Consider the following 72,089-nt stretch of genomic DNA (forward strand, 5'->3'; position numbering starts at 1 on the left):
AGTTGCCATAGTAGCTGACATTTATAACCCTTGAACGCTTGACATATCTAACTCCACCACATAGATCATATATGTAAAATGACAGCATTACATTACAATGAAATCCAAATACAGTGCCTATAGAATAAATACAGTGCATATAGAATAAATACAGTGCCTATAGAATAAAGGTCAGGCTCTGATCAGGCCCTACACCCAAACAAGGGCACTGCGTTCATCCACCACTGGCCTGCTGGCCCCCCTACCTCTGAGGAAGCACAGTTCCCGCTCAGCCCAGTCAAAACTGTTCGCTGCTCTGGCACCCCAATGGTGGAACAAGCTCCCTCACGACGCCAGGACAGCGGAGTCAATCACCACCTTCCGGAGACACCTGAAACCCCACCTCTTTAAGGAATACCTAGGATAGGATAAAGTAATCCTTCTAACCCCCCCCCTTAAAAGATTTAGATGCACTATTGTAAAGTGGTTGTTCCACTGGATATCATAAGGTGAATGCACCATTTTGTAAGTCGCTCTGGATAAGAGCGTCTGCTAAATGACTTAAATGTAATGTAAATATAGAATAAATACAGTGCATATAGAATAAATACAGTGCCTATAGAATAAATACAGTGCATATAGAATAAATACAGTGCCTATAGAATAAATACAGTGCATATAGAATAAATACAGTGCATATAGAATAAATACAGTGCCTATAGAATAAATACAGTGCATATAGAATAAATACAGTGCCTATAGAATAAATACAGTGCCTATAGAATAAATACAGTGCATATAGAATAAATACAGTGCCTATAGAATAAATACAGTGCCTATAGAATAAATACAGTGCATATAGAATAAATACAGTGCCTATAGAATAAATACAGTGCATATAGAATAAATACAGTGCCTATAGAATAAATACAGTGCATATAGAATAAATACAGTGCATATAGAATAAATACAGTGCCTATAGAATAAATACAGTGCATATAGAATAAATACAGTGCATATAGAATAAATACAGTGCCTATAGAATAAATACAGTGCATATAGAATAAATACAGTGCCTATAGAATAAATACAGTGCCTACAGAATAAATACAGTGCCTATAGAATAAATACAGTGCCTATAGAATAAATACAGTGCATATAGAATAAATCAAGCAGTAAACAACCGGTTTATTTCAACATGATTTAATATACAGCCATTCGCAAGGGTCCAAACAAAATGTTATTTCATCATATAAGTAGAGAATGCACATTGATGCTCTGGCTACGAATGGCAGGGAACCACTATCAAAATCCATCAGCTTGCAAACAGACAAAAAGGCATTAAATAAACTTATACGATATATAACTGGTGTTGAAGAAGACATCTGTGGGCAGGTCAACAATGGTTCAAACTGATCGCTGCAATCTCTTTGACCTCCTGCCGTTAGTGTTTTAGTTTGCTCTTGAAGATCACCAAGTAATTTTTGTTACAATCTTGGCATTTAGGCTGATTATTCCTCTATAACTCAATGAGACAGATTAGAAGCTGATCATTCCTCTATAACTCAATGAGACAGATAGAGGCTGCTATATTACAAATCATTGCAGACAAATAGGATGAATTTTCTAAGATAGAAATAGCAGAGAAACTGAAAAGAGGATGATTTAGCAAATGAAATCAATAAAATAAAATAGATACAAATGCAAATATCTCTCAGGTGATTCCAGTTCCCTTTAATTTCTACAATACATTCAGTCAAAACTACCATCGGTTCAATAGCCATCTGAAAACAATGTGGCCGACAGAGGAAGGAAGGCAGGTGAAGCAGGGGAGGAATTCAGCAGAGAAAAAGGCTTCTTGTTTTGTACAACTAAAATAAGCAAAGTAAGAGGCAGAACTCAAGAGACAGCAACTAGTCACAGACTACAACTCAAACAAATACTGCATTAAACAATTCAAATATTCATATTTAATTGGCCTCAAACAATGACAATAGCTTGTGTAAATTCAAACATTATTGATTTGCTTAAATATACTGTAACATTTTTAAAGCTCACAGAGAATGTGTTCAGTCCATCTTCACAGAATTGTGCTGCAATGAGAAACGTTCCCCTTTCCCATGAAAAATCACAAGTCAGAATCTTTAAATTTGGATTCACTCACATACTCACACCATTAAAATCTTAAAGGAATCATCATGAATGTCTATAGAAGATATGAAAACTGTACATAATAACAATACCTTGAACATTAAAAACAAGGTTTTTTCATTTATTACTCATCTCAAAAAAGGAGACATTTTTCAAGTAAGAAAATGATGACTGGAGCACTCCTTTTGTCCTTTATTTCTTTAAAGACTGAACGAAAAAAGAAAAATCCAGAAAACAATTAACCGCTAATGAAAATAGTCAGCGAGAAATGATTGTGTGCAGAATGGTTTTTGATCAGTGTTTTGTCTAAATGAATCTTCATGCAGATAAAAAACAAAGACATAAGAGATGTGGCATCAAGCTGGATATCAGTCTACCAGATATCACTTGTGTGTTCCCCCCCAGATAGAGGGACGAAAGTGCTGTTCAAGTGGATCTCCTGCTTGCTCTTTCCCATTGTGTTGTTCTGAGTCACCTGTCCGTTGAGCAGCGTCATGGGGATATTGCAGTATATGTGACGGTTACTCAAGGTGGCTATCTGCACGGGGGAGGCGGGCATCTTATACTCGTAGCTACGGGTGCAGTAGTGTCTCATCTGAGGGTGGCTGGTCTGGTTAAAGTCTGGAATCTCGGCGTGGTGGGCGGGCACCATCGAGGCAGATGTGGTCGTCATGGCGATGGTGGAGACCGTCTGCAGGTCGCCGAACAGACCCTGCTCCCTGGAGTCTAGCACCTGCCGGCGAGACAGCATCTCTTTCCTCTTCACCGGCATCTCGTATATCACCTGCTTCCAAAACATAGACTTGAGCTCATTGCTCTTGGGGCCCCTCCACTTGATGATGGAGAGCACTTTGATGGTGTGCTTCAGGGCCTCCACTTCCTGGTAGTTGATGACGCTCTTGAGGTTGGCACACTCGATCATAATCACCTTGATCTCCCCGGTCACCAGCATGCTGTGGAGCCGAGTCTCCAGCTGGAAGATGCTCCAGCCGCGCTTGGCCACAAACTCAGGAGTCAACACGATGATGAGCCGTCTGCTCTGCTCCACGCTCCGCGCCAGGTCCTCAATGTAGACTGGAGGAAAGAGAGAGATACAGAAAGAGAGGCGAGAGAGAGGGGGGCGCGAGAGAGGGGGAGAGAGAAAGATACAGAGCGAGAGAGGGGGGAGAGAGAGAGCGTTAGAGAGAGAGAGAGAGAGAGAGAGAGAGAGATAGATAGACAGAGAGAGAGAGTGCGCAAGAGACAGACAGATGGACGGAGAGAGAGAAAAAGGGAAAAAGAGAAAAGAGAGAGAGAGCATGTCAAAGAATAGTGTGTAACAAACCATTCATATTTGACCATTTAGAATTGAGATAAGAGCAGCATCAAGCTGCAGGTCTAAAGCAACACCCAGAGACATGACAAAACCCAGCAGTCACCAACACGCTGATCTGTCACATTACATACCCTATCACTACTCCCACTCAACCGCCAAACTGACAGTATCACGACAACACCAAACACATACATCACTTTATTCAATATATAGCCTTCTCATTATACTGACTGATTAATCCTAAACCTGTGGGCGAGCACTTTTCCATAGTGATCTCATTAGCCTGTTGAAAACCCCAAGCAGAGAGAGAGACAGTGGTAAATAAAGGCTGTTTATGAGTCATAAAACACAGCGAGAGATACAGAGAGAGAGAGAGACAGAGAGAGAAAGAGAGACCGAGAGAGACAGAGAGAGAGAGACAGAGCAAGAGAGACAGAGCGAGAGAGACAGAGAGAGAGAAAGGAGAGAGGGAGAGAGAGAGCTCCTGAGTTCTTCTGCAAAAAAGATAGAATTATAGTTGGATAATTGTAGATAAACTTGAATTTTTCCACAAGGACTTATGCAGGATACTAACCTCAACATCAAAATTCCATACCTAAAACCTTGATTTTGGACAAAATTACCTGAATGGACTATTGCTACCAAGAACTATCAAGAAAATACTTTTAACAAACCAAAACCTGCAGAAGAAACATAGCGGAACCTGGAAATACCATCCAACACAAAACTGAGAGAGTAATATTCAGTCTGAAGCTACTTCTGAAGCCAAAAAGTAAAAGACAATAATCTCTAGGTAATTTTATTATATAAAGCTGAGTAAATAAGTATACTAAGCTAGCAAGCTGCTAGGACAGAACAGACCTGGCGGCACCTACAATTAGCACTGAAGTGTGCAGTGAGATGTGTGAAAACTCTTGAGCCCAACAATGGCAGGAGAGCCCCCCCCAACCAAATGCAGAGGCCTTTGAAGCACCAATAACAATCCAGAGACACGATTTGCTGACTTCTATAAAGAAGGGAACGTAAGCAACTTAATTTTCCACACAGACCATCTCCTGGCATGGCACAGAGCAATAAGAGCACACTACCCCTATGTCAAGAGAGAAGGTATTGACCCAGGGTGGAAACTCAGAATATTAGACATTGAGGAAATCGAAACAACCTCTGTCAACATGTACAAGTATGGGACAGTAATGGTGCAGGGAATCCTCATACAGTTCCAGCAGGACTTTTATGGGATCAAAGAGATAGCACAGCAGGTAACTCTCTCTCTCTGTGATGACTCCCCCATCCTGATTGAGTCTGATCACACCTCTGCAAACTATCCTGCAGACGAGGATAGTCAAGCTCAAGCCCACAAAACAGACCAGCACAACAACACCCTCCCAACAAAACCTGGAGGGCAGAAGGTGGAGATGGACGGCTGTCTGAGAGAGCTGGCTGCTCTACGGACTGAGGTGAGAGAACTTAAAGAGGCACACATGGCACTGAAGGACTAGGTCAGAAAGCTGAGGTGTGACTGAGAGCAGGACACTTCCCCATACAAGCCAGCAGAATAGCCCACCTCAGACCACAACCTCAACACCACAATGGGACAGACAACACAGGACCCACCAACCCAACAGACCCCACCCCCTCCTAACAGCCCTCCTGTCAGCTCCCCCAATAGCCCTCCTGACAACCCCCCCCCCCACATCCACCGAGGACACACAAAATCCACAGATTGTGCTCCTCATTGACTCAAATGGCAAATACTTTTTCCCAAACACAAACTGGCTAAACTCTGGTGCCCAAACACTAGGCATGCCCTGGAGCTGTTGTCAGAGGACAGACTAGGATCCCCTAGCCACATCATAATTCACACAGGCACAAATGACCTGAGGACCCAGCAGGAAAGGGTGGCAACAGCACTCAAGGGACTGATTTAAAAAGCTTCTTCCACTTTCCCCAACGCACAAGTGGTTACCTCCACCCTGCTACCACAAAAATACTTTCACCCTGCCACCATACAGCGGGTGAATGCAAGAATTTTGCCAGACTGTGCCTCAAAACCTAATGTATACCTGGCGCACAACTTCACCCTGTACTTGAACAGCCTTTGCGACCAGGTCCATCCCTACAAGGCAGCAATCCCAACTTTTGCCAGAACCCTGAAGGACGTCAACCTCAACCGTAGCACCAGCACCTCACAAAGGAGCAACAGACACCCCGCCCAGACCAGCGAGACACCCCCACCAAGGACTTGCACCGAGAGGACCCATGCCAAGAGGACCTACACCTAGACCAAAGCTTCACAAGCTATACCCCAACCAGCTGAGACCACCCCAAACAAACCCTGACTGGCCACACCCTATATAGGCTCCCCCAGATCAGACCTATGCCTCTTCTGCCCCCCACCACTGCAGCAAGGACCTCAAAATGACAGCCGCACATATAAAAAGGTCGTGAGCAGAGCAACAGGCCCAAGCCCCACTAATGCACCCCCCCAAACCCCATCCTGTGACCTAAGAGGTATGTATCAGATGCTCAACATGCTCTGCTCACAACTACTGTAATGGTCCGGGCCTAAACCACACAAAAACAACACTAGACACTATGGAACACAACACTTTTACTATCTCATCCTGGAATATACAAGGTCTGAGGTCATCTGCCTTTGGCCTAAAGAGCAGGAACCAAGACTTTACCAAATACATTGGAAATACAGACATTGTCATCCTACAAGAAACATGGTATAGAGGAGATGGACCCACCGGTTGCCCTCTAGGTTACAGAGAACCAGTAGTCCCATCCACCTACCTACCAGGTGTGAAACAGGGAAGAGACTCAGGGGTTATGCTAATTTGGTATAGAACAGACATGACCACTCTATTAAATTAGTCAAAACAGGAACATTTTCTGGATCGCTGGCTAGAAATTAAAAAGGACATTATCTCAACAGAGAAAAATGTCCTCATGTGTGCTACCTATATTTATTTTTTATTTAACCTTTATTTAACTAGGCAAGTCAATAACCTCTTACATCTAGACGTTCCGCTAGCGGAACACCTGCTCCAATATCCAATGATGGGCGTGGCACGAAATACAAAGTCCTCGAAAATCCGAAAACTTCCATTTTTCAAACATATGACTATTTTACACAATTTTAAAGACAAGACTCTCCTTTATCTAACCACACTGTCCGATTTCAAAAAGGCTTTACAGCGAAAGCAAAACATTAGATTATGTCAGCAGAGTACCCAGCCAGAAATAATCAGACACCCATTTTTCAAGCTAGCATATAATGTCACAAAAAACAAAACCACAGCTAAATGCAGCACTAACCTTTGATGATCTTCATCAGATGACACTCCTAGGACATTATGTTATACAATACATGCATGGTTTGTTCAATCAAGTTAATATTTATAGCAAAAAACAGCTTTTTACATTAGCATGTGACGTTCAGAACTAGCATACCCACCGAAACTTCCGGTGAATTTACTAAATTACTCACGATAAACGTTCACAAAAAACATAACAATTATTTTAAGAATTATAGATACAGAACTCCTTTATGCAATCGCTATGTCCGATTTTAAAATAGCTTTTCGGTGAAAGCACATTTTGCAATATTCTGAGTAGATAGCTCGCCATCACGGGCTAGCTATTTTGACACCCACCAAGTTTGGCCCTCACCAAACTCAGATTTACTATAAGAAAAATTGGATTACCTTTGCTGTTCTTCGTCAGAATGCACTCCCAGGACTTCTACTTCAATAACAAATGTTGGTTTGGTTCCAAATAATCCATAGTTATATCCAAATTACGTCGTTTTGTTGTGCGTTCAAGACACTATCCGAAGGGTGACGAAGGGTGACGCGCCCGGCGCGTTTCGTGACAAAAAAATTCTAAATATTCCATTACCGTACTTCGAAGCATGTCAAACGCTGTTTAACCTGTTATGGCTAAGGGGCAGTATTTTCACGGCCGGATAAAACACGTACCCGATTTAATCTGATTATTACTCCTGCCCAGAAACTAGAATATGCATATAATTATTAGCTTTGGATAGAAAACACTCCAAAGTTTCTAAAACTGTTTGAATGGTGTCTGTGAGTATAACAGAACTCATTTGGCAGGCCAAAACCTGAGAAGATTCTGTACAGGAAGTGCCCTGTCTGACCATTTCTTGGCCTTTTTGATTATCTCTATCCAATACAGGGGATCTCTGCTGTTACGTAACACTTCCTACGGCTCCCATGGGCTCTCAGAAGGCGGCAAAAAGCTGAATCGTGGCTTTGCAGGCTCTGGCTGAAAAAAAGTAGCGCGTTTGGATAGTGGCCGGTCACAGTACTATGAAACTCAGGCTCGTGCACGAGGGGATCCCATGCTTTTATTGTCTCTCTCTTTGTACGTATACACACTTTCCCGGTCGGAATATTATCACTTTTTTACGAGAAAAATGGCATATAATTTAATTTTAAACAGCGGTTGACATGCTTCGAAGTACGGTAATGGAATATTTAGAATTTTTTTGTCACGAAATGCGTCGTGCGCGTGACCCTTATTTACACTTCGGATAGTGTCTTGAACGCACGAACAAAACGACGTTATTTGGATATAACTATGGATTATTTAAACTAAACCAACATTTGTTATTGAAGTAGCAGTCCTGGGAGTGCATTCTGACGAAGAACACCAAAGGTAATCAAACTTTTCTAATAGTAAATCGGAGTTTGGTCAGGGCTAAACTTGGTGGGTGTCAAAATAGCTAGCCGTGATGGCTGGGCTATCTACTCAGAATATTGCAAAATGTGCTTTCACCGAAAAGCTTTTTTAAAATCGGACACCTCGATTGCACAAAGGAGTTCTGTATCTATAATTCTTAAAATAATTGTTATGCTTTTTGTGAACGTTTATCGTGAGTAATTTAGTAAATTCACCGGAAGTGTTCGGTGGGAATGCTAGTTCTGAACGTCACATGCTAATGTAAAAAGCTGTTTTTTGATATAAATATGAACTTGATTGAACAAAACATGCATGTATTGTATAACATAATGTCCTAGGAGTGTCATCTGATGAAGATCATCAAAGGTTAGTGCTGCATTTAGCTGTGGTTTTGTTTTTTGTGACATTATATGCTAGCTTGAAAAATGGGTGTCTGATTATTTCTGGCTGGGTACTCTGCTGACATAATCTAATGTTTTGCTTTCGCTGTAAAGCCTTTTTGAAATCGGACAGTGTGGTTAGATAAAGGAGAGTCTTGTCTTTAAAATGCTGTAAAATAGTCCTATGTTTGAAAAATTGAAGTTTTTGTATTTTTGAGGAATTTGTAATTCGCGCCACGCCTATCATTGGATATTGGAGCAGGTGTTCCGCTAGCGGAACGTCTAGATGTAAGAGGTTAACCTGTTGGGTCTAGGGGGCAGCATTTGCACGTCTGGATAAAAAAAATGTACCCGATTTAATCTGGTTACTAATCCTACCCAGTAACTAGAATATGCATATACTTATTATATATGGATAGAAAACACTCTAAAGTTTCCAAAACTGTTTGAATGGTGTCTGTGAGTATAACAGAACTCATTTGGCAGGCAAAACCCTGAGACATTTTCTGACAGGAATTGGATACCTGATGTGTTGTATTGACTTTAAACCTATCCCATTGAAAAACACAGGGGTTTAGGAATATTTTGGCACTTCCTATTGCTTCCACTAGATGTCACCAGCCTTTACAAAGTGTTTTGAGTCTTCTGGAGGGAGATCTGACCGAACAAGAGCCATGGAACGATGATGGCCCATTAGACACCTGGCGCGAGTTCATGTTGGGTACCCTCGTTCCAATACGTTATAAAAGAGTATGCATTCGTCCACCTTGAATATTATTCATGTTCTGGTTAAAAAAGGCCCTAATGATTTATGCTATACAACGTTTGACATGTTTGAACGAACGGAAATATATTTTTTCCCCTCGTTCATGACGAGAAGTCCGGCTGGCTTACATCATGTGCTAACGAGACGGAGATTTTTGGACATAAATGATGAGCTTTTTTGAACAAAACTACATTCGTTATGGACCTGTGATACCTGGAAGTGACATCTGATGAAGAGAATCAAAGGTAATGGATTATTTACATAGTATTTTCGATTTTAGATCTCCCCAACATGACGTCTAGTCTGTATCGCAACGCGTATTTTTCTGGGCGCAGTGCTCAGATTATTGCAAAGTGTGATTTCCCAGTAAGGTTATTTTTAAATCTGGCAAGTTGATTGCGTTCAAGAGATGTAAATCTATAATTCTTTAAATGACAATATAATATTTTACCAATGTTTTCTAATTTTAATTATTTAATTTGTGACGCTGACTTGACTGCCGGTTATTGGAGGGAAACGATTTCCTCAACATCAATGCCATAGTAAAACGCTGTTTTTGGATATAAATATGAACTTGATAGAACTAAAAATGCATGCATTGTCTAACATAATGTCCTAGGAGTGTCATCTGATGGAGATTGTAAAAGGTTAGTGCATCATTTTAGCTGGTTTTATGGTTTTGGTGACCCTGTCTTTGACTTGACAAAACATTACACACAACTCTTGTAAATGTACTGTCCTAACATACTCTAAATTTATGCTTTCGCCGTAAAACCTTTTTGAAATCGTAAAACGTGGTTAGATTAAGGAGATGTTTATCTTTCAAATGGTGTAACATAGTTGTATTTTTGAAAAATTTGAATTTTGACATTTATTTGGATTCAAATTTGCCGCACTTGAAATGCACCTGCTGTTGATGGAGTGCACCACGGGTGGCACGCTAGCGTCCCACCTAGCCCCAAGAGGTTAACCTGTTAGGGCTAGGGGGCAGTATTGACACGGCTGGATAAAAAACATAGCCGATTTAATCTGGTTACCACTCCTACCCAGTAACTAGAATATGCATATACTTATTACATATGGATAGAAAACACCCTAAAGTTTCTAAAACTGTTTGAATGGTGTCTGTGAGTATAACAGAACTCAAATGGCAGGTCAAAACCTGAGAGATTCCTTTACAGGAAGTGGCCTGTCTGACCATTTCTTGAACTTCTTTTCCATCTCTATCTTTTACTAAGGATCTCTGCTCTAACGTGACACTTCCTACGTCATCCATAGGCGCTCAGAGCCCGGGAAAAAACAGAATGTCGTCATCCCAGCCCCAGGCTGAAACACATTATCGCCTTTCTCAAGTGGCCGATCAAGGGACTCTGGGCTTAGGCGCGTGACCCGACCGCCCCCGCCTTTGTCAATTTTTCCTCTGTTTGCCGAAAAGGAGATTCCCTGTCGGAATATTATCGCTTTTCTACGAGAAAAATGGCGTAAAAATGTATTTTAAACAGCGGTTAACATGCTTCGAAGTACGGTAATGGAATATTTAGAATTTTTTTGTCACGAATTGCGCCATGCGCCGGACCCTTCTTTACCATTTCGGATAGTGTCTGGAACGCACGAACAAAACGCCGCTATTCGGATATAACGATGGATTATTTTGGACCAAACCAACATTTGTTATTGAAGTAGCAGTCCTGGGAGTGCATTCTGACGAAGACAACAAAAGGTAATCAAACTTTTATAATAGTAAATATGATTATGGTGAGTGCTAAACTTGCGGGTGTCTAAATAGCTAGCCCGTGATGCCTGGGCTATGTACTTAGAATATTGCAAAATGTGCTTTCACCAAAAAGCTATTTTAAAATCGGACATATCGAGTGCATAGAGGAGGTCTGTATCTATAATTCTTAAAATAATTGTTATGCTTTTTGTGAACGTTTATCGTGAGTAATTTAGTAAAATGTTAGCGAATTCCCCGGAAGTTTGCGGGGGGTATGCTAGTTCTGAACGTCACATGCTAATGTAAAAAGCTGGTTTTTGATATAAATATGAACTTGATTGAACAAAACATGCATGTATTGTATAACATAATGTCCTAGGGTTGTCATCTGATGAAGATCATCAAAGGTGAGTGCTGCATTTAGCTGTCTTCTGGGTTTTGGTGACATTATATGCTAGCTTGAAAAATGGGTGTCTGATTATTTCTGGCTTGGTACTCTGCTGACATAATCTAATGTTTTGCTTTCGTTGTAAAGCCTTTTTGAAATCGGACAGTGTGGTTAGATTAACGAGAGTCTTGTCTTTAAATAGCTGTAAAATAGTCATATGTTTGAGAAATTGAAGTAATAGGATTTTTAAGGTTTTGAAAATCGCGCCACAGGCTTCAAGTGGCTGTTACGTAGGTGGGATGAATTCGTCCCACCTAGCCCATAGAGGCTAACCCTGGTGTTCTGGCTAAATTCCCAATCTGACCATCATGGCCACCTCATCATCCCAAATGTACAATTGGCTCATTCCCCCCCCCGTAACGATTCCGCAGGTTGTTGCTGTAAATGAGAATGTGTTCTCAGTCAACTTACCTGTTAAATAATTTTGGGGGGATCTGGCTAAAAATTCTTAAATCAGTTCTAGAACCCATTGCCCTTTACGGTTGTGAGGTCTGGGGTCCACTCACCAACCAAGAATTCACAAAATGGGACAAACACTGCATGCAGAATTCTGCTAAAATATCCTCCGTGTACAACATAAAACACCAAATAATGCATGAAGAGCAGAATTAGGCCGATACCCACTAATTATCAAAATCCAGAAAAGAGACCTTAAATTCTACATCCACTTAACCTGTTGGGTCTAGGGGGCAGCATTTGCACGTCTGGATAAAAAAAATGTACCCGATTTAATCTGGTTACTAATCCTACCCAGTAACTAGAATATGCATATACTTATTATATATGGATAGAAAACACTCTAAAGTTTCCAAAACTGTTTGAATGGTGTCTGTGAGTATAACAGAACTCATTTGGCAGGCAAAACCCTGAGACATTTTCTGACAGGAAGTGGATACCTGATGTGTTGTATTGACTTTAAACCTATCCCATTGAAAAACACAGGGGTTTAGGAATATTTTGGCACTTCCTATTGCTTCCACTAGATGTCACCAGCCTTTACAAAGTGTTTTGAGTCTTCTGGAGGGAGATCTGACCGAACAAGAGCCATGGAACGGTGATGTCCCATTAGACACCTGGCGCGCTACTTCATGTTGGGTACCCTCGTTCCAATACGTTATAAAAGACTATGCATTCGTCCACCTTGAATATTATTCATGTTCTGGTTAAAAAGGCCCTAATGATTTATGCTATACAACGTTTGACATGTTTGAACGAACGGAAATATATTTTTTCCCCTCGTTCATGACGAGAAGTCCGGCTGGCTTACATCATGTGCTAACGAGACGGAGATTTTTGGACATAAATGATGAGCTTTTTTGAACAAAACTACATTCGTTATGGACCTGTGATACCTGGAAGTGACATCTGATGAAGAGAATCAAAGGTAATGGATTATTTACATAGTATTTTCGATTTTAGATCTCCCCAACATGACGTCTAGTCTGTATCGCAACGCGTATTTTTCTGGGCACAGTGCTCAGATTATTGCAAAGTGTGATTTCCCAGTAAGGTTATTTTTAAATCTGGCAAGTTGATTGCGTTCAAAAGATGTAAATCTATAATTCTTTAAATGACAATATAATATTTTACCAATGTTTTCTAATTTTAATTATTTAATTTGTGACGCTGACTTGACTGCCGGTTATTGGAGGGAAACGATTTCCTCAACATCAATGCCATAGTAAAACGCTGTTTTTGGATATAAATATCAACTTGATAGAACTAAAAATGCATGCATTGTCTAACATAATGTCCTAGGAGTGTCATCTGATGGAGATTGTAAAAGGTTAGTGTATCATTTTAGCTGGTTTTATGGTTTTGGTGACCCTGTCTTTGACTTGACAAAACATTACACACAACTCTTGTAAATGTACTGTCCTAACATACTCTAAATTTATGCTTTCGCCGTAAAACCTTTTTGAAATCGTAAAACGTGGTTAGATTAAGGAGATGTTTATCTTTCAAATGGTGTAACATAGTTGTATTTTTGAAAAATTTGAATTTTGACATTTATTTGGATTCAAATTTGCCGCTCTTGAAATGCACCTGCTGTTGATGGAGTGCACCACGGGTGGCACGCTAGCGTCCCACCTAGCCCCAAGAGGTTAAAATGAAGTGATTTCGGTCAGTAACCGAAAGGTTGCTGGATTGAATTCCCGAGCTGACAAGGTAACAATCTGTTGTTCTGAATGCTATTTGGCCCTAAACAGAGAGGGGACCACTGTGACTGAACCAAAATTAATGAAAGCTTTGACTATATAGACTCAGTGAGCACAGCCTTGCTATTGAGAAAGACAAGCCATGGGCACACTGCTCACAAAATGATGTGGAAACTGAGCTGCCCTTCCTAACCTCCTGCCAAATGTATGACCACATATTTCTCTCAGATTACATAAACCCACAAAGAATTCAAAAACAAATCCAGCAGCAAAATTTGTGACATGTTGCCACAAGAAAAGGGCAACCAGTGAAGAACAAATACGATTGTAAATACAACCCATATTCATTTATTTTCCCTTTCGTACTTTAACAATTTGCACATCGTTACAACACTGTATATAGACATAATATGAATTTGAAATGTCTTTATTCTTTTGGAACTTGTGTGAGTGTAATATTTACTGTTCACTTTTTATTGTTAATTGAGCTTTTTTTATCCATTTCACTTGCTTTGGCAATGTAAACATGTGTTTACCGTGCGAATAAAGCCCCTTGAATTTATTTGAGAGAGAGAGAGAAAGAGAGAGGTGTAAAGAGGTAAATGGTATCCGCAGTGTCACATCACTGTCCGCAGTGTCCTGCCTTCCTCTGCAGGGGCTCTGTCTTTTACACCTGCATGTGTCACATCACACATCGGCCCTCCTCCACCTCCCACCCCAACACTACACATACTGCTCCACCACCACACCCCCAACCCACACAGCCTTTCAGCTCCCTTACCTGACACCAAGCACCACCACAGGCACCAGTGTCACCACACAAATCGTGCCCCATCTCCACCTCCACCTCCTACTGCACATGCTCAGAGTAGACCTTTACTGTATTAATTAGCCTCGTAGCTAAATCAGTTGACTGAAAGTCAATATAAGGCCTAATCACAGTAGATAGCATTATAACAGAGATCTCAAGAAGTAAAAACATAAAGTAGACTAAAACAACATTTCTTGGTGCTGATCTTGAACTTCCTTTACACAGCATAGTGTCCACACTGTGCTTAATACAGTAGGTACTTAAGAATAAACCCCCTGAACATAGCAGACTATAAAAGAAAACTACTACACTTCCCCTCTGGCAGCACACAATGTAGTCTAAAGAGGGAGTTAAGTCTGATCCATTGTAACAAAATATTACTCAGAACCAATTTGCATTTGAATGATCATTCCTTATGCCGTGCAGCTTGATTCAATGTGGCTTAACATATGAAAAGATTACACGTATAGGATTGTGTTGTATTACTGACTTATAAATAAATAAAAAATATTACAAATATTAAGAGACAGCGGCTTCAGCTGAAGAATGTGTTGTGTGGGGGACCTCAGCGGAGTGGGGGATCTCAGCGGTGTGGGGGTCCTCAGTGGTGTGGGGGAACTCATTGGAGTGGGGGATCTCAGCGGTGTGGAGGGCCTCAGTTGTGTGGGGGACCTCAGTGGTGTGGGGGATCTCAGCTGTGTGGGGGACCACAACTGTGTGGGGGACCTTGTTCAAAGCTATCAGCCACCAGGGCTATAGGAGTTTGAGACTGTCTATCATGATATTCCAGGCTTATGACGAAAGATAGCGTGTCACAGCTTTTCAATATGGAGGTATTAGCAGCAGAATGAAAACAGTCCTCTGCCTGAGCACAGTGAGCACAGTGAGCAGCTTACTCACAAATTAGATCCTTTCTACTTACTTGGACATTGAACAATGTAGTGGAGAAATAATGAGGCCAATGATAAGCAGCTAAATCAATTTAAATTAAATTAAATGTTATTGGTCGCACACACATACAGTATTTTGCATGTTATTGCAGGTGGAGCAAAATGCTTAAGTTTCCAACTCCAACAGTGCAATAATACCTAACGATACAAAACAATTCAATGTTTAGACAGTATGGATAGTATATGAATAGAAAAGGTGTGTACAGCAGTAGTTATATATGATGAGCCATGACTAGAATACAGTATATATAAGTGGGTAAAACAGTATGGATCATGATAAACTTGATAAAGTATACACTTCGCAGGGGCTGCAGGGTAGCAGTGTAGCAGGGTAGCAGGGTAGCGGCTCAACCATTTGCTATGTGTTGTTTTAACCGCAGGGCCCCAAGTCTCATCAAGTATGGGTATTGATCTACTGTTTTGGTGTTTTCATGGACAAATCCCTAACAGAATCAACTATATATATTTATATATACAGTTGAAGTCAGAAGTTTATATACATTTAGGTTAGAGTCATTAAATCTCGTTTTTAAACCACTCCACAAATGTCCTGTTAACAAACTATAGTTTTGGCAAGTCAGTTAGGACATCTACTTTGTGCATGACACAAGTCATTTTTCCAACAATTGTTTACAGACAGATTATTTCACTTATAATTCACTGTATCACAATTTAAGTGGGTCAGAATACACTAAGTTGACCCTGCCTTTAAACAGCTTGGAAAATTCCAGAAAATTATGTCATGGTCTTTAGAAGCTTCTGTTAGGCTAATTGACATCATTTGAGTGAATTGGACCTTGTGAAGATGCTGGAGGAAACAGGTACAAAAGTATCTACATCCACAGTAAAACGAGTCCTATATCGGCATAACCTGAAAGCCGCTCAGCAAGGAAGAAGCCACTGCTCCAAAACCGCCATAAAAAAGCCAGACTATGGTTTGCAACTGCACATGGGGACAAAGATCGTACTTTTTGGAGAAATGTCCTCTGGTCTGATGAAACAAAAATAGAACTCGTTGGCCATAATGACCATCGTTATGTTTGAAGGAAAAAGGGGGAGGCTTGAAAGCCGAAGAACACCATACCAACCGTGAAGCACGGGGGTGGCAGCATCATGTTGTGGGAGTGCTTTTCTGCAGGAGAGATTGGTGCACTTTACAAAATAGATGGCATCATAAGGCAGGAAAACTACGTGGATATATTGAAGCAACATCACAAGACATCAGTCAGGAAGTTAAAGCTTGGTCGCAAATGGGTCTTCCAAATGGACAATGACCCCAAGCATACTTCCAAAGTTGTGGCGAAATTGCTTAAGGACAACAAAGTCAAGGTATTGGAGTGGCCATCACAAAGCCCTGACCTCAAGCCTATAGAAAAATTTGTGGGCAGAACTGAAAAAGCGTGTGTGAACAAGGCGGCCTGCAAACCTGACTCAGTTACACCAGCTCTGTCAGGAGGAATGGGTCAAAAATCATCCAACTTATTGTGGGAAGCTTGTGGAAGGCTACCCGAAACATTTGACCCAAGTTAAACAATTTAAAGGCAATGCTACCAAATACTAATTGAGTGTATGTAAACTTCTGACCCACTGGGAATGTGATGAAAGAAATAAAAGCTGAAATAAATCATTCTCTCTCCTATTATTCTGACAATTCACATTCTTAAAATAAAGTGGTGATCCTAACTAACCTAAGACAGCTCATTTTTACTAGGATTAAGTGTCAGGAATTGTGAAAAACTGAATTTAAATGTATTTGGTAAAGGTGTATGTACACTTCCTGTCACAGTATCCACAGAAAATGGTGCCCCTCCTCGGCCGGGCGGCGCTCGCCGGTCGTCGTCGCCGGTCTACTAGCTGCCGCCGATCTGTGTTTCTGTGTTCATTGTGTTTTGTCTGTCTAGGTCCGTACCTGTTGTCATTTCTGTCATTAGTGGGGGGGTATTTAGTTTGTTCCTTTGGGGTTGTGTGTTGTGCGGGATTGTTTGTTTGTCAGCGGGTTTACGCTGTGGCCGTTTCTTCTCTATCGTTTTTATATTGGAGGATTTATTTTCTCGCCGGGCTGCACCCCGTGCGTGATTTTCCCTTTGTGGATTACCTGTTTCCCTTTTGGGTATTGTGCACTCCCAGTGCCTTTTGATCACCTAGTGTTTGGTTGTGAATAAACTTCGAGCTACTGGATGATATCTCCTGCATTTGACTCTACTCCTTCCTCCTGCCCTAAGTACCCGTGACACTTTAAACTTTAAATATCGGGGGTACATACTGTATTTATAGTGCCTTCAGAAAGTATTCACACCCTTGGACTTATTCCACATTTTGATGTGTTAAAGCCTGAATTTAAAATTGATTAAATAGCGATTTTGTATTACTGGCCTACACAAAACACCCATAAGGTCACAGTGGAATTAAGTTTTTAGACATTTTTACAAATGAAATGCTGAAATGTCGTGTGTCAATAAGTATTCAACCCCTTCGTTATTGCAAGCCTAAATATGTTCAGGAGTAAAGATTTGCTTAACACATAAAAGTCACATAATAAGTTGCATGGATTTACTGTGTGCAATAATAGTATTTAACATGATTTTTGAATGACTACCTCATCTGTGTACCTCACACATACAATTATCTTTAAGGTTCTTCAGTTAAGCTGTGAATTTCAAATACAGATTCAACCACAAAGACCAGGGAGGTTTTCCAATGGCTCACAAAGAAAGGCACTTATTGGTAGATGGGTATAAAAGTAGACATTGAATATCCCTTTGAGCATGGTGAAGTTATTAATTACACTTTGGATGGTGTATCAATACACCCAGTCACAACAATGATCGACGCATCCTTCCTAGCTCAGTTATCTGAGAACAAAGAAACCACTCAGGGATTTCACCATAAGGCCAATGGTGACTTTAAAACAGTTCCAGACTTTAACCTAAAACATAAGGTCAAATATACACTGGAGTTGCTTACCAAGATGTCATTGAATGTTCCTGAGTGGCATAGTTACAGCTTTGAATCAGCTTGAAAATCTATGGCAAGACTAGAAAATGGTTGTCTAGTATTGATCAACAAGCAACTTGACAGAGCTTGAAGAATTATTATACATTCCAGGTGTGCAAAGCTCTTAGAGACTTTTAAATGTTTTTATTTAACCTTATTTGTCCAGGTTAGTCTCATTGAGATAACATAATTTTTTCAGGAGAGACCTGGTCCAACCAAGACAGCAGCAGGGGGGAACAATGTTTGAGACAAATAGACATACTGTAACAACTTAGACACAGCATGAACAAAATGTGGGACGTAGATGCACATACATTTCAATTACAGAAACATACAAGCGTCATAGATAAAAAATAAATGATATGTACTACCGCATCAAGTGCTAATGACAATCACATTCCCCAGTAACATGTGAGTCAACCAAAGTTTTAAACTCCTCCAAGTAAACAAGATCCTGGAGTTTCAAGCTGGTCTGGAGAGAATTCCAGGACCACAGAGCTACAGCTGAAACACTTTTTGCCATGATCTGATTTTAGGAACTGTTAAAAGTAAGTAGGAGTGAGACCGTAACTGGAAGTTATTTTCTGACCTTATCAAAGATGAACAGAGAGAAAGTGGCAGTTTTCCCAAAATGGCCTTATAGATCACAGTATACTAATGTTTACGCATATATAGAAAGTGTGACGACCCTCCCACTCTGTCTGCCGTATTTTCTCTTTTTGTTCTTGTTTCCTTGTTGGGATGCCGGTGGGCGGAGCTGGGAGGGTCGTCAGCTACATGGGAAACACCTGGGTCCGGGTGTGTCCCAGGATAAAGGCACCTCTTCCACATTCATGGAGGAGACTCTCTCCATGCAGACACCTTGTGGTTTTTGGTAGTTGTGGTTTTTTGGTTGTTTGCGTTGGCACCTTTCAACACTGCATTATTACATTCAGGTATGCAAAACACTCACTTACACTACTGATTACACACACCATTGTTAGTTACTTAGTTACTTTATTTAATAAATATTTATTTTGATACTCCTTGTCTCCACGTTGTCTCCCTTTTGTTGCGAACTGTGAGCCGGTTCATAACAAGTGGGGGCTCGTCCGGGATCTTGAACGGATTGTGTTTGGGAGAAAAGGTGGAGGTATGTTAAATTCTGTAGGTGCTTTGTTTGTATATTTTTTGTTAGTTTGAGTTTGGTGCTCAGTACTGGTTGCCTTTGTTTGTTTGGTTTGTGTGCTGTGTTGGAGAGAGTACATTGGTTAGTTTCCAGGCCCCTGCCTAGCCTGGAAATGCTTGTTCTACTCGCTGTTGGGACATCGGTCTGAGGAGGTGAGTGCAATCAGCTGTGTACCTCAGTGGGAGATTTGGATAGGGTAGTGAACTTTACTACCCGGAGCTATAGTCTTTTTCCCCTGATAGGCTTAGCGACGTGTTTAATTTTTGGAATATGTTGGGCATTGTTAATGTTTGTTATTTTTGTGTGGTGTCTGTGGACTGAGCAGTTGTCTCGGGGGCACATCCGTGGCTTGGTGGAATCTGCCAGCGTGCTGGGGGGTTACTTCCTTGCTAGCGGGCTACAGTGCATAATTACCCACCGCAAATCTGCATGAAGACTAGGGTTGAGTTATTGTAGGTTTTGGGGAAGCTCCATATCTCATCTCTCTTTCTGTGGTGCCAGTGTGATTTGTTATTTCTCTTGTTGTGGTCTGGTGTGCTCAGTAGAGGGGTTGAGTGAGAATTTTTTTTTCCTCTCTCTGACTATGGCGTCTAATGTAGACGAGTTCATTCGCTTTCCATCAGAGGAACTGTTAGACTTATGTACTAAAGAACAGCTGTTGAAGGTTGCTGAAGGTTGAAATTAGGTTGAAATTAGTGATAAACAGTGATAAACATCTAAATAGTGATAAACATCTAAAAAATTCTATTAGGTTAATATTGAAGGCCAATCTGATGGAGAGTGGTATTCTTGACGTTACCACTGGGGCAGCCTCTGCTGAGGACTCGCCGTCTCCCCGATATGTCACAATTACCACTCCATCGGTTAGTCCTAGTAGTCTTCTTTTTGAACAGCAGAAAGAGCTGCTTCTGTTACAGCTAGGGCACGATCGTGTAAAATATGAAAAGGAATTGGAATTTAAACAGGATATGGAGCGTGCTAAAATCAAGCTGCAACAAGAGCGACTAGAGTTGGTTAGGGAAGGAAAGCTCTCAGGGGAGAGTTTGCTCTGGGAAGGTGACGCAGATTTACTTAGGAGTCGTTCCTCTTTTGGTCGTGCCCTGGACACATTTGACATTGTTGGGAATTTACGGTTGTTGCCTCAGTTTAATGAAAGGGACCCTGAGACATTCTTTTTGTTGTTTGAGCGTGTTGCTGACGCTAGGAGTTGGCCTGGTTCTGACCGAACTTTAATGTTGCAGTGTGTGCTGACTGGTAAAGCGCAGAAAGCATATTCAGCTCTTAGTGTAGCCGACAGTGTCAGTTATGATAAGGTTAAAACGGCGGTGTTACAGATTTACAAATTGGTTCCTGAGGCTTACCGCCAACGATTTAGAACTTTAAAAAGGGATGATAAGCAGACTCATGTTGAGTTTGCGCGAGAATTGTCTTCACAGTTTAATCGCTGGTGTTCCGCCTCTGCAGTTATGACTTTCCAAGGGCTGTGTGAGCTGATTATGTTAGAGCAATTTAAGGACACAGTCCCTGATCGTATAGCGACGTACATTAACGAACGGAAAGTTAAAACTGTCGCTGAAGCTGCGGTTTTGGCAGACGAATATGTTTTGACTCACAAAACTGTTTTTGTAGAGCCCCGTATTCGGAGTGAGTGGAGACGTTCGGAGAGATTTGGACCTCGCTCACCGAGATACTCTGGTTCACGGGCAGAGTTGTATTCAACTAGGGTTGAGCCTGACTCCCGTGGTAAAACTGACTTTGGTCAAGAGTGTCACTACTGTCAAAGCTCAGGTCATTGGAAAAACGAATGTCCGGTTCTTAGGTCTAAGGATAAATTCAGTACAGGTACTTTTGTTAAATCTAAGCCTACGGCGTTAGCTGCACCTGTTCTACATCAGTTCACTCCTGACACATTGTCTCATACCCAGGGGCATGTGAAAGTCCATATTGATCCAGACTATTTACCTTTCATTACGGAGGGTTTTGTGTCTCTGTTAGGAAGTAAGAACCTAGTGCCAGTGAAGATCCTAAGAGACACAGGTGCCTCTGAATCATTTGTGTTGGAATCTCTGTTACCCTTCTCTGCTGAGACTGATTAGGGAATAGTGTGCTAATTAGGGGAATAGGTTTGAACACTCTGTCAGTTCCATTGCATAGACTAATGTTGGATTGTGGACTGGTGAAAGGTGAGATTGTTGTGGGGGTGCGTCCTTCATTGCCTATTGAGGGTATCGACGTTATCCTTGGGAATAACTTGGCTGGTGAGCGTGTATAGCCTGTTGTGTCTCCATCTCTAGTGGTTTCCACTACACCGTCAATTGTAGGGATTCCTGATGAGTCTGCGGAGTTTCCCAGAGGTGTTCTCTGCGTGTGCAGTGACGCGTTCTATGATCCATGGCGACCTAGTTACTGCGTCGGTAAATGAGAATACCACAAAGACGTCTCTCACTGTTTTCCCTGTTATCCCGTTATCTGTACCCCGCTCCGATCTAATCGATGCGCAACGGACTGACCCCACATTAGAAAAGTTGCGTGACCAAATTGTGCCTGTGGAACAGTTGGGAGATGTCGCACATGGATATTTTCTCCAAGAGGATGTCCTGATGAGAAAGTGGATGTCTCATGGTAGTTGTTTTCTGGGGGAGGCAATTAGTCAGGTTGTGGTACCAGTTAAGCTTCGTGAGTTGGTTTTGACAACTTCTCACAACGACGTTGCTGGACATATGGGTGTGAGGAACACCTGCAATCGCATATTAAGACATTTCTTTTGGCCTAGAATGAAGAGAGATGTTTCTGATTTCATCAAAACTTGTCACACCTGTCAATTAACTGGTAAACATAATCAAGCTATTAAGCCGGTACCACGGTTTCCTATTCCTGTACTCAGCCAACCTTTTGAGTACCTGATTATTGATTGTGTTGGTCCTCTACCTCGTTCTAAAAAGGGTAGTAATTATTTGTTGACTGATGTGTCAGACCACTAGGTTTCCTGCTGCCTATCCTCTCCGGTCTATCACGACTAAGTCTGTGTTAAAAGCTTTGACTCAGTTTTTCTCACTGTTTGGAATCCCTAAGGTCATTCAGAGTGATCAAGGATCAAATTTCACCTCTAATCTCTTTGGTCAGGTTCTCCAACAGCTCCATATTAAACACAATTTGTCTAGCGCCTATCATGCGCAAAGTCAAAGAGCACTGGAACGTTTCCATCAAACACTTAAGTCTTTGTTGAGAGTTTATTGTACTGAGATGGATAAGGATTGGGAGGAGGGGTTGCCTTGGTTACTGTTAGCCGCTAGGGAGGTTTCACAGGAGAGCACAGGGTTCAGTCCAAATGACCTTGTGTTTGGACATAGGGTGCATGGACTTATCTGTTCTCCGGGATGATTGGAATTCTCCTGAGCCTCCTCAGTCCCTGTTATCGTATGTGTGATTTCCGGCGACGCTTGTACGCCGCTGGTGAAATGGCGAAAGAAATGCTATCATCTTCACAGGAAAGGATGAAGGGCATATTTGATTGTCAAACTGAGCCTCGTCACTTTGGTCCAGGTGACCAGGTTCTTGCTCTGCTGCCAATTGTTGGTTCTCCTTTTCAAGCCAAGTTTCAAGGTCCATATACAGTGGTGCGCCAGTACACTGAGCAGAATTATCTAGTTGCCACTCCAGAACGGAGAAAAGCACACCAACTGTGCCATGTAAATTTGTTAAAACCCTATTATGCACGTTCAACGGAGACTGAACAGTGGGAGTCTTCAGAGGACGGTAAACCTGTTCTTTTGGCTGATACCGTTACATCCTTTGGTTCTTCTCATGCTAGGTCTGTGCATGATGAGGAAGATGTTCCTGGTCCCGATGATTGCATACTGCAAGGTAGATTGAAAAATTCAGAGACACTGGATATTTTGGACGACCTTCTTACTCATCTACCTGTTGATGGGCGAAAAGAGATGGTTGGTCTGATTTGGAAATTTCCAGAGTTGTTTTCTGATACACCAACACGTACAAACTTGATAGAGCATGATATTGACATTGGAGATGCGGACCCCATTCGTCAGCGGTTCTATAGAGTTTCTGCAGAGAAACTGCGTTGTCTGGATGCTGAGGTCAGGTACACGCTGGAGAGTAAGATAGCAGAGCCTTCTTTCTCGAGTTGGGCTTCTCCCTGTATCTTGGTCAGTAAACCGGATGGAACAAACAGATTTTGTACGGACTACCGTAAGGTAAACGCTGTCACTAAGCCAGATTCATTTCCTCTTCCTCGGATGGAGGACTGCGTAGATCAAGTCGGAGCAGCTAAGTTTGTGAGCAAATTTGACCTGTTAAAGGGCTATTGGCAGGTGCCACTAACGAGTAGGGCACGTGAAATCTCTGCCTTTATTACACCCTCTGGTCTGTACTCGTATTCGGTTATGAGTTTCGGCCTGCGTAATGCACCTGCCACTTTTCAGCGACTTATGAACAGGGTTGTCGCAGGTCTGGCCGGGTGCGCTGTTTATCTGGACGATGTAGTGATATATGCAGATACCTGGGAGGAACATCTGTCCCGTATTCAAGCCTTGTTCGAACATCTGGCTGCAGGTCGCCTCACGATCAATTTGGCTAAATGTGAGTTTGCTCAGGCGACTGTTACATACCTTGGAAAGGTGGTTGGGCAAGGTGAAGTGCGTCCTGTTCGGGCTAAAGTGGTAGCTATTGATGCTTTTCCACCACCAACTACAAAAAAAGAACTTATGCGTTTCTTGGGAATGATTGGTTACTACCATGGCTTTTGTAGGAAATTTCTACTGTGGTCGCTCCCTTGACAGAATTGCTGAAAGCTAAGGCTGTTTACGTATGGTCTTCTCATTGTCAACAGGCTTTTGAAGATGCAAAGAGGTTGCTTACCTCAACTCCGGTGCTGGCTGCCCCTCGCGTGGATTTGTCATTTACCTTGCAGGTGGATGCTAGTCATGTGGGGGCAGGGGTAGTTTTGCAGCAAGCAGATGAGTCTGGGGTTGAGAGGCCTGTTGGTTAAACTTTTTGGAAATTAAACTTATCAGTTGAACTATTCGGTCATTGAAAAAGAAGCGCTAGCACTCATTTGGGCGCTACAACACTTTGAAGTGTATGTTGGGTCGGGAGTAGTACCTATTGTGGTCTACACCGACCATAACCCTCTCACCTTTTTCAGGTCCATGATGCGTCCTAATCAGAGGATAATGAGATGGTGTTTATTTTTACAATCCTTCCATCTCGATGTGCGGCACATCTGGGGAACTGATAACGTGATTGCTGATGCGCTCTCTCGTGCGCCCTGTTCCTGAATATTTACGTGACTGACCATTGTTTGGTGTTGTCATGTTCTGTCTTTCCTGTCTGTTCCCTCCTGGTCTCATTTTCTTCTTTCCTCTTAAAAGTTGCTTCCTGTGTAAAGGTTGCTGAGGTCTGGGGAGGAGGAGGAAGTTAGTTGGGGCAGGTTGAACTGTGAACACGTAACCCCTTGTCAATTTGGGACGCAGAGGCTGGTACGTTGTTCCGGGGTCCTTGTTGGTCCCCGGTTTTATGGGGGGGGGTGTGACGACCCTCCCACTCTGTCTGCCGTATTCTCTCTTTTTGTTCTTATTTCCTTGTTGGGATGCCGGTGGGCAGAGCTGGGAGGGTCGTCAGCTACATGGGAAACACCTGGGTCCGGGTGTGTCCCAGGATAAAGGCACCTCTTCCACATTCATGGAGGAGACTCTCTCCATGCAGACACCTTGTTGTTTGCTTTGGCACCTTTCAACACTCTGCATTATTACATTCAGGTATGCAAAACACTCACACTACTGATTACTGATTACACACACCATTGTTAATTACTTAGTTACTTTATTTAATAAATATATATTTTGATACTCCTTATCTCCACGTTGTCTCCCTTTTGTTGCGAACTCTGAGCCGGTTCGTAACAAAAGAAAGACTCACAGCTGTTATCACCGCCAAAGGTGATTCTACAAAGTATTTGGAATAAATCAAGAGGTATGAATACTTTCTGAAGGCACTGTATGTACAGTATCAGGGGTGTCCAGACTCCAGACAGGAGGTGAATATAGGATTTTGGGGAATATATTAATGTTGTTGCCTTTTTTGACTGCAATACAGAGGCTCTATGCTAATAGAGTTCAAATATGGTCAAAAAGATTAATATCTTTACAATGTTTACATACATTATATTACTTGACATACAGATGTTTAATTAGTAATGACATAGGCATACATATTATGTTAACCTTGCCTTGGCGATGTCAGTGGATTTGATTTGAAATGCTCTTCCTTTCATCTCTTGCCAGTTCCTAACAAAATTAATGATGGAAGAGCAACAACACATTGCAATTTCACGGTCAATTTGCAGTGCATAAATAATACAATTTGTATGAGCGGGACTGAGCTGGAGAGCTTTTTAATTTTTTCTCACGCATTTCTTTCATTTGCTGATGATTATGTAAATTAATTAATACAAATAAGTACCAGTGAACCTTTCCTCTCTTTCCTCTCTTTCCTCTCTCTCTTTCCTCTCTCTTTCCTCTCTCTCTTTCCTCCCTCTCTTTCCTCCCTCTCTCCCTCCACCCCCTCTCTCTCTCTCCTCAATATTTTCTCTTTCTGAACAAATTAGGTGTTTAAACACATTGTCATTTGGTTACGTTGTCCTGATCTGTAAATGTGTTGGTATTAATGATGGCAGACTGCCTCTCAGTGAACTGAACACTTAACTATAATTCATTACCTATGCAGCAATTTCCCAACTATCAATACACCCTACTGAGCCCCATGGTGTGCCTGTGAGTCAATAGCCATAGAAAGCAGTGTATTTCTGGAAGCATGGCTTGGACCAGCCTAAGCAGTTGGGGATTTATTTTGGATGCACTGCATGTTAAATTATGCAAGGAATGGACATTAGTTTCTAAGTTATTTGGGGGGCAAGGAGGGAGGATAACGTATTTATTGTATAGGGCAAAATGACATCCATGGAGGGATGTGTTTGTTGGGCCGATCTGTATGTGTCTGTTGGGGCTTGGGGTGTGTGTGTGAAAGAGAGTGTTAGCTCGCGTGTGTGCACCTTTGACTGTGTGTAAAGAGGAAAACCAAGGTGAATTGACATGTATCAAGTTAAATGTAAAACTCTGGTAAAACGCAGCTGCTGAATTTAATTTCCTCTCTTCCTTTAGCATACATGTAACTATTTGACACCACTCTCAAGTAAGATGCCAACACCAATAAACAATAGAGTAGCTGCCTGGAAGGCTTGTGGGGATCCAGCATTGACAGATTTGCAGGCCCACAAAAACACACCACAACACACACCACCTCATATAGATTGCCTTTTCTTTCTCTGAATGTGAAGCAATGGCAGAAGGAAGACAGCCAGAGGAGATTCCTCTTGACAGCCAACTGAATTCTGGGCATCAGGGAGAAGCTCTACCATGAGGGACAGTGATGGGGGATGGATGAAGCGGGGGATCACTCACTGCTGTGACTGCTGGGGATGAGGTCCCGGTCGGGGATGAAGAGCTTGTATCCGTAGTGTTTCTCTAGAACATCTGGGAGGATCTCCAGAGCAAACTGCTCCTCTTCACTGGAGCCCCTGTCCATGGACTCCAGCTCAACTCTTGTGTAGGACAGATAGGCATCATACTCCTTGTTGTCTGTTGGTGAAGAGACCAAAGACAGAGAGACAGTTTTTTGTTATCAAATGAGAATTCAAGATGTGAGTATGAAATGAAATAGTTGTTTAACAACAAAAGTATGCCTCTATTGTAACTGTAAGCAAGGGGCTCTATCCTAGAAGGTGACAACCATGTCATAAAATCGTGAAACTTAAATCCTAAAACAAAGCAGTGTGGATACAGACAACTATGGGATAAGTGGTCGGAATGGGAATTTATTCTGAATTCAGCCTGTGTCACTAAAATCAGGGTCAGAGCACTGGCTTTAGTTCTTGTGAATTTCAAGCACATCATTTTCACTTGGGTGAATCCTTAATACGGTGAGAAAACGGCTTCTGTCACAGTCTCCGGGCCGCTGACATTTTTCCTACTCTGAGACTTACACTGGCTTTCAGGGGAGGGGGAAAGGCCCAGAGCTGGCCATGTAGCACACGCCCAGCCTAGCCCCAGGTGACAAACACTCACCGTCCTCTGTCTCGTCACTCCCAAAGTGCCTCCGGTAGCAGAGCATGATCTCCACGTTGTAGCACTTGTAGATGGCCGTGAAGACTCCCAGTAGCAGCAGAATGGCTCCCAGTCCACCAGCCAGCTCTAGCCTGTACATGTCTGGTACAGGAGATAGATACAAACAGAGAGAGATATGAAGGACTGAGGAGAAACAGCTAAACAGCCACAACAATAACATTACCCATCACAATTCCTCTGTATCTTTCTACTAAAGAGTGTTTTCTTTGCACTGTCGACAGAAGCTTTTGTTCAGAGTTCTTGGGGCCCTTCAGGGTTTAGTAATTTCCCAGTGCTCTGTGAGGAACTATAATTTACATAAACATGGCATAAAGAGGGAGATATGGGAATGTGTTTTCACTGTATGCTTTCACACACATTATTGAACGTCTGTTTGTGTGTGTGTGCGTGTGTATGAAAGGGGCCTGGGGTTGCAAAACTAGCAATGATCCTTTATGTTGGCCCCACTGCCGTTCACCAAATATGAGCCATCAATCTTAGCTGCAGTCACTCCAGATGATAGCAGCATAATTTCTCATCCTGCATCCGTCATACATTACACTATCTGTCGGGCCACTTGTCACTGACACACATCACTGTGTTACTTGGTCGGTTGGTGTGAGAATGCACTCATCTGTGAAATCATCATAAAACCTTTAGGAAGAGAATGATTATGGTTGGCATGCCATTTCCTTGATAATTTTGTTGATCAAAATAGGTAATGTTACTATATGTGCTGTATATGAAATCCATAGACCACACACGGATACTGAGCTAAACCACAATCTGAGCCGATATTCATAAAGTCTCTCAGAGTAAGAGTGCTGATCTAGGATCAGGTCCCCCTGGTCCTTGTAATCGTATTCATTATGATCTAAAAGGCAAAACCTCTCCTAGATCAGCACTCGTAGTCTGAGATTCTTTACGAAGGCCTTGCATTCATCCCTCTGAAACCACCATTCAGCTGCAGTTGTACCATTCAAGAGGATTCCATTGCCATTAACTACTGTACTATGAAACAAAGATAAATGATATAAAGAGTGATAGTAAAAAGCTTTGGAGCACCTTAAATGAAATTTGGGGTAAAAAGGAAAACTCGGGTCATTCATCACAAAACCCACTGATATTGGCAACTACTTTGATACTTTTTTCATCGGCAAGATCGGCACATTCTGAACCTACACATCCATGCATAACTGACCAAATTATGAAAGACAAGCATTGTAATTTTTAAATTCCATAAAGTGAGTGTGGAAGAGTTGAAATAATTATTGTTGTCTATTAACAATGACAAGCCACAGGGGTCTGACAACTTGGATGGAACATTTCTGCGGATGATAGCAGACGATATTGCCACTCCTATTTGCCATCACTTCGGCAGGCAAGTAGCCTAGTGGTTCGAGCGTTGGATTAGTAACCAAAAGGTTGCAAGATCAAACCCCTGAGATGACTGATGATTGGCTGAGCTGACAAGGTAAAAATCTGTTGTTCTGCCCCTGAACAAGGCAGTTAACCCACTGTTCCTAGGCTGTCATGGAAAATAAGAATTTGTTCTTAATTGACTTGCTGAGTTAAATAAAATACTGTAAGTCTACAGGATTGTGTGTACCCTCAGGCCTGTTGGGAAGAAAAAGTCATTATGCTACCCAATAATAGCAAAGCACCGTTTACTGGCTCAAACAGCTGACAAATCAGCCTGTTACCAACTTTTGGATATTTTTCTTTGTTGACCAGACACAATGCTATTTCACAGTAAACAAATGTACAACCGATTTTCAGCACGCTTATAGGGAAGGGCATTCAACAAACACAGCACATACAAAAATGACTGATGATTGGCTGAGAGAAATTGATAATAAAAAGATTATGGGAGCTGTCTTGTTAGTCTTCCGTGCAGCTTTTGAAGTTATTGATAATAATCAGCTGTTGGAAAAACCTGTGTTATGGCTTTACATTCCCTGCTATTTGTGGATTCAGAGTTACCTGTCTTTCAGAATACAGAGTGTGTTCTTTAATGGAAGCCTCTCCAACATAACCCAGGTAGAGTCAGGCATTCCACAAGGCAGCTGTCTAGGCCCCTCACTTTTTTTCAATTTTAAAGCCTGTATGTCTATGCATGTTGATGATTCAGCATTATACATGCCAGCTACTACAGCAAGTGAAATCACTGTAACACTTAACAATGAGCTGCAGTCATTTTAGAATAGGTGGCAAGAAATAAGTTAGTCCTAAATATTTCAAAAACTAAAGCATTGTATTTGGGAGAAATCATTCACTAAACCCTATACCTCAACTAAATCTTGTAATGAATAATGTGGAAATTTAGCAAGTTGAGGGGACTAAACTAGAGCCATGACTACATGGAACTCTATTCCACATCGATTCCAACATCTATTCCAACTCATGCAAGCAGTAAGAAAACTGATAAAAATACTCCTTATGGAACAGTGGGGACTGTGAAGAGACACACACACAGGCACAGACACACGTATACACACACACACAGTAATATGCACTATACACACATGAACACATGGATTTTGTGTTGTAGATATGTGGTATTAGAGTAGTGGCCTGAGACATTTAATGTGTTGTGAAATCTGTTGTGAAATGTATTGTAATGTTTAAAAAAATTATATTTAACTGCTTTAATGTTTTATAGAGAAACCTCAACTGAACTAAACTAATGTCCAAACGAATAGTATAGTGATGCATTCTTCCTTCCTACTAATATATAAAAGCATTACTTAATATCCAGGGCACTCATTTGCTGAACAATATTCTCAAAACTGGAGCATGAAGGATTGCTCATGTTTTATGGAGAATTAATTATTTATGGGCCAAATATTTGGATGCATCCCCCCCCCCCCAACACCACCCTGTATGATCTGTGCTTCCCAACATCCTATTTGTTAACATCTTTCCCTCAATTTGAAGCGCTATCTAAATTATACAGTTCACTGTATGCCTCTAAGCCTAAAGTTAATTGGTTCAAATTATGCTGCTTCCTCATTATGGATATATTTGCTTGAGGGGCTGAAATAGGTTGTTTTCTTTGTGAAACGAGACACTTAAGCCACAACTTGAGATGATGACTCAGCTCTTTGGGAGGTTAGGAGGGTATTTGGGATGAATCTTTCTTGCGATATTGTAACGTCAAATGGGTACTGAAAGTATTGTTTTTGATTCCATTAGAATGCTTTTGCCCTTTGTGACCTACTACAATACTGTGTTGGTGCAAACAGATGTCGGATCTTAATTTGAGACGGTTTGCTACAGCAGGAAAATTATTATTATGTGGATTATAATTAATGGACATTTTTGTATGGGTTGTAAGGGAAAATCAAGTCTGAAATATCAAAGTGGAAATTACAAACTTCAGAAGCCTTTTTAAACCTCAAATACACTACAAGTTTTACATTTGCAGGAAAGTTCTGCTGCAACAGGGTAATCAAATTAAGATCCTACACCTGTGCAAAAAAAACACATGAAAAAAACACGTGTTTTTTCATCGTAATTTTTTTCTATCCCCACAAGGGATAGTTTTACACCCGCACATTTTTTAAATGTTATTTTCACCACCTCCAGCTACATCTGGCCTCCCATTCAGGGATCCACCAGGACTGCCACTGTTTAGCTTCAGAGACAAACCAGCTGTGGGATGCAGAGTGCTATGCTGCTGGAATGAATAATAATTTGCAACTGAAAAAAAAGCAGCGAACGCATAGGGTAACAACCAAAGAGAGGGAAAATTCCAGGAAAGAAGGAAAAGTTGTATTAAATTGCATTATCATAAAAAACGTTTTACAGAAGAAAAAAATGTGGCATCCATTTATAATTATATTTGCTCTCAATACTTCTGGGTTTATGTTTTGCTTTCAATATCATTATTTTTGTTTGCAATACTAAGAATTTTGTTCTAGACTTCAGAAGTGTTGTTAGATAAAATAATGGCACAAATGTAACTCGCAAGAGCATTGCATCATATTATAACACAATTACGCAATTACACTATTACTCCCTGCCACAGATTCAGTAAAACGCTGGGGGAAGGGGCTGAATAAATGCATCCACTTTCAAATCCATACTCTACGCTATGGATGCATCCATTAAATCAAAATAATAGTTTTAACGACGTTTCTAGGCTAACAAGTGGTTGTTAACATTTACTTTGTTTACAAACATTGGAGTAAAACGAGCTTACAGTGCATTCGGACAGTATTCAGACCTCTTCAATTTTCCACATTTTGTTATGTTACAGCCTTATTCTAAAATTGATTAAATTGTTTTAATATCATATAAACATTATCATTTAAATATTTTAATATTACAAAAGTATTCAGACCCTCTACTCAGTACTTTGTTTAAGCCCCTTTGGCAGCGATTACAGACGAGTCTTCTTGGGTGTGACGCTACAAGATTGGCACACCTTTATTTGGGGAGTTTCTCCCATTCTTCTCTGCAGATCCTCTCAAGCTCTGTCAGGTTGGATGGAGAGCTTCTCTGCGCAGCTATTTTCAGGTCTCTCCAGAGATGTTTGATTGGGTTCAAGTCCGGGCTCTGGCTGGCCACTCAAGGACATTCAGAGACTTGTCCCGAAGCCACTACTGCGTTGTCTTGGCTGTGTTCTTAGGGTTGTTGTCCTGTTGGAAGGTGAACCTTCACCCCAATCTGAGGTCCTGAGCCCTCTGGAGCAGGTGTTCATCAAGGATCTCTCTGTACTTTTTTCCGTTCATCTTTCCCTCGATACTGACTAGTCTCCCAGTCCCTGACGCTGAAAAACATCCCCACAGCATGATGTTGCCACCACCATGCTTCACCGTAGGGATGGTGCCAGGTTTCATCCAGACGTGTAGCTTGGCATTCAGGCCAAAGAGTTCAATCATGGTTTCATCAGACCAGAGAATCTTGTTTATCATGGCCTGAGAGTCTTTTAGGTGCCTTTTGGCAACTCCAAGCGGGCTATCATGCCTTTTACTGAGGTGTAGCTTTCGTCTGGCCACTCTACCATAAAGGCCTGATTGGTGGAGTGCTGCAGAGATGGTTGTCCTTCTGGAAGGTTCTCCCATCTACAAAGAGGAACTCTGGAGCCCTGTCAGAGTGGCCATCAGGTTCTTGGTCCCCTCCATGACCAAGGCCCTTCACCCCTGATTGCTCAGTTTGGCCAGATCTAGGAATTGTCTTGGTGGTTCCAAGCTTCATCCATTTAGGAAAGATGGAGGCCACTGTGTTCTTTTTTTATTTTTTTATAATATGTTTAATATTTTCCACTAAAAAATAAATGAAAAAGACAGCGATACAAACATTGACATTCATTGTACTGTTGAATGGGATGGCCAATTTAGAGGACAAAACAAAACTTAACTCACACATACACAAAATAAAACTAAATCCTATTAGGTGGTACAGTCGTGGTCAAAAGTTTTGAGAATGACACAAATATTAATTTCCACAAAGTTTGCTGCTTCACTGTCTTCAGACATTTTTGTGAATGTTACACTTAAGTATAATTACAAGCATTTCATAAGTGTCAAAGGCTTTTATTGACAATTACATGAAGTTGATGCAAAGAGTCAATATTTGCAGTGTTGACCCTTCTTTTTCAAGACCTCTGCAATCCGCCCTGGCGTGCTGTCAATTAACTTCTGGGCCACATCCTGACTGATGGCAGCCCATTCTTGCATAATCAATGCTTGGAGTTTGTCAGAATTTGTGGGTTTTTGTTTGTCCAACCGCCTCTTGAGGATTGACCACAAGTTCTCAATGGGATTAAGGTCTGGGAAGTTTCTGGCAAGGTGCTCCATCATGCTGGAAAAGGCATTGTTTGTCACCAAACTGTTCCTGGATGGTTTGTGAGTGAGCCCACTCCCTTGGCTGAGAAGCAACCCCACGCATGAATGGTCTCAGGATGCTTTACTGTTGGCATGACACAGGACTGATGGTAGCGCTCACCTTGTCTTCTCCGGACAAGCTTTTTTCTGGATGCCCCAAACAATCGGAAAGGGGATTCATCAGAGAAAATGACTTTACCCCAGTCCTCAGCAGTCCAATCGCTGTACCTTTTGCAGAATATCAGTCTGTCCTTGATGTTTTTCCTGGAGAGAAGTGGCTTCTTTGCTGCCCTTCTTGACACCAGGCCATCCTCCAAAAGTCTTTGCCTCATTGTGCGTGAAGATGCACTCACACCTGTCTGCTGCCATTCCTGAGAAAGCTCTGTACTGGTGGTGCCCTGATCCCGCAGCTGAATCAACTTTAGGAGACGGTCCTGGTGCTTGCTGGACTTTCTTGGGCGCCCTGAATCCTCTTCACAACAATTGAACCGCTCTCCTTGAAGTTCTTGATGATCCGATAAATGGTTGATTTAGGTGCAATCTTACTGGCAGCAATATCCTTGCTTGTGAAGCCCTTTTTGTGCAAAGCAATGATGACGGCACGTGTCTCCTTGCAGGTAACCATGGTTGACAGAGGAAGAATAATGATTCCAATCACCACCCTCCTTTTGAAGCTTCCAGTCTGTTATTCGAACTTGTTACGTGTTACGTTTTTCTTGTTCCCCATTTTCCCCTGTTAGTGTGTTTGTCTTGGGCATTACAGGTGTACCGAGTTGCGGCTAACGATGGTGGGCGTGGCTGTAGCTGATTACAGAGAGGATATCTGTTTGCCGTGTGAGAAGAGAAGAAGAGAGAGGGGGAGAGAGAGAGGACACTTGTTTTTTGTTTGATTATTGGTGTTAATTTCTTTGTTTGTGTTTCAGCCTGTCCTCCTGAGGCGCTCCACCCTACCTAGGTCCTGGAGAAGGGAAAAGGTAGATCTGCACATGGGTGTACATTCTCACGTAGATAACCCATTGTTTTATACACTAGGTTAGCCGGGCGGGTGTCACCTTTGTATTTTTTCTTGGAACCAGGTAGGACAGTGGGTTAGGGTTTAGAATGTGTTAGGAAGGATTAGGTGTGTAGAAGAGGAGGGACCTTTTGTTTATTTTCATTACTTGGACCCCGATCCCAAACATTCCCTTCTCTTACCTTCCCTTGTTGTGGTTTTGTTTCTTACTGATTTATTTATGGGTGTTTTTATATTGTTTATTTAACTAATTCACTAAACATCCCCTGAGGGTTAAAATTGAGTTCTGGTTGTGGTCTGATTTATTTATCGCTCATTGCACCCCACATTTCTTCCCCTTTCATCCGTGTTACCTGGTGTGTTTAGGCCCAGGCATTTACGTCTCCTCCTCAGACGAGCTACACCCGAGGGGAGAACGTAATAGAACTCAATCAGCATGACAGAGTGATCTCCAGCCTTGTCCTCGTCAACACTCACACCTGTGCTAATGAGAGAATCACTGACATGATGTCAGCTGGTCCTTTTGTGGCAGGGCTGAAATGCAGTGGAAATGTTTTTGGGGGATTCAGTTCATTTGCATGGCAAAGAGGGACTTTGCAATTAATTGCAATTCATCTGATCTCTCTTCATAACATTCTGGATTATATGCAAATTGCCATCATACAAACTGAGGCAGCAGACTTTGTGAAAATGTATATTTGTGTCATTCTCTAAACTTTTGGCCACGACTGTACATGTATAAGAAGACAACATATAGTCATTACAAGCAGTGTAGTTAAGCCAAAAATAAATATTGAGTGGATAACAGCACAGAGTAGCAGCAGATCATCAACCCAGATATGAAGCGGGACTAGACCATTTATCCAGTATTGGCTGCCATATTTTGTAAAACATTGGACTTCTATTGGAGGTATTGTATCAAATCTTTTCCATATGTATTACATTCCCTAAATCTCGTAACCACATTTCAAAGATAGGTACAGTCTCCAATTTCCAAAATTGCAATATGAGCCTTTTGGCTAATAGAGTACAAAGAGAGACAGTCTTCCCCTCCTGGTGATTCCCATCAACTGTACCAAACGGAGTGATCAATGGGTCTGGGGGTATAACTCTATCGAAGGCTTTAGATAAGTAATCAAAAATGAGAGCCCAGTAAGCATGTAACTTAGGACATGTCCAAAATAAGTGGGTCAACGTCCCCTCATCCTGCTTGCACCTCTCACACAGTGGTGAGGTGTCTGGGTATTGTATTCATATTTCAACTTTGTGATCTTCTCAAGGACTGCATTTTGAGGAATTTGTCCTAAAACGTTCTCCTGTTCCCCTAACTCTCTTTCAATTTCTCTCAGCCTAGTATTGGCACGTTTTTTCCTCTCTGATATATATGAAATAATGTAACCTCTTATCACAGCCTTTAGAGATTCCCAAAGGGTGGAGTCGTCAACATCCCCCGTGTTGTTAGCTCCGAGGAAAAGGGCAATCTGCTCCTTCAAATACTGACAAAGTCTCATCTTTCAAGAAGTATGCGTCTAAGCGCCACAGTCGTCGACCTGTAGACACATTGTCGAGTTTCAGCACCATGGACAGAGGAGGGTGGTCCGTAATTAGAATAGGGTGATAGGTAACCGACGCAGCTGCTGAAATTTGTTTGGAGTCAACAAAAAAATTGTCAATTCTGGAATATGATTTATGAACTGACGAAAAGAAAGAATAATCCCTATCTGTTGGGTGCGTCAGTCTGCAAATATCGACAATGTTAAGGTTTGTCATCAATGTATTTAGACAGACAGAATGTTGAAATTGGTTTGTTGTCATTATCATTCAAATTATCTTGTTTAGCTCCCCCTTTTTTGGTGCCTTTTCCCTTTGACATATTGCCAGACAATGTTGAAGTTATAGTTTGTGAGAGGATAAGACAAATATGAATTTGTTTCAAAATTGAGCGGAGCTCTAGCAAAGCACGCCTACTCCATAGCATGCTTTCTAATTTTTTGCAAAAAAATTGTGGGATATTGTGTGTAGATTGATGAGTAAAAAAAGATTTAATCAATTTTACAATAAGGCTGTAACATAAAAAATGTGGAAAAAGTCAAGGGGTCTGAATACTTTCAGAATGCACTGTATATGTTGGGTTCTGATGGGCTATGAGAGTTGAACTAAGTTCATGAGGCATTTGTAAGTAATATTCTTTAAGAATCAATGGGTATACACTACCGGTCAAAAGTTTTGGAACAGCTACTCATTCAAGGGTTTTTATTTATTTTTACTATTTTATACATTGCAGAATAATAGTGAAGACATCAAAACTATGAAGTAACACATATGGAATCATGTAGCAACCCAAAAAGTATTAAACAAAAATATTCTGATTTGAGATTCTTCAAATAGCCACCCTTTGCCTTGATGACAGCTTTGCACACTCTTGGCATTTTCTCAACCAGCTTCATGAGGTAGTCACCTGGAATGCATTTCAATTAACAGGTGTGCCTTCTTAAAAGTACATTTGTGGAATTTCTTTCCTTCTTAATGAGCCAATCAGTTGTGTTGTGGCAAGGTAGGAGGGTATACAGAAGATAGCCCTATTAGGTAAAAGACCAAGTCCATATTATGGCAAGAACAGCTCAAATAAGCAAAGGGAAACGACAGTCCATCATTACTTGAAGGTCAGTCAATATGAAACATTTCAACAATTTTGAAATTTTCTTCAAGTGCAGTCGCAAAAACCATCAAGCGCTATGATGAAACTGGCTCTCATGAGGATCACCACAGGAATGGAAGACTCAGAGTTTCCTCTGCTGCGGAGGATAAGTTCATTAGAGTTAACTGCCTCAGAAATTGCAGCCCAAATAACAGACACATCTCAACATCCACTGTTCAGAGGAGACTGTGTGAATCAGGCCTTCATGGTCGAATTGCTGCAAAGAAACCACTACTAAAGGACACCAATAATAAGAAGAGACTTGCTTGTGCCAAGAAACACGAGCAATGGACATTAGCCCTGTGGAAATCTGTCCTTTGGTCTGGAGTCTTGGAGATTTTTCGTTCCAACCGCCGTGTATTTTTTAGACGTGGTGTGGGTGAACGGATCATCTCCTGTATTTCCCGCCATAAAGCATGAGGAGGAGGTGTTATGGTGTGGGTGTGCTTTGCTGGTGACACTGTCTGTGATTTATTTAGAATTCAAGGCACACTTAACCAGCATGGCTACCACAGCATTCTGCAGCGATACACCATCCCATCTGTTTTGGGCTTAGTGGGACTATCATTTGTTTTTCAACAGGACAATGACCCAACACACCTCCAGGCTGTGTAAGGGTTATCTGACCAAGAAGGAGAGTGATGGATGACCTGGCCTCCACAATCCCCCGACCTCAACCAAATTGTGATGGTTTGGGAGTAGTCGGACCTCAGCGTGAAAGAAAAGCAGCCAACAAGTGCTCAGTATATGTGGGAACTCCTTCAAGACTGTTGGAAAAGCATTCCAGGTGAAGCTGGTTGAGAGAATGCCAAGAGTGTGCAAAGCTGTCATCAAGGCAAAGGGTGGCTATTTGAGGAATCTCAAATATAAAATATATTTTGATTTGTTTAAGACTTTTTTGGTTACGACATGATTCCATATGTGTTATTTCATAGTTTTGATGTCTTCACTATTATTCTACAATATAGAAAATAGTAAAAATAAAGAAAAACCCTTGAATGCGTAGGTGTTCTAAATCTTTTGACCGGTAGTGTATATCATTAATTTCTAAGTTAAAAAATGGATGTAGCAACTACGGATTTCCCCTTTAACAGGGAGTGACCTTCACACAGCAGAACTATGTCGCCATTTGAAGGTGATCAATTAACCTGTCTCCCGAAAAATGTATTATGTCCACGGTTCTGTTAATGTCCCGCAAAATCTTTCCCTTGTCCCACATTTGGGCTTTTTGGATGCTACTGCAACATGTTAACACCATCTTTTCAGATGTGAGGAGAATAACATTATTTCAACCCCACAAAGTCAGATTTTCACAGTTGGAGTTTCTTATATCTGAAACGGCAAATTAGATTTTCACTTTCACAAGTGGAATTGCAAGTTCACACATATGAAACTGCAAATCTGATTTTCACATGTGAAAATGAAATTCCACATGTGAAAGTGAGATTTTCACATTTAGGTTTTTTTACACGTAAAACTGCAACTTTGATTTTCACATGTGAATGTTTTTCACATGCAAAACTGCATATCAGATTTTCACGTGAAAGTTTTCAACATGTTAAACTACAATTCACCTGTGAGGTGAAAACATGTTATTCTCTTCACATGTGAAAAGGTGGTGTTAACATGCAAACTGTCAATTTACTACATGTGAAAACATGGTTTCACGTAAGAAAATGCGATTATCACGTAAAACTGCAAATGTGATTATTTACTGGTTGTAGGTTTTACTGCGCTGAAGCTATGAAACATAAATCTGCTTTAAAATCTAGTTTAAAATACACTTATAAGGCTGTGACTCGATCAGATCTGCCCTTCCAAGACAAAGAGAAAACAGGATCAAACTCTGCTCTCTGCAAACTCATGCACTTTCAGTACCTACCTATAGAGCTATACCTATCTCAATACGATCTCTTCTTAAATGTATTTCTTTCTCTCTCCAGATCTGAGTTTAGCCAGGCTCCTTACAACAGTCATACAGATTGTGGGAGGCATATACAGTTGAATTTGGAAGTTTACATACACTCAGGTTGGAGTTATTAAAACTAATTTCTCAACCACTCCCCAAATTTCTTGTTAACAAACTATAGTTTTTGCAAGTCGGTTAGGACATCTACTTTGTGCATGACACAAGTCATTTGTCCAACAATTGTTTACAAAAAGATTTCAATTATAATTCACTGTATCACAATTCCAGTGGGTCAGAAGTTTACATACCCTAAGTTGACTGTGCCTTTAAACAGATTGGAAAATTCCATAACATTATCTCATGGCTTTAGAAGCTTCTGATAGGCTAATTGACATCATTTGAGTGAATTGGAGGTGTACCTGTGGATGTATTTCAAGGCCTACCTTCAAACTCAGTACCTCTTTGCTTGACATCATGGGAAAATCAAAAGAAATCAGCCAAGACCTCAGAATTTTTTTTGGAGACCTCCACAAGTCTGGTTGATCCTTGGGAGCAACGCCTGAAGGTACCACGTTCATCTGTACAAACTATAGTATGCAAGTTTAAACACCATGGGACCACGCAGCCATCATACCGCTCAGGAAGGAGACGCGTTCTGTCTCCTAGAGATGAACGTACTTTGGTGCGAAAAGTGCAGATCAATCCCAGAACAACAGCAAATGACCTTGTGAAGATGCTGGAGGAAACAGGTACAAAAGTATCTATTTCCACAGTAAAACGAGTCCTATATCGACATAACCTGAAAGGCCGCTCAGCAAGGAAGAAGCCACTGCTCCAAAACCGCCATAAAAAAGCCAGACTACAGTTTGCAACTGCACATGGGGACAAAGATCGTACTTTTTGGAGAAATGTCCTTTGGTCTGATGAAACAAAAATAGAACTGTTTGGCCATAATGACCATTGTTATGTTTGGAGGAAAAAGGGGGAGGCTTGCAAGCTGAAGAACACCATCCCAACCGTGAAGAACGGGGGTGGCAGCATCATGTTGTGGGGGTGCTTTGCTGCAGGAGGGACTGGTGCACTACACAAAATAGAAGGCATCATGAGGCATGAAAATTATGTGGATATATTGAAACAACATCTCCAGATATCAGTCAGGAAGTTAAAGCTTGGTCGCAAATGGGTCTTCCAAATGGACAATGACCCTAAGCATACTTCCAAAGTTGTGGCAAAATGACTTAAGGACAACAAAGGCAAGGTATTGGAGTGGCCATCACAAAGCCCTGACCTCAATCCTATAGAAAATTGGTGGGCGGAACTGAAAAAGCTTGTGCGAGCAAGGAGGCCTACAAACTTGACTCAGTTACACCAGCTCTGTCAGGAGGAATGGGCCAAAATTCACCCAACTTATTGTGGGAAGCTTGTAGAAGGCTACCTGAAGCATTTGACCCAAGTTAAACAATTTAAAGGCTATGCTACCAAATACTAATTGAGTGTATGTAAACTTCTGACCCACTGGGAATGTGATGAAAGAAATAAAAGCTGAAATAAATCCCTCTCTACTATTATTCTGACATTTCACAATCTTAAAATAAAGAGGCGATCCTACCTGACCTAAGACGGGGAATTTTTACTAGGATTAAATGTCAGGAATTGTGAAAAACGGAGTTTAATGTATTTGGCTAAGGCTAAGGTGTATGTAAACTTCCGACTTCAACTGTAGCATGACACAGAGTATTAGACAAGTGAAGAAATGGCGTTTTAATTAGTCAGTGCCCAAGTTGGCAAAGGGTATTATGCCATGACGCCGCACCCCTCCCAAGGGAGACTGTGACGTAGAAGTCCGTCACTGGCCGCGGGCAGCATTTGGTACTTTAACGCACGCACACATTCATCACTCCTCCCTGCTCCGTTATCAGATAAGTTAACAATGTGGGTCGACACACAAGTTAACGTCTCTATCTTAGTACATACATTTCACACTTACTTCAGTAACCAGTTAGGGTATAAAGAAATAAAGACAGGTGTTCATATTTAATATAAGCAATATTTAGTATACTTATCGATGTTATGGATGAGCGCAGTTGTTTGTTCTGTTCCTCTCTCTCTCCATCTCTGTAGCTTCCAGGTATGCTGGATAAGGACCCGAGCTAAGGGAATTGGGCTTACTTTGTAGTGCCTGTCCGGAATGGCTCATTAATGTAAACGGGCATATTGGAAGACACTGTCAGTAGTGATGTAATTTTGTAAATGTTATATTGTGATGTTGTTTCATAAACGTGTTGCAATGTATATATTTTGGTATGTTTAGATAAATGGAAACTGTATGTTGAATAGGTAATTGCTTAATTAATTAGTGTTAATTGTTCTGAGGGGAGGGGCTACCCCTACAAAAGGAGCCTCTCTTTCAGTTCATGGGGGGCATTTTGGATTGAGCTGTGGGTGGGGCAGCTTTGTTTTTAAGCTGTCCCATAAGGTATACGTTTGATGGCAGTACTGTTGTTTTGTTCCGGAATCACTATGTAAATAAACACCGTTGCACAGAAGAACTTTTGCGGCTCCGCCATCTTTTTATTTTTTATAGAGGTTAGGTTTTCCAGTTTAGCCTTCTGGCCTACTCTACGTGACAGAGACATTACCCATAAATCTGTCTGACTAAAGTGTTGCTGTCACAGCAGTATTATCAGCAGACAGCAGTGGTGTTGAGGCCTGGCCTACCTCTCTTCTGCAGGATGGCGCTGCCGCTCCTCCGTCCAATGTGGTTCTCCACATAGCAGGTGTAGTTTCCCAGGTCCGTCTCCTCCACCGCGTCAAAGGTTAAGGACAGCTCCACCTCCTTTTCCCCTAAGTGTTCCTTCAGCACCCTGTGTAGAAGAAGAGGAGGAGGGGGGTTATGCAGTACAAGAAATAGGGTTAAGAAATTATTTACTAAATAAACTAAAGTAAAAAAAAGAAGAAAAAAAGTAACACAATAAAATAACAATACTGTGTGGTAGCAGAGAGAGCATTCTATGACTTGGGTGACTGGAGTCTTTTGACAATTTTTTGGGCCTTCCTCTGACACTGCCTAGTATATAGGTCCTGGATGGCAGGCAGCTTGGCCCCAGTGATGTACTGAGCCGTACGCACTACCCTCTGTAGCGCCTTATAGTCAGATGCGAACAGTTGCCATACCAGGCGGTGATGCAACCGGTCAGGATGCTCTTGATGGTGCAGCTGTAGAACCTTTTGAGGATCTGGGGACCAAGGCCAAATCTTTTCAGTCTCCTGAGCGAAAAAGGTGTTGTCACGACTGTCTTGGTGTGTTTGGACCATGATAGTTTGTTGGTGATGTGGGCCCCAAGGAACTTAACTTTCGACCCGCTCCGCTACAGCCCTGTCGGCCGCCTTTTTCCTGTAGTCCACAATCATCTCCTTTGTCTTGCTTACGTTGAGGGAGAGGTTGCTGTCCTGGCACCCCACTGCCAGTTCTCTGACCTCCTTCCTATAGGCTGTATTGGGAACAGGGACTATGCTGGTCTGCTTGAAACATGTTGGTATTACAGACTCGGTCAGGGAGAGGTTGAAAATGTCAGTAAAGACACTTTACAGTTGGTCCGCGCATGCTCTGAGTACACGTCCTGGTAATCTGTCTGGCCCCGCGGCCTTGTGAATGTTGACCTGTTGAAAAGTCTTGATCACATCGGCTACGGAGAGCATGATCACACAGTAGTCTGGAAGAGGTGGTGCTCTCATGCATGCTTCAGTGTTGCTTTTCTCGAAGCGAGCATAAAAGGCATTTAGCTCGTCTGGTAGGCTTGCATCACTAGGAAGCTTGCAGCTGGGTTTCCCTTTGAAGTCCATAATAGTTTGCAAGCCCTGCCACATCCGGTGAGCATTAGAGCCAGTGTAGTAGGATTGAATCTTAGTCCTGTATTGATGCTTTGCCTGTTTGATTGCTCATTTGAGGGCATAGCGGCATTTCTAATAAGCATCCGGATTAGTGTCCCGCTCCTTGAAAGTGTTAGCTCTAGCCTTTAGCTCGGTGCAGATGTTGCCTGTAATCCATGGCTTCTGGTTGGGATATGTAGGTACGGTCGCTGTGTGGACGACGTCATCAATAAACTTATTGATGAAGTTGGTGACTGAGGTCGTATACTCCTCAATGCCATTGAGTGAATCCCAGAACATATTCCAGTCTGTGCTAGCAAAACAGTCCTGTAGCGTAGCATCTGCGTCATCTGACCACTTCCGTATTGAGCGAGTCACTGGTACTTCCTGCTTTCGTTTTTGCTTGTAAGCAGGAATCAGGAGGATAGAATTATGGTCAGATTTGCCAAATGGAGGGTGAGGGAGAGCTTTGTATGCGTCTCTGTGTGTGGCGTAAAGGTGATCTAGAGCTTTCTTTTCCTCTGGTTGCACATGTGACATGCTGGTAGAAATGAGGTAAAACGGATTTAAGTTTGCCTGCATTAAAATCCCCGGCCACTAGGAGTGCCGCTTCTGGATGAGCGTTTTCTTGTTTTCTTATGGCCTTATATAGCTAGTTGAGTGTGGTCTTCATGCCAGCATCAGTTTGTGGTGGTAAATAGACAGCTATGAAAAATATAGATGAAAACTCTCTTAGTAGATAGTGTGGTCTACAGTTTATCATGAGGTACTCTACCTCAGGCGAGCAATACCTCGAGATCTCTTTAATATTAGACATCACGCACCAGTTGTTATTGACAAATAGACACACACCACCACTCGTCTTACCAGACTGTGTTCTGTGGTGCCGATGCACAGAAAACCCAGCCAACTGTATATTATCCGTGTCGTCATTCAGCTACGACTCGGTGAACATAAGATATTACAGTTTTTAATGTCCTGTTGGTAGGATAGTCTCGAGCGGAGATCATCCAGGTAATTTTCCAGTGATTGTACATTGTCCAATAGAACGGATGGTAGAGGCGGGTTACCCACTAACTGATTAATTTTCTCAAGGCACCCCAATCTCCCCTGTATTTCCGTCTTTTCTTCACACGAATGACAGGGATTTGGGCCAGGTCTCAGAGAAGCAGTATATCCTTTGCGTCGGACTCAATAAAGAAAAAAAAATCTTCATCCAGTTTGAGGTGAGTAATCACTGTTCTGATATCCAAAGGCTCTTTTCAGTCATAAGAGACGGTAGCAGCAACATTATGTACAAAATAAGTTACAAACAATGCGAAAAACACACAAATAGCACAGTTGGTTAGGAGCCCGTAAAATGTCAGCCATCCCCTCCGGCACCATTCTAAATGTTAGGGAGGACTATGCTGCACATCCACGTTAGGAAGGATAATGCTGTACCTCCACGTTAGGAAGGAGGACGCAGTTCTAGAGGTGAGAGGGAGGCGTAATACGTAATTAGTGGCTCCGCTGGAAGAAAACAAAACCAGCGCAGAGGCGTGAAAACTCTACCCCACAAGAGCACTTCAAAACCTTGAAATGAAAATAAAGAGCAGGTCTTTGCAGTGCCACTGAGAAGGACTGATGTGATGCGGCGATTTGTGTTAGAGGTCATTCTGAAGGATGAGCTACTTGCTAAAATTCCCCATCAGAAGAGAATATTCATAGTCAGGCATACGCATATGTTCACTTGGACCATCACAAACACACAGACAGACAGACACACAGACAGACAGAGACACTCACACACACACGCCCACAAACACACAATATGCACACAGTCTCTTCCTCTTTCTTTCTCTCCAGCTCTTTCTCCCTCTCAATTTCAATGTTTAATTTAAGGGCTTATTGGCATATGTTGACATTGCCAAAGCAAGGGAAGTAGATGATAATAATCAAAAGTGAAATAAACAATAAAAATGAACAGTAAACATTACACTCACATAAGTTCCAAAAGAATAGAGACATTTCAAATGTCATATTATGTCTATATACAGTGTTGTAACGACGTGCAAATAGTTATTAAAGTACAAAAGGGAAAATAAATAAACATAAATATGGGTTGTATTTACAGTGGTGTTTGTTTTTCACTGGTTGCCCTTTTCTTGTGGCAACAGGTGAAAAATCTTGCTGCTGTGATGTCACACTGTGGTATTTCACCCAGTAGATATGGGAGTTCATCAGTTTATTATTGGATTTGTTTTCTAATTATTTGTGGATCTGTGTAATCTGAAGGAAATATGTGTCTCTAATATGGTCATACATTTGGCAGGAGGTTAGGAAGTGCAGCTCAGTTTCCACCTCATTTTGCAGGCATTGTGCACACAGCCTGTCTTCTCTTGAGAGCCAGATCTGCCTCTCTCTCCGATTGCATTAGTCCACCAGGAGCATTGAGAGAAACTGGGTCAGAGTATCTTACTGCACTAACCTGACCTGGACTTCTTTGTATGAAATCTCAGACATATTTCTACTGAAAACTGGCACCTCCTTTGTTCTTAGGGTTATTAGAGCCTCTTAAATAAGTAGCCTTTTCCCCTCTCCCTTCTTAGTCATCATTCTTGGCTGTTCACCAATGGTGCAGACAGAAAATGCCAGTCTGCCTGTGAACAAATAACTCACTCTGCTCTGTACAGTATCTTTGTATCTCCGCCTCTGGCCATTCATGTGATAATATCTGCTTTTCTTAGTGAATTTCAGGCACTTTCCCATCTCATCTGCACAGCTGTAGAGACATCCAGCCTCGTTTTTTTGGCGAGAGAGAGAGACATTTGTTGGTTTTGGTTTGGCCATGTGCTGGTGGGGCGGCTCCAGGCATAAGTGACATAAGCGGTCACTTAGGGCCCCAAGCTGCTAGGGGGTCCCCAACCTAGGAACTCAGTTCGGGGTCAGTTGAATAGTAGAATAATAGAGCGTTTGAAATTTGGTTGTGCATCAGTCATTTTTCTCTTGTTATGTCAGTCTCTGACAGTCACTCAATTATCCATGTCAGCAAAACAGTTAAATAATCTAGCCAGCTATCTGAACTTGTAGCAAATCTAATTTTACTGCTCACATACACGTGTTTAGCAGATGTTATTGTGGGTGTAGCAAAATGCTTGTTTCTAGCTCCAACAGTGTAGTAATATCTAACAAGTAATATTTAACAATTTCACAACAATACACACAACACACACAAATCTAAAGTAAAGGAATAGAATTAAGAATATATCAATATTTTGACGAGCAATGTCAGAGCGACATAGACTAAGATACAGTAGAATAGAATAGAATACAGTATATACATTTGAGATGAGTAACGCAAAATATGAAAACATTATTAAAGTGACTAGTGTTCCATTATTAAAGTGGCCAGTCATTTCATGTCTATGTATATAGGGCAGCGTCCTGTGACACTGGGTGCTTTATGTGTCCTGGAGGGTAGGTAGTTTGCCCTTAGTGATGCGTTGGGCAGACCGCACCACCCTCTGGAGAGCCCTCCGGTTGCGGGTGGTGCAGTTGCCGTACCAGGCGGTGATGCAGCCCGACAGGATGCTCTCAATTGGACACCTGTAAAAGTTTGTGTGGGTTTTAGGTGTCAAGCCACATTTCTTCAGCCTCCTGAAGTTAAAGAGGTGCTGTTGCGCCTCCTTCACCACTCTGTCTGTGTGGGTGGACCATTTCAGTTTGTCAGTGATGTGTACGCCGAGGAACTTGAAGCTTTCCACCTTCACTGCGGTCCCGTCAACGTGGTTCGGGGGTGCTCCTTCTGCTGTTTCCTGAAGTCCACGATCAGCTCCTTTGTTTTGTTTGACATTGGGTGAGAGGTTATTTTCCTGGCACCACACTCCCAGGGCCCGCACCTCCTCCCTGTAGGCTGTCTCGTCATTGTTGATAATTAGGCCTACTACTGTTGTGTCGTCTGCAAACTTGATGATTGGCTGAATACTGCCAGCAGTAGATAGTAGAGTTATAATTGTAGTGGTGGGTTCTGGTGTGGAGTCAGTTCAGTAGCTTTGAAATCCTGTACTTTATTACTTTAATATGCTACTGGCTACTCCAGGCTAGTGAGATGATGCTACTGGCTACTCCAGGCTAGTGAGATGATGCTACTGGCTACTCCAGGCTGGGGAGTTGATGCTACTGGCTACTCCAGGCTGGGGAGTTGATGCTACTGGCTACTGGGGAGATGATGCTACTGGCTACTGGGGAGATGATGCTACTGGCTACTAGGGAGATGATGCTACTGGCTACTGGGGAGATGATGCTATTGGCTACTGGGGAGATGATGCTATTGGCTACTCCAGGCTGGGGAGTTGATGCTACTGGCCCCTGGGGAGGTGATGCTACTGTCTACTGGGGAGGTGACGCTACTGACTACTGGGGAGGTGACGCTACTGGCTACTGGGGAGGTGATGCTACTGGCTACTGGTGAGGTGATGATACTGGCTACTGGGGAGGTGATGCTAATGGATACTGGGGAGGTGATGCTGCTGGCTACTGGGGAGGTGATGCTACTGGCTACTGGTGAGGTGATGCTAATGGATACTGGGGAGGTGATGATACTGGCTACTGGGGAGGTGATGCTGCTGGCTACTGGGGAGGTGATGCTACTGGCTACTGGTGAGGTGATGCTAATGGATACTGGGGAGGTGATGCTGCTGGCTACTGGGGAGGTGATGCTACTGGCTACTGGGGAGGTGATGCTACTGGAGAGTTGATGCTGCTGGCTACTGAGGAGGTGATGCTACTGGCTACTGGGGAGGTGATGCTACTGGCTACTGGGGAGGTGATGCTACAGGCTACTGGGGAGGTGATGCTACTGGCTACTGGGGAGGTGATGCTACTGGCTACTGGAGTGTTGATGCTGCTGGCTACTGGAGTGTTGATGCTGCTGGCTACTGGTGAGGTGATGCTAATTGATACTGGGGAGGTGATGCTGCTGGCTACTGGGGAGGTGATGCTACTGGCTACTGGGGAGGTGATGCTACTGGCTACTGGAGAGTTGATGCTGCTGGCTACTGAGGAGGTGATGCTACTGGCTACTGGGGAGGTGATGCTACTGGCTACTGGGGAGGTGATGCTACTGGCTACTGGTGAGGTGATGCTACTGGCTACTGGTGAGGTGATGATACTGGCTACTGGGGAGGTGATGCTACTGGCTACTGGAGTGTTGATGCTGCTGGCTACTGAGGAGGTGATGCTCATGGATACTGGGGAGGTGATGCTGCTGGCTACATGGGAGGTGATGCTATTGGCTACTGGGGAGATGATGCTATTGGCTACTCCAGGCTGGGGAGTTGATGCTACTGGCCCCTGGGGAGTTGATGCTACTGTCTACTGGGGAGGTGACGCTACTGACTACTGGGGAGGTGACACTACTGGCTACTGGGGAGGTGATGCTACTGGCTACTGGGGAGGTGATGCTACTGGCTACTGGTGAGGTGATGCTACTGGCTACTGGAGAGTTGATGCTGCTGGCTACTGGTGAGGTGATGCTACTGGCTACTGGGGAGGTGATGCTGCTGGCTACTGGGGAGGTGATGCTACTGGCTAGTGGAGAGTTGATGCTGCTGGCTACTGGGGAGGTGAGAGTACTGGCTACTGGAGAGTTGATGCTGCTGGCTACTGGAGAGTTGATGCTGCTGGCTACTGGGGAGGTGATGCTAATGGATACTGGGGAGGTGATGCTGCTGGCTACTGGGGAGGTGATGCTACTGGCTATTGGGGAGGTGAGAGTACTGGCTACTGGAGAGTTGATGCTGCTGGCTACTGGAGAGTTGATGCTGCTGGCTACTGGGGAGGTGATGCTAATGGATACTGGGGAGGTGATGCTGCTGGCTACTGGGGAGGTGATGCTACTGGCTATTGGGGAGGTGAGAGTACTGGCTACTGGAGAGTTGATGCTGCTGGCTACTGGAGAGTTGATGCTGCTGGCTACTGGGGAGGTGATGCTACTGGCTACTGAGGAGGTGATGCTACTGGCTACATGGGAGGTGATGCTACTGGCTACGTGATGCCAATGGCTAATGGGGAGGTGATGCTACTGGCTACTGGGGAGGTGATGCTAATAGATACTGGGGAGGTGATGCTACTGGATACTGGGGAGGTGATGCTAATGGATACTGGGGAGGTGATGCTAATGGATACTGGGGAGGTGATGCTAATGGATACTGGGGAGGTGATGCTACTGGATACTGGGGAGGTGATGCTACTGGATACTGGGGAGGTGATGCTACTGGATACTGGGGAGATGATGCTACTGGATACTGGGGAGGTGATGCTACTGGATACTGGGGAGGTGATGCTAATGGATACTGGGGAGGTGATGCTAATGGATACTGGGGAGGTGATGCTAATGGATACTGGGGAGGTAATGCTAATGGATACTGGGGAGGTGATGCTAATGGATACTGGGGAGGTGATGCTAATGGATACTGGGGAGGTGATGCTACTGGATACTGGGGAGGTGATGCTACTGGATACTGGGGAGGTGATGCTACTGGATACTGGGGAGGTGATGCTAATGGATACTGGGGAGGTGATGCTAATGGATACTGGGGAGGTGATGCTAATGGATACTGGGGAGGTGATGCTAATGGATACTGGGGAGGTGATGCTACTGGATAGTGGGGAGGTGATGCTAATGGATACTGGGGAGGTGATGCTAATGGATACTGGGGAGGTGATGCCACGTGCTACTGGGCAGAAGATGCTACTGGCTACTGGGTAGAAGATGCTACTGCCTACTCTAGGCTGGGGAGTTGATGTTACTGGCTACTCCAGGCTGGGGAGTTGATGTTACTGGCTACTCCAGGCTGGGGAGTTGATGTTACTGGCTACTCCAGGCTGGGGAGTTGATGCTACTGGCTACTCCAGGCTGGGAAGTTGAGACAACTATTTGTCATTTGATAGGAGCGGTTACATTTCCATGACAGCTATGTGGTAATTACTAGCTTTATGTGGTAATTACTATATTTATATGGTAATTACTGTACGTGCTTTATGTGGTAATAACTTGCTTTATATGGTAATTACTAGCTTTATGTGGTAATTACTAGCTTTATGTGGTAATTACTAGCTTTCCAACAAGAGGGTGAACTCTTATCATCTTTCAGAAGTAGCAGTCTGCTACTTCCAACAAGCCCGGATTTACCCTGAATTAAATTGTTACATGATTAGTTTCTCATTGTATGCATGAGGAATTTCCCCTCTGTCCATTTAGACTGTAGTACAAATCCTGGAGCTGATATCGAAGCAGAAATCCCCTCCCGCTGATGGAGGTATTATGCTGTCAGTCACAGTGGACAGCACAGGATGTGGCAGTGGAACATCACACTCCTAATTACGCCTGATGATTTTTCAGACCCACAAGACATTACTCCACAACCCTAATGGGCATAATCTGCTAGTGTCAGTCACATCCACACTGGTTTCTGTATATAGCCAGAAACTAGACACTTCCACCATCAGAAACAGAGAAAGAGGAAAAGTTTGCAGTGATAGATTATATACAGTACCTGACTTCACTTTCTTTAATGTGACCTGCCAGCTCCTCCACAAACTTCTCCCCCTTCATCCAGTAGATGATATGTCTAGACTCCCCACTGTAGCCGAAGAAGGCCTTACAGTCTAGACTGAGGGGCATACCTGGAATGACAAAGAAGGCAACATTTGACAAGCGCACATTTACCTGAGAGAACTGAGAAAAGAACCCACTGGCAGACACACATACACATGTATACACAGACACACAAGCGCACAGACACACACACACGCACGCACGCGCACGCACGCACACACACACACACACACACACACACACACACACACACACACACACACACACACACACACACACACACACACACACACACACACACACACACACACACACACACACACACACACACACACACACACACACACACACACACACACACAATCCAAGCTCTATCCCAAACTCCTTTGAACAACACTGTCAACTAGAACCACTACCCATTTCAAATAACACACCATCATGCCCCATCTTGGCCAAACATGGTGGTGGGTCCACAACATCCTAGGCTGGGTGTGTAATAAAGTGGAGTCCTGTAATGCTTTGTTTATTGAGTGCAGGCTAGGTGCCCCCTGGCATCACAGGGAAAAACCTGCTGCATCCAGCCAGCCCAGGGGTCTCTACAGACACACAGGGCCAAACAAGGCAGTTGGTTGGTTCCAAACACCACGTGAATGACAAGCTACAGTAATGCCTGGTCGCTGACTGCCAGCCCGGCATCACCAGAAATCAAAGGCTAGGATTACTGTGATGATCCAAGAAAACAAGTGACCCCTTCTGCCACCCCCCATCGTTCTCCTCCACTCCCTCAGGTTGTTTGAGGAAGCATCACTTTGGATTTTAAAATGTGTTTTTGGCAGCAGGGTGTGTGTGTGTGTGTGTGTGTGAGTGTGTTTGCTCTTCCCATGTTCACAGGGGTATGGGCTAATGAGGTGTGGCAGGTTAGTCTTTGCAGATGGCTCCGAAGGTCTTACAAGGTAGTAAAAGCGGTCACACGTCGAGCCGTTTGGATAAACATCAGAATCAACATGACTTTGTGTTGTAGAGCTGACAGCTCCGAGAGGGGGCTGGAGACGTGTGATCTGTGCAGCTGTCTGGAACCTGTCATTAACGGCAACTGTAACGATAAACAACCCTCAAAAACAATACTCTTAAAAACCCGCCTCTTGCCCACTTTTTTCATTTGCTGATGATTATGTAAATCAAATAATACAATTAAGTGCCAGTGAACCTGTTTCTCTCTCTCTCTCTCTCTCACGCTCTCTCTCACTCTGTCTCTCTCTCTCTCAATTCAATGGCTTTATTGGCATGGGAAACATATGTTTATATTGCCAAAGCAAGTGAAGTAGATAATAAACAAACGTGAAATAAACAATACAAATGAACAGTAAACATTACACTCACAGAAGTTCCAAAAGAAAAAAGACATTTCAAATGTTATATTATGTCTATATACAGTGTTGTAACGACGTGCAAATAGTTAATGTACAAAATATGGGTTTGTTCTTGTCACGTGTGATCCCTCTCCGGCCTCTAGGTCACCAGGCTGCTTGTTATGGCACACACCTGTTACCATCATTATGCGCACCTGCGCATCATCAGACTCACCTGGACTCCATCACCTCCCTGATTACCTTCCCTATATATGTCACTCCCTTTGGTTCCTTCCCCAGGCATTATTGTTTCTGTTCCAGTGTTAAGTCTGTGCGTTGTTCGTGTTTCTTGTTTAATGTTGCGTTTATTTATTAAAACACTCACTCCCTGAAATTACTTCCGACTCTCAGCGCACATCATTACAGTTCTTCACTGGTTGCCCTTTTCTTGTAGGTTACAAATCTTGCTGCTGTGATGGCACACTGTGGTATTTCACCCAGTAGATATGGGAGTTTATCAAAATTGGGTTTGTTTGTGTAATCTGAGGGAAATATGTGTCTCTAATAGGGTCATACATTTGGAAGAAGTGCAGCTCAGTTTCCACCTCATTTTGTGGGTAGTGTACACATAGCCTGTCTTCTCTTGATAGCCAGGTCTGCCTACGGCAGCCTTTCTCAATAGCAAGGCTATGCTCACTGAATCTGTACATAGTCAAAGCTTTCCTTAAGTTTGGGTCAGTCACAGTGGGCAGGTGTTCTGCCACTGTGTACTCTCTGTTTAGGGCCAAATAGCATTCTAGTTTGTTGTTTTTTTGTTAATTCTTTCCAATGTGTTAAGTAATTATCTTTTAGTTTTCTCATGATTTGGTTGGGTCTAATTGTGTTGCTGTCCTGGGGCTCTGTGGAGACTGTTAGTGTTTGTGAACAGAGCCCCAGAACCAGCTTGCTTAGGGGGCTCTTCTCCAGGTTCATCTCTCTGTAGGTGATGGCTTTGTCATGGAAGGTTTGGGAATCACTTCCTTTTAGGTGGTTGTAGAATTGAACGGTTCTTTTCTAGATTTTGACAATTAGCGGGTATCGGCCTAATTCCGCATTATTTGTTGTACGTTGTACACAGAGGATATTTTTGATATATATGTTGAAGAGATTGGGGCTGCATCCCTGTCTCACCCCATGGCCCTGTGGAAAGAAATGTGGTTTTTTCCAATTTTAACCGCACACTTGTTGTTTGTGTACATGGATTTTATAATGTTGTATGTTTTCCCCCAACACCACTTTCCATTAATTTGTATAGCAGACCCTCATGCCAAATTGAGGCAAAAGCTCTTTTTAAATCAACAAAGCATGAGAAGACTTTGCCTTTGTTTTTTTTCGTTTTTTTTTTGGTCAATTAGGGTGTGCAGGGTGAATATGTGGTTTGTCATACGGTAATTTGGTAAAAAGCTAATTTGACATTTGCTCAGTACATTGCTTTCACTGAGGAAATGTACGAGTCTGCTGATAATGATAACGTAGTGGATTTTCCCAAGGTTGCTGTTGATGCATATCTCATGGTAGTTATTGGGGTGAAATTTGTCTCCACTTTTGTGGATTGGGGTGATCAGTCCTTGGTTCCAAATATTGAGGAAGATGCCAGAGCTGAGGATGATGTTAAAGAGTTTAAGTATATGCAACTGGAATTTGTTGTCTATATATTTTATAATTTCATTTAGGATACCATCAACACCACAGGCCTTTTTGGGTTGGTGTAACGGCTGTCTGAAGAGAGAGTAGACCAAGGTGCAGCGGAGTTAGTGTTCATCTTCAGGAATTTATTAAACAACGTGAACACTATACAAAATCAAGAAAACCGACAGCCAAACAGTACTGTCAGGTGCAAACACGAAACAGAAACAATTACCCACAAAACTCCAACGGAAAACAGGCACTTATGTGTGACTCCCAATCAGCAACAACACTCTACAGCTGTGCCTGATTGGAAGCCACACGGCTAAAATCAATGAAACAAACCAACATAGAAAATGCACATAGAACACCCACCCAATGTAACACCCTGGCCTAACCAAAATAAAGAACAAAAACCCCTCTCCATGGCCAGGGCGTTACAGTACCCCCCCCCCCAAAGGTGCGGACTCCGACCGCAAAACCTGACTCTGAAGGGGAGGGTCCGGGTGGGCCTTCTTACGGCGGCGGCTCAGGTGCGGGACGTGGCCTCTGCTCCACCCTCGGCGTCGCCCTCTTAGGTGGCACACCTGGCCGCGCCGAAGGTCTGGTGGGCGACGCTGGCTGGCGGGCGGTGATAGCTGCGCCCGGCTGGCGGGCGGCGATGGCTGCGCCCGGCTGGCGGGCGACCCTGGTTGCGCCTGACTGGCAGGCGGTGATGGTTGCGCCCGGCTGGCGGGCGATCCTGGTTGCGCCCGGCTTAACACCCAGGCCTAACCAAAATAAAGAACAAAAACCCCTCTCTATGGCCAGGGCGTTACAGTTGGAGGGTTTGTATATTGTCCTGTTGTTCATTCAATGTAATTGGAGAATCCAGTGGGTTCTGGTAGTCTTTAATAGTTGATTCTAAGATTTGTATTTGATCATGTATGTTTTTGTTGATTGAACTTTGTTATATAGTCCAAAATATTTGAGAAGTGGTTCATCCATATATCTCAATTTTGGATAGATAACTCTTTGTGTTTTTGTAATAACCATCTGAGGCCCCCTTCTGCTTCAAACAGAGAATGAGGGAATATTTGAATATGGGCCATTGTTATATGAGTGAAATGGTGTCTTGGAATGAGAATATAACTAATTGAAGAGAAAAAAAGCAAAGAGCTTTTACCCTCCACACTACCTGTTACGTGTTCTGTTTTTGCTATGAGGAGGTGACTTCCCCTGGTATTGTTACATGGGAATGATGCCTCTGTATGTCTGGCAATCTTTCCAGGTGGACAAAGCCACTTCATTTTCAAATCAAATCAAAGTTTATTTGTCACGAGCGCTGAATACAATAGACCTTGCTTACTTACAGGCTCTAGCCAATAGTGCAAAAAGGTGTTAGGTGAACAATAGCTAAGTTCCCAAGTTCTCTCACGTCACCCCGCTCCTCCGCACACTCCACTGGCTTCCAGTTGAAGCTCGCATCTGCTACAAGACCATGGTGCTTGCCCACGGAGCTGTGAGGGGAACGGCACCTCCGTACCTTCAGGCTCTGATCAGTCCCTACACCCAAAGATGGGCACTGCGTTCATCCACCTCTGGCCTGCTCGTCTCCCTACCTCTGCGGAAGCACAGTTCCCGCTCAGCCCAGTCAAAACTGTTCGCTGCTCTGGCACCCCAATGGTGGAACAAACTCCCTCACGACGCCAGGACAGCGGAGTCAATCACCACCTTCCGGAGACACCTGAAACCCCAGCTCGTCTGCTAAATTACGTAAATGTAAATGTAAGTAAAGAAATAAAACAACAGTAAAAAGACAGGCTATTGTCACGTCCTGAACAGAAAAGGGGTTATTTGTTATTATAGTTTGGTCAGGACATGGCAGGGGGTGTTTGTTTTATGTGGTTCGTGGTTTGTTGGGCTATGTACTTATGTAAGAGGGGTGTTTGTTTTATGTGTTCTGGTTTTTTTGGTCTATATTCTATGTTAGTGTATTTCTATGTTCAGTCTAGTCTATCGATTTGTATGTTTAGTTCATTGGATTGACCTTCAATTGGAGGCAGCTGTTCCTCGTTGCCTCTGATTGAAGGTCCTATGTATAGGGGTGTTTTTGTAAAGGGATTTGTGGGTAGTTGTTTCCTGTTTTGTGTCTGTGCACCTAACAGGACTGTTTAGTGTCGTTCGTTGTTTTGTATACGTGATTTGTTTGTTTTTCCTTCTTTTGATTTAATAAAGAGGATGAGTATACACGTTCCCGCTGCACCTTGGTCCAATCCTTACGACGCCCGTTACAGAACTACCCACCACCAACGGACCAAGCAGCGAGGTAAGGAGCTGGAGAGGAGCTATCGGGAGTCGTGGACCTGGGAGGAGATCCTAGCCGGAGAGGGACCATGGAGGAAGGCTGGAGAGGATCGGGAGTGTTTTGCTGGAACACGGTTGGCATGGAAACCTGAGAGGCAGCCCCCAAAACATTTTTTGGGGGGGCACACGGGTAGTTTGGCTGGGCCAGGGTTGAGCCCTAAGCCAACTCCCCGTGCTTACCAAAGGCAGCGTAGTATTGGTCAGGCCCCGTGCTATGGGGTGATGCGCATGGCGTCGAGGCCAAGCATCCACAGGCCGGTATGCTCGGTGCCAGCGTCCTGCATTTGCCGGGGGGAAGCGGGCACCCAGCCAGTAAGGGTGGTGCCAGTCCTGCGCTCGAGACCGCCAGTGCGCCTTCACGGCCCAGTTTATCCTGTTCCCGCTCCCCGCACTAGCCCTGAGGTGCGTGTCTCCAGTCTGGCGTCTCCAAAGCCAGCACCACGCACCAGGCCTTCAGTGCGTCAGCCCAGTCCAGGATGTCCTGTTCTCGCTCCTCGCACTAGCCTTGGGGTGAGTGTCTCCAGTCTGGTACCTCCACTACCAGCCCCACGCACCAGGCCTCCAGTGCATTAGCCCAGTCCAGCTCGTCCTGCTCCTGCTCCTCGCACTAGCCCTGTGGTGTGTGTCCCTAGTCTGACACTTCCTAAGCAAGCTCCACGCATCAGGTCTTCAGTGCGCAGTCCCCGTCCAGAGCGTCCGGCAACAGTGCCTCGTCCAGAGTGTCCGGCAACAGTGCCTCGTCCAGAGTGTCCGGCAACAGTGCCTCGTCCAGAGTGTCCGGCAACAGTGCCTCGTCCAGAGTGTCCGGCAACAGTGCCTCGTCCAGAGTGTCCGGCAACAGTGCCTCGTCCAGAGTGTCCGGCGACAGTGCCCCGTCCAGAGCTTCCGGCGACAGTGCCCCGTAGAGAGACGGCCCACAGTCCAGAACCGAGAGAGACGGCCCACAGTCTGTGTGTTTAGAGTTATTGGTTTAGGTTTTGTTGTTTTAGGTGCATCCGGGTTATGCACCTTTGGGGGGGGGGGGTGTACTGTCACGTCCTGACCAGAAAAGGGGTTATTTGTTATTATAGTTTGGTCAGGACGTGGCAGGGGGTGTTTGTTTTATGTGGTTCGGGGTTTGTTGGGCTATGTACTTATGTAAGAGGGGTGTTTGTTTTATGTGTTCTGGGGTTTTTTGGTCTATGTTAGTGTATTTCTATGTTCAGTCTAGTCTATGTTTAGTTCATTGGATTGACCTTCAATTGGAGGCAGCTGTTCCTCGTTGCCTCTGATTGAAGGTCCTATGTATAGGGCTGTTTTGTAAAGGGATTTGTGGGTAGTTGTTTCCTGTTTTGTGTCTGTGCACCTGACAGGACTGTTTAGTGTCGTTCGTTGTTTTGTATACGTGATTTGTTTGTTTTTCCTTCTTTTGATTTAATAAAGAGGATGAGTATACACGTTCCCGTTGCACCTTGGTCCAATCCTTATGACGCCCGTTACAGCTATATACAGTAGCGAGGCTATAAAAGTAGCGAGGCTACATACAGACACCCGTTAGTCAGGCTGATTGAGGTAGTATTTACATGTAGATATGGTTAAAGTGACTATGCATATATGATGAACAGAGAGTAGCAGTAGAGTAAAAGAGGGGTTGGCGGGTGGTGGGTGGCGGGACACAATACAGATAGCCCGGTTAGCCAATGTGCGGGAGCACTGGTTGGTCGGCCCAATTGAGGTAGTATGTACATGAATGTATAGTTAAAGTGACTATGCATATATGAAAAAACAGAGAGTAGCAGCAGCGTAAAAAGAGGGGTCCCCAGATCTCCAGATCTCCTGTACCTCCTGATTAAATGAAAATACTTATGAAAGGACCCTTTGACTCCTCAACAACTTTACTTACAAAGACCATAAAGAATTCTCTCATCCTGTGTCCAAAATGGCACCCTAGAGTGCACTACTTTTGACCATGGCCCACAAGGCCCCGTTTGGAATTGAGCCTCACACTGCCATTAGAGGAAACATTACATAGCTGTTTTAAAAGAGGAGAGTTAGAAAGAATCAAGCCAGTTAAAGAGGATGAATGGGACCCCAGCAGTGAACCCATCCCTCAGTTGGTTCTGGTGATGGACCCTCAGCAGTGAACCCATCACACAGTGGGTTCTGGTGATGGACCCCAGCAGTGAACCCATTCCTCAGTGGGTTCTGGTGATGGACCCCAGCAGTGAACCCATCCCTCAGTGGGTTCTGGTGATGGACCCCAGCAGTGAACCCATCCCTCAGTTGGTTCTGGTGATGGACCCCAGCAGTGAACCCATCACACAGTGGGTTCTGGTGATGGACCCCAGCAGTGAACCCATCACACAGTGGGTTCTGGTGATGGACCCCAGCAGTGAACCCATCCCTCAGTGGGATCTGGTGATGGATGCCAGCAGTGAACCCATCCCTCAGTGGGTTCTGGTGATGGACGCCAGGAGTGAACCCATCCCTCAGTGGGTTCTGGTGATGGACCCCAGCAGTGAACCCATCCCTCAGTGGGTTCTGGTGATGGACCCCAGCAGTGAACCCATCACTCAGTGGGATCTGGTGATGGTCTCCAGCAGTAAACCCATCCCTCAGTGGGATCTGGTGATGGACGGCTGCAGTGAACCCATCACACAGTGCGATCTGATCACTGGCACTTAACACACAAGGAGTGAGATGATTAGTTACTTATACCATTATCGAAATGACATTTATTTGCCTGAGGGGGAAACAACAGCCAGAGGAAAGAGCAATATCTGAGACCAAATCAAGGCTGCTAAATAGCTAATCAAATGGCTACCCGCAGGGCCGGCTTTAGCCTTCTGGGGCCCTAAGCAAGATTTGGTTCGCCCCCCCCCACACCTTGCAGCAAAATGTTTTAGTGACACCCCTCTTGACGGAGAGAAGAAAACACATTTTAAAAGTACATTTCCTGCAATTCTACACATTTTGCCATGGGGAATAGAGAAAATCTTGCAGTTTTAAAGCAAGTTTTGCTATTGGACTAATATTTATTTTGTTGCAATTCTATAACAAATGTCATGCAATTCTACTCATCTTTTTCATGGGACAGAGCTAATTGTTTTGCAGTTTTACAACTTTCCTGCAATTCAATCCATTATGCCTTGGGGCAGAGATACTTTTTTGTAGTTGTAAAGCTAATTTCCTGTCATGACAGATGCAATATTAATATGATTTGAGTGAGAATGACTAACTAAATCAATGGGGGGCCCCTGGAGCCCAGGCCCTGGGCACACTTTCACACTCACCACATAGGTAGGGGTAAAGTGACTAGGCAACAGGATAGATAATAAATATCATTAACAGTTTATTTGTCACAGTATCTAACGAAGGTGGCGCCCCTCCTCGGTCGGGCGGCGCTCGGCGGTCGTCGTCGCCGGCCTATTAGCTGCCACCGATCGTTGTTTCTGTGTCTTTTGGTTTTGTCTGTCTATCCCGCACCTGTTTTGTGTCTGTCATTAGTGGGGGGTTATTTAGTGTGTATTTTCAGTTGGGGTTCTCGTGCGGGATTGTTTATTGTCTACTCAGTTGCGAGTGTAGCTGTTTTTTCGCTGGTTATTGTCCATTGTATTGCGGGCCACTCGGGCTGGGCCGGAGGACAGGCGGGCCACTCGGGCTGGGCCGGAGGGCAGGCGGGCCACTCGGGCTGGGCCGGAGGGCAGGCGGGCCACTCGGGCTGGGCCGGAGGGCAGGCGGGCCACTCGGGCTGGGCCGGAGGGCAGGCGGGCCACTCGGGCTGAGCCGGAGGGCAGGCGGGCCGCTCGGGCTGGGCCGGAGGGCAGGCGGGTCGCTCGGGCTGGGCCGGAGGGCAGACTGGCCGCTCGGGCTGGGCCGGAGGGCAGACGGGCCGCTCGGGCTGGGCCGGAGGGCAGACGGGCCGCTCGGGCTGATCCGGACAGACGGGCCGCTCTGGCTGATCCGGACAGACGGGCCGCTCTGGCTGATCCGGACAGACGGGCAGCTCTGGCGACTCCTGACTGGCGGGCAGCTCTGGCGACTCCTGACTGGCGGGCAGCTCTGGCGACTCCTGACTGGCGGGCAGCTCTGGCGACTCCTGACTGGCGGGCAGCTCTGGCGACTCCTGACTGGCGGGCAGCTCTGGCGACTCCTGACTGGCGGGCAGCTCTGGTGACTCCTGACTGGTGGGCAGCTCTGGCGACTCCTGACTGGCGGGCAGCTCTGGTGGCCCCAGACTGGCGAGGCTGGGCTGACGCACTAGATGCCTGATGCGTGGGGCTGGTACAGGACGTGCCAGCCTGGAGACACGCACCTCAAGGCTAGTGCGTGTAGCGGGGAACACTGGACCGTAGAGGCGCACTGGCGGTCTCGAGCGCAGGATTGGCATCACCCCTTCAGGCTCGATGCCCACTCTCCCCTGGCACATGTGGGGTGCTGGTACTGCGCATACCGGCCTGAAAATACCAGGCCTCACCACAGCACCTACCCCAAAGCACGGGACCTGTCCAGTCTGTTTCTGTCCAACAAGGGTATGGGGAGCTGGCCTGGGTCTCCAACCTCGCCCCGCCAAACAGCCCTTGTGCCCCCCCCAAAAAAAATCTTGGGGCTGCCTCTCGGGCTCCCTTACCCGCCGTGTTCCCCAGTCCTCGGCAGAATTCCTCCGCTGCTTGGTCCTGGTATGGTGGGTAGTTCTGTCACATCTGTCGTCAGGAATGGACCAAGGCGCAGCGGGTTGCGTGCTCATCATTGACATTTATTTAGTGAACACAAAAAAAACAAAGAAACACGACAGTACAACAGTCTTGCAGGCTATACTCAAAGCAATGCAAAAACAACTACCCACAAAACCCAAACCAAACACACACCTAATTATAGGACTCTCAATCAGAGGCAACTAGAAACACCTGCCTCCAATTGAGAGTCCAACACCCAAACCTAAACATAGAAAAACTAAACTAGACAGAATGTAGAAATACATACAAAAACACAAACCCTCTGCCACATCCTGACCAAAACTAATACAATTCCTCCCTCCGCTGGTCAGGATGTGACAATAGCCATGTTATTTTTACTTCTTATTGTTGTTCACTGTGTATTTATTCCTTATTTCACTATTTCTATTTTTTTTTTAATTATCTTTAACTCTGCATTGTTGGAAAAAGACCCGTAATTAATTTATCATCAGTGTAGATTACACATTTATGCTACTTATTTGATTGTGAGAATTGAGGTGTGGATAGATTGTGGATGTGGCAAAGTACTGTGAAGTACAATGCTGATTGAAGAATGACGTGCTGCTGCCAACCAATCCCTGTCCTTGGTCCTGTCAGTGTGTGGGAAGAAATGTTCAACTGCAGCTTCCTAAAAATCGAACAGTCATACATCCCATAATGTTGATGGTATGGCAAAAAGTGTACAATGAATGACTATATTTGCAATATTTTTCAACCTTTACCACCATAAAGCAGATATTTCAGATATTTTAACTAAGAACGTGCAGTAGATCGATAAGATCACAATGGTTGCCTCTTCCTAATCACCTTGGTTAATATTTTGCCACCACATTAGCTAAATTGAGTCCTTGGGAGTGCCCTGTTAAAGCCTAATAATAAATGATCGGGGCTGGGCGTTGTGCCTGGAAAATGTTTGCAAATGGAGTGATTCTAGACAAGGTTGATTATTTCAATAACTGTAACAGGGCAAGAACACGCCGGACAAATCCTCCAGGCCCTAATCAATTATTGTAGAACATAACACACAATAATTACAGACACATCAGACTATTTTTGCACTGGTTCATCTATTCTAGAACAATATCCACTATAAAATGAAAGCCTCTTTATACTGTACAGCTGCACTGATGACTGTCTGCCTCATCGAATAAAATATTAGTACTCTAGAATGAACATTAGGATCCTAACATCATGCCTAAAAGTCATCCATTTTGGTAAAGGAAAACTTTGATCAAATAACTCTGGCTCAGAGTGGGCAGGTGTAGTGTCTTGTGTGGTTTCCGGTTTCCTGTTTCCGGTCACAACTTGCAGACTTGTTTACGCTGATGTGCGTTTTGTTGCCGATCTTACTTTGCTACCTGACGGTTTTTACTTTTTCATTACCGTATATTTTTACTTTTTCCCTCACTCAACTTTTTTCATTCAACTTTCTCACCCCGGAGGTTTTATCTGGACATGGTTCGTCAGGACTTCAAACAGCCGAAGCTAAGTAACATTAACATGATGCCTTCTAATTGCAGTCGTTGTACTTATAATATACAGGAGAATGATCGCCTTACGGCAAGGATAGCTGTGCTGCAAGCCCAGCTTCAGACGCAATCGTTAGGCAAGGGCAATTTCAGTGTATGAAAGGATGAAACAGCGTCTGTGCCACCAGTAAGTACAGATAGTAACGTTAGTATAAACCCCCTCGCACGGTCCCCGCAGCCGGACAACTTTCTCATGGCTTCTGGAGGGAAACGCTGTAGGAATGCTCAACCGGTGTCGCTTATTCAGCCGACAGAAACTTTCAACCGGTTCTCCCCATTAAGCGAGTCGGAGTCGGAGGCCGAGACTTCTCTGGTCTCTACTCCTCCCGTTGTGGGGTCTGAGACGCCGACGGCTCCCACCATTAGCTCTGACAAATTGAAAACCCTAGTCATTGGCGACTCCATTACCCGCAGTATTAGACTTAAAACTAATCATCCAGCGATCATACACTGTTTACCAGGGGGCAGGGCTACCGACGTTAACCTGTTGGGTCTAGGGGGCAGCATTTGCACGTCTGGATAAAAAAAATGTACCCGATTTAATCTGGTTACTAATCCTACCCAGTAACTAGAATATGCATATACTTATTATATATGGATAGAAAACACTCTAAAGTTTCCAAAACTGTTTGAATGGTGTCTGTGAGTATAACAGAACTCATTTGGCAGGCAAAACCCTGAGACATTTTCTGACAGGAAGTGGATACCTGATGTGTTGTATTGACTTTAAAGCTATCCCATTGAAAGACACAGGGGTTTAGGAATATTTTGGCACTTCCTATTGCTTCCACTAGATGTCACCAGCCTTTACAAAGTGTTTTGAGTCTTCTGGAGGGAGATCTGACCGAACAAGAGCCATGGAACGGTGATGTCCCATTAGACACCTGGCGCGCTACTTCATGTTGGGTACCCTCGTTCCAATACGTTATAAAAGGCTATGCATTCGTCCACCTTGAATATTATTCATGTTCTGGTTAAAAAAGGCCCTAATGATTTATGCTATACAACGTTTGACATGTTTGAACGAACGGAAATATATTTTTTCCCCTCGTTCATGACGAGAAGTCCGGCTGGCTTACATCATGTGCTAACGAGACGGAGATTTTTGGACATAAATGATGAGCTTTTTTGAACAAAACTACATTCGTTATGGACCTGTGATACCTGGAAGTGACATCTGATGAAGAGAATCAAAGGTAATGGATTATTTACATAGTATTTTCGATTTTAGATCTCCCCAACATGACGTCTAGTCTGTATCGCAACGCGTATTTTTCTGGGCACAGTGCTCAGATTATTGCAAAGTGTGATTTCCCAGTAAGGTTATTTTTAAATCTGGCAAGTTGATTGCGTTCAAAAGATGTAAATCTATAATTCTTTAAATGACAATATAATATTTTAACAATGTTTTCTAATTTTAATTATTTAATTTCTGACGCTGACTTGACTGCCGGTTATTGGAGGGAAACGATTTCCTCAACATCAATGCCATAGTAAAACGCTGTTTTTGTATATAAATATGAACTTGATAGAACTAAAAATGCATGCATTGTCTAACATAATGTCCTAGGAGTGTCATCTGATGGAGATTGTAAAAGGTTAGTGTATCATTTTAGCTGGTTTTATGGTTTTGGTGACCCTGTCTTTGACTTGACAAAACATTACACACAACTCTTGTAAATGTACTGTCCTAACATACTCTAAATTTATGCTTTCGCCGTAAAACCTTTTTGAAATCGTAAAACGTGGTTAGATTAAGGAGATGTTTATCTTTCAAATGGTGTAACATAGTTGTATTTTTGAAAAATTTGAATTTTGACATTTATTTGGATTCAAATTTGCCGCTCTTGAAATGCACCTGCTGTTGATGGAGTGCACCACAGGTGGCACGCTAGCGTCCCACCTAGCCCCAAGAGGTTAAGACTAATCTAAAGACGGTGCTGGCTAAAGCTAAAACTGGCGAGTGTAGAGAGTATAGAGATATTGTTATCCACGTCGGCACCAACGATGTTAGGATGAAACAGTCAGAGGTCACCAAGCGCAATGTAAGCTTAAGCGTGTAAATCAGCTAGAAAGATGTGTCGGCATCGATTAATTGTCTCTGGCCCCCTCCCAGTTAGGGGGAGTGATGAGCTCTACAGCAGAGTCTCACAACTCAATCGCTGGTTGAAAACTGTTTTCTGCCCCTCCCAAAAGATAGGATTTGTAGATAATTGGCCCTCTTTCTGGGACTCACCCACAAACAGGACCAAGCCTGGCCTGTTGAGGAATGACGGACTCCATCCTAGCTGGAGGGGTGCTCTCATCTTATCTACGAACATAGACAGGGCTCTAACTCCTCTAGCTCCACAATGAAATAGGGTGCAGGCCAGGCAGCAGGCTGTTAGCCAGCCTGCCAGCTTAGTGGAGTCTGCCACTAGCACAGTCAGCGTAGTCAGCTCAGCTTTCCCCATTGAGACCGTGTCTGTGCCTCGATCTAGGTTGGGCAAAATTAAAAATGGCGGTGTTCGCTTTAGCAATCTCACTAGTATAAAGACCTCCTCCATTCCTGCCATTATTGAAAGAGATTGTGATACCTCACATCTCAAAATTGGGTTACTTAATGTTAGATCCCTCACTTCCAAGGCAGTTATAGTCAATGAACTAATCACTGATCATAATCTTCATGTGATTGGCCTGACTGAAACATGGCTTAAGCCTGATTAATTTACTGTGTTAAATGAGGCCTCACTAGTGACCATACCCCCCGTGCATCCGGCAAAGGCGGAGGTGTTGCTAACATTTACGATAGCAAATTTCAATTTACAAAAAAAAAACAATGACGTTTTCGCCTTTTGAGCTTCTAGTCATGAAATCTATGCAGCCTACTCACTCACTTTTTATAGCTACTGTTTACAGGCCTCCTGGGCCATATGCAGTGTTCCTCACTGAGTTCCCTGAATTCCTATCGGATCTTGTAGTCATAGCAGATAATATTCTAATTTTTGGTGACTTTAACATTCACATGGAAAAGTCCACAGACCCACTCCAAAAGGCTTTCGGAGCCATCATCGACTCAGTGGGTTTTGTCCAACATGTCTCTGGACCTACTCACTGCCACAGTCATACTCTGGACCTAGTTTTGTCCCATGGAATAAATGTTGTGGATCTTAATGTTTTTCCTCATAATCCTGGATTATCGGACCACCATTTTATTGTGTTTGCAATCGCAACAAATAATCTGCTCAGACCCCAACCAAGGAGCATTAAAAGCCGTGCAATAAATTCTCAGACAACCCAAAGATTCCTTGATGCCCTTCCAGACTCCCTCTGCCTAGCCAAGGACGTCAGAGGACAAAAATCAGTTAACCACCTAACCGAGGAACTCAATTTAACCTTGCGCAATACCCTAGATGCAGTTGCACCCCTAAAAATTAAAAACATCTGTCATAAGAAACTAGCTCCCTGGTATACAGAAAATACACGAGCTCTGAAGCAAGCTTCCAGAAAATTGGAACGGAAATGGCGCCACACCAAACTGGAAGTCTTCCGACTAGCTTGGAAAGACAGTACCGTGCAGTATCGAAGAGCCCTCACTGCTGCTCGATCATCCTATTTTTCCAACTTAATTGAGGAAAATAAGAACAATCCGAAATTTCTTTTTGATAATGTCGCAAAGCTAACTAAAAAGCAGCCTTCGCAAATGGAGGATGGCTTTCACTTCAGCAGTTATACATTTATGAACTTCTTTGAGGAAAAGATCATGGTCATTAGAAAGCAAATTACGGACTCCTCTTTAAATCTGGGTATTCCTCCAAACTCCATTGTCCTGAGTCTACACAACTCTGCCAGGACCTAGGATCAAGGGAGATACTAAAGTGTTTTAGTACTATATCTCTTGACACAATGATGAAAATAATCATGGCCTCCAAACCCTCAAGCTGCATACTGGACCCTATTCCAACTAAACTACTGAAAGAGCTGCTTCCTGTGCTTGGCCCTCCTATGTTGAACATAATAAACGGCTCTCTATCCACCGGATGTGTACCAAGCTCACTAAAAGTGGCAGTAATAAAGCCTCTCTTGAAAAAGCCGAATCTTGACCCAGAAATTATAAAAAACTATTGGCCTATATCGAATCTTCCATTCCTCTCAAAACATTTTGAAAAAGCTGTTGCACAGCAACTCACTGCCTTCCTGAAGACAAACAATGTATACGAAACGCTTCAGTCTGGTTTTAGACCCCATCATAGCACTGAGACTGCACTTGTGAAGGTGGTAAATAACCTTTTAATGACGTCAGACCGAGGCTCTGCATCTGTCCTCGTGCTCCTAGATCTTAGTGCCGCTTTTGATACCATCGATCACCACATTCTTTTGGAGAGATTGGAAACCCAAATTGGTCTACATGGACAAGTTCTGGCCTGGTTTAGATCTTATCTGTCGGAAAGATATCAGTTTGTCTCTGTGAATGGTTTGTCCTCTGACAAATCAATTGTAAATTTCGGTGTTCCTCAAGGTTCCGTTTTAGGACCACTATTGTTTTCACTATATATTTTACCTCTTGGGGATGTCATTCGAAAACATAATGTTAAATTTCACTGCTATGCGGACGACACACAGCTGTACATTTCAATGAAACATGGTGAAGCCCCGAAATTGCCCTCGCTAGAAGCCTGTGTTTCAGACATCAAGAAGTAGATGGCTGCAAACTTTCTACTTTTAAACTCGGACAAAACAGAGATGCTTGTTCTAGGTCCCAAGAAACAAAGAGATCTTCTGTTGAATCTGACAATTAATCTGGATGGTTGTACAGTCGTCTCAAATAAAACTGTGAAGGACCTCGGCGTTACTCTGGACCCTGATCTCTCTTTTGAAGAACATATCAAGACTGTTTCAAGGACAGCTTTTTTCCATCTACGTAACATTGCAAAAATCAGAAACTTTCTGTCCAAAAATGACGCAGAAAGTTTAATCCATGCTTTTGTTACTTCTAGGCTGGACTACTGCAATGCTCTACTTTCCGGCTACCCGGATAAAGCACTAAACAAACTTCAGTTAGTGCTAAATACGGCTGCTAGAATCCTGACTAGAACCAAAAAATTTTATCATATTACTCCAGTGCTAGCCTCCCTACACTGGCTTCCTGTTAAGGCAAGGGCTGATTTCAAGGTTTTACTGCTAACCTACAAAGCATTACATGGGCTTGCTCCTACCTATCTTTCCGATTTGGTCCTGCCGTACATACCTACACGTACGCTACGGTCACAAGACGCAGGCCTCCTAATTGTCCCTAGAATTTCTAAGCAAACGGCTGGAGGTAGGGCTTTCTCCTATAGAGCTCCATTTTTATGGAATGGTCTGCCTACCAATGTGAGAGACGCAGACTCAGTCTCAACCTTTAAGTCTTTACTGAAGACTTATCTCTTCAGTAGGTCCTATGATTAAGTATAGTCTGGCCCAGGAGTGTGAAGGTGAACGGAAAGGCTGGAGCAACGAACCGCCCTTGCTGTGTCTGCCTTGCCGGTTCCCCTCTTTCCACTGGGATTCTCTGCCGCTAACCCTTTTACAGGGGCTGAGTCGGCGGAGATCGTTATGGGCTATACTCGGCCTTGTCTTAGGACGGTAAGTTGGTGGTTGGAGACATCCCTCTCGTGGTGTGGGGGCTGTGCTTTGGCAAAGTGGGTGGGGTTATATCCTGCCTGTTTTGGCCCTGTCCGGGGGTATCATCGGATGGGGCCACAGTGTCTTCTGATCCCTCCTGTCTCAGCCTCCAGTATTTATGCTGCAGTAGTTTGTGTCGGGGGGCTAGGGTCAGTCTGGGTCAATTCTCTCTTTCTCTCTTTCTGTCTTTCTCTCGGAGGACCTGAGCCCTAGGACCATGCCTCAGGACTACCTGGTATGATGACTCCTTGCTGTCCCCAGTCCACCTGGCCGTGCTGCTGCTCCAGTTTCAACTGTTCTGCCTGCGGCTATGGAACCCTGACCTGTTCACCGGACGTGCTTGTTGCACCCTCGACAACTACTATGATTATTATTATTTGACCATGCTGGTCATTTATGAACATTTTAACATCTTGACCATGTTCTGTTATAATATCCACCCTGCACAGCCAGAAGAGGACTGGCCACCCCTCATAGCCTGGTTCCTCTCTAGGTTTCTTCCTAGGTTTTTGGCCTTTCTAGGGAGTTTTTCCTAGGGAGTTTTTCCTAGCCACCGTGCTTCTTTCACATGCATTGCTTGCTGTTTGGGGTTTTAGGCTGGGTTTCTGTACAGCACTTTGAGATATCAGCTGATGTACGAAGGGCTATATAAATACATTTGATTTGATTTGATTTGATCAAGTATGATAAAATATTGTGTAAAACAATGAATTTGTGGATATATCTTCACACTATGTGTAGCGGTCGTCGGATGGAGTAGACCAAGGCGCAGCGGGTTGAGTGCTCATTTTAACTTTTATTGAACACTTAACCAAACAAGAAAACGAACGAACGCACAGTATTGCAGGCTACACACACAGCTAAGCAAAAACAACTTCCCACAAAAGAGATGTGAAAAAAGGGCTACCTAAGTATAACTCCCAATCAGCAACAACGATGTACAGCTGTTCCTGATTGAGAGCCATACCAGGCCAACAAAGAAATACACAACATAGAAAAACCATAGAAATACAAAACAAGAACAATACCCAAAAACCCCAGAACACATAAAACAAACACCCCTCTTACATAAATACATATCCCAACAAACCCCGAACCACATAAAACAAACACCCCCTGCCACGTCCTGACCAAACTACAATAACAAATAACCCCTTTACTGGTCAGGACGTGACACTATGTTTGTTAGCTAGCTAACCAGACAGTTTTAGTAGAATGATTCCATGCCTCATGCATGGGCCACTATGAGCACTATGAGCACAGAACAGCATAAGCACAGCGGGTAACTAAGCAAACACAGCTTCACCAAAACAGTATTTAAAAAAAAACATTCCAGATTTAAAAAAAAAGAGTGTAATTCTCCCCTTAAGGTATCCCTGACATACCAATATTCCAGTCGATAGTGTGTGAGAGAGAGAGAGAGAGAGAGAAAGGGGGGGGGCATTGTTAAATTCTCTTTTCTCCCTTTGCAATAATTATATACATTTAATTAATGTTAAAATGTAACCGCTGTAACAACCAGTCCTTATTTTGCAGTGGGGAGTCACACAGAGAGAAAGACAGTAGGCTGGGAGGGTGAAGGTTCTGTTAACTTCATCCCCTGACGGCGCCAATTCCCACACGATGACTCATTAATACAATGTGTTGATGACTGCAATCTGCATAATCATTGCTATCAATATAATGATGAGATATTAACATCCAATTGAATGTCTCTAGCCACATTACATGCTAAATTAAGACAGACCTTTTCATTGCTCGGTGCATACAGACAGCAGGTTCAGTGTTAAACATAATGTTCACTGTAATGTTTTCACTCTGCATACACGGCATTCTTTTTCAGCTCTTATTATGGTTCCTTGGAGAACTCTTGCCCGATAAAGAACCTTTTGAGTTCAGTGGGGGGTTCTTAACGTGGCATCTGCAGTTCATTGGAATTCGAAAAGGTCCTTGAAATGTATGGAAGCCTGCAGATGTGTCCCTTTTATAGCACACAGCAACTTGACCAGTGTTGACTAGTGTTGATTTTGCAGTGTAACATTTCTAATCAAATCAAACTTCATTTGTCACATGCGCCAAATACAAGTGTAGGCTTTACAGTGAAATGCTTACTTACAAGACCTTAACCAACAGTGCAGTTCAAGAAGAAGAAAATATTTACCAAGTAGACTAAAATAAAAAGTAATAATAAAAAGTAACACAATAAGAATAACAATAACGAGGCTATACACAAGTGGCACCGGCACCGAGTCAGTGTGCAGGGGTACAGGCTAGTTGAGGTAATCTGTACATGTAGGTGGGGGCGAAGTGACTATGCATAGGTAACAAACAAACAGCGAGTAGCAGCAGTGTACAAAAGGGAGGGGGGGTCAATGTAAATTGTCCGGCGGCGATTTTATTAATTGTTCAGCAGTCTTATGTCTTGGGGGTAGAAGCTGTTGAGGAGCCTTTTGGTCCTAGACTTGGCGCTCTGGTACCGCTTACCGTGCGGTAGCAGAGTAAACAGTCTATAACTTGGGTGACTTCTAGTGTTGATTCAGGAGTTAAATTAACACTGTAAAGACTTAAGAACCTTAAATGGTTCCCTTATGGCATGGCTCTGAAAAACCTTATTGGGTTCCAACTGGAAGCTTTATTCTGAAGTCTACTGTAATGTAGAACAGCTGCTGATCAGTTATATTATGTCTTTGGTAGAGTATCTTTGTAAATGAGTAGTATTTTCATGGAGGGGTACTAGGGATAGCTTTACTGAACATTCTACCTCCGTTTTTACTATATAGACAGGAAAAATGTCTGCCATATAGAGTGAGCCACTTGTGGAGAGAAATGAATGATTTGTGTGTATATACCCACCATACTGTACATGCTCCCAGGTACAATGTAATCTGATTTACAGGATGCCATTCCCAGCCATTTCCGTGACAATAACCTCACAATACTGTACATGCAATTCAATGCCTGGATACCTTTTTCCCCGTTAGACCCCAACAGTTTAACTTTGGCTATGCGGTGGGGATTGAGTTGTGGTTCAGAAAATGAAGGGCACCATTGCGATTGGCTCTGAATGGGTGCTAGTGGGTACTGTACAGTAAGAGGAGGGGGGGGGGGTATTGGTATCATAGCACTAGCTCGTCCTGTAATCTATCAGCCCAGGTAAGGCAGTGTCATGTCAGGGATGACCTTGGCTGCGTTTGACAGTGGTGATGTGGGGATGTGGCCGAGTCAACAGTCCTAATTGGCCTGGATCTATCAGAACGGCACGGTAAGCAGCTCTACCTCTCGTCCTCCTCTCCTCGCCGCCGCCGGCTGACATGTCTGTCACTACCTTTACAATCCCAGCTCCTTTACCCTCGGCCAACGGGGACCGTCTCTGCAAACTAATCATCTTTAATTAGCTGTGATTAGAATAGAGGGCCACTTGGCCTGGATAGCGTTATGGAGGAGAAGAGCTGTGTTAGGATATCAAGTGGGCCACTCGTGTCAGCAATGGCCTATCTGGTCAAAAGTAGTGAACTATAAATGGGAATAGGATGCCATTTGGGATGCAACCAGTGTGTTTTGGGTGATGTCCATATACAGTTGATGATCAACCTTTGTCTGTCTGTATAAATACACAGAACCTGTGTGTCTCTGTTTGCATGGCTGCTTCCACCTATCTCTAACTGTACCTTAATGAAGGCTGCGATCTCTAACTGTACCTTAACTGCTATCTCTAACTGTACCTAAAGGAAGGCTGCTATCTATAACTGTACCTTAATGAAGGCTGCTATCTCTAACTGTACCTTAACTGCTATCTATAACTGTACCGTAATGAAGGCTGCTATCTCTATCTGTAACTTAATAAAGCCTGTGATCTCTAACTGTACCTTAATGAAGGCTGCTATCTCTAACTGTACCTCAGTAAAGGCTGCTATCTCTAGCTGTACCTAAATGGAGAATGCTATCTCTAACTGTACCTTAATGGAGGCTGCTATCTCTAACTGTACCTTAATGGAGGCTGCTATCTCTAACTGTACCTTAATGGAGGCTGCTATCTCTAACTGTACCTTAATGAAGGCTGCTATCTCTAACTGTACCTTAATGAAGGCAGCTATTTCTAACTGTACCTTAATGGTGGCTGCTATCTCTAACTGTACCTTAATGGAGGCTGCTATCTCTAACTGTACCTTAATGGAGGCTGCTATCTCTAACTGTACC

The 72,089-nt window shown here is 43.5% G+C and overlaps 1 protein-coding gene across 1 annotated transcript; it reads right to left on the bottom strand.

Annotated features, from left to right (window-relative positions):
• Positions 1 to 1,212: 1,212 nt before the first annotated feature.
• On the bottom strand, positions 1,213 to 50,703 carry LOC106611984 (X-linked interleukin-1 receptor accessory protein-like 2). The gene is made up of 5 exons (XM_014212730.2): positions 50,584 to 50,703; positions 41,894 to 42,039; positions 27,687 to 27,827; positions 27,024 to 27,200; positions 1,213 to 3,204 (listed from the first exon to the last, which is right to left on the bottom strand). Exons 1-5 carry the CDS (start codon positions 50,640 to 50,642, stop codon positions 2,504 to 2,506), a joined length of 1,224 nt encoding a protein of 407 aa, XP_014068205.2. The 5' UTR covers positions 50,643 to 50,703; the 3' UTR covers positions 1,213 to 2,503.
• Between the last annotated feature and the right edge of the window lie 21,386 nt (positions 50,704 to 72,089).

This window comes from Salmo salar, chromosome ssa09 (assembly GCF_905237065.1).
Source record: "Salmo salar chromosome ssa09, Ssal_v3.1, whole genome shotgun sequence".
Lineage (NCBI taxonomy): Eukaryota > Metazoa > Chordata > Actinopteri > Salmoniformes > Salmonidae > Salmo > Salmo salar.

What these genes read in the sequence shown, in the direction of transcription:
- LOC106611984 (XM_014212730.2), bottom strand. Translation starts at nt 50,642, where the DNA reads ATGAAGGGGGAGAAGTTTGTGGAGGAGCTGGCAGGTCACATTAAAGAA. An exon ending in ATTAAAGAAAGTGAAGTCAG is followed by an intron (nt 42,040 to 50,583) that starts GTACTGTATATA and finishes TCTTCTACACAG; the next exon opens with GGTGCTGAAGGAACACTTAG. An exon ending in CGCCATCCTGCAGAAGAGAG is followed by an intron (nt 27,828 to 41,893) that starts GTAGGCCAGGCC and finishes CTCCTGTACCAG; the next exon opens with ACATGTACAGGCTAGAGCTG.